Raw genomic sequence first — 70,540 nt, 5'->3', positions numbered from 1 at the left:
TTCCAGATGGTGTTGCATAAACTATTGCAGAATAATTACTAGGGACTGAGAAGGGGGTTGGGAGACACCGTCACTCCTGGACAGGGCCATCTATATAGAAGCTTACCCAACCAATCTGAGGCAGTGGTTGTGTGGCTAGCAGTGGTGCTTGGCAGATCTAAAAGAGAGGCACAACATTATTTGAATGAGAATTCAGTCCACTTGACAATTAAACAGAATTCAGTATTCTTCATGCTGATTATTTGTACAACTTGCAATACAAATAGATTAAAACAATATGAAATCTAACACTGATACAGATGATGTGCATGTGGTGGTTTCAAATAATAATGGTACTACAGGTAGTTCGATCTGTTCATGCTTTTCCTAGAAAATGTCCCTAAAGCAGACATTTCTCCTCCGTGCTGGTCTGCAGATACATGACTACATGATGTGGCTGTCACATGTGATGTGCATTGCACTAGAACAACAAATAGCTGTATCAGATAGACATTTTCAGGAAAAGCAGCTCATAGCATGCCAATAAGATGTCTATCATTGCATTGGTTCGATATTGACATCTAGCTATATAATTAAGATTACTTCTTGCTTGTAGAGAAGCTCTCTTACAAGTACAGATTTTTACAAAATGTTTGGCACAGGTTAGTCACTAAAAACAGATTCAACACAAATGTAGTTTTGATTCACCAGTTGCAAAATATTATTGCATTTTCTCACATCAAGTTACATGTTTGCAAGTATTTATTCACACATTACCTGCTTGCTGGTGTTGTTGCATTTGTCAAAAGTTACATGTTTGCAAATATTTTTTGCAAGTTCAAAACTAATTAGACAGGCGCAACTCATATTTGACATGCTTGTACACTTATGACATTAATTTACCTGTATACTCGAGGCTGTGTGTGGTAAAATAAGTCAGCTACAAATATTATCAACATTTTAGTAAAATAAAGTAGCTCCTCATGGACTCCTTGCAGCTGCGCAGAGGCGCTGTTTGTTCAGCTGTGGCGCAAATGTATTTTGGTCAAGGATCTCGCTTAGTGCGCAGGAGTGTGAAATAGTTAACATTTGCACAGAAAAGGAGGCAGGGTACAAGATGAAATTCTGAACCATCAAGCTAGTTGGTTACACGTCCTGTGTAACAGTATAACTTTAGACCGTCCCCTCGCCCATACCCGGGCTTATAATTACCCAAACTATCACAGCGAGATAACTGTTCTTTTGAAGTGACATCCACCAACACGACGTAAAACTCGCGGAATACGTCAGAAAACATGGATTTATCGGCTGGATAAGAAGTAAACGGATAAAAATATGAACTGTCGAGAAGGTGTTAAACAGCAGGATATGTGTAAAGCGGAGTAGATGAGGTTAGTTTAAGTCGCGTCTTGTTCGCGGTTTTCAATGTTGTCGGTTTGTAAAGATAACGTTGTGTGCGCGAGGGCACCTAGTTAATGTAATGCGATGAGAAGTGTGTGCTGGTCAACTGCGTCATGGCGGCAGCAGACCGGTGTATGTGTGAGGGCAGAGCTGAAGAGGCTGCAAAGACTCAAACAGAATACTCTCTGTCGCCCAACTACACACCCCACAGGACACGAATATCCCAATCCTGTCGACCCCAGAGGTTACCGGCCACGCGCTGAAGGGTTCCACCAAAAGCGTCACCCGATACTATCGCTGGAGAGGATGCAGGGTAACGAAAACGGCTTTAGTTTATACCCGAAAGCCCTCTCGTACTCGGCTGAGGTTGTGCCTCCAGGCTGGAGAGGTCTATGTAATGGAAGACCGGCCAACAGCACACCTGGAGAGGACCTGAGGGAAACCACCCGATCCTGGCCTGGGGCTGTTCAAGTTTAAATAATTGGTAGGTGTTGTGGGTATGTGGTAGTCTTGGCAGATTCATTGTTGTCTGCGTGTGAAAGAAGTTACCCAGATGAAGGCAAAACTATGCCATATCAGATTATACTTTTAGGGCTGGTTTCCCATGCTGTCACTTTACTGTCATGGCATGAATTAAGACAGACAGAACCACACATTCTCCAGTCAGATCAACAATGCACAGTCTTGCACTGAATGTTGCTAAACATGTTCTCTACATTTTGTGTGTGTGTTCCAGTATGAAAATCCGTGGACCATCCCCAACCTGCTGTGTGTATGTTGAATCACGCTGGCTCTGGTCCTGGGAGTCCTGATCACTGAGCAACATTTTCACCTCTCTCTGGGACTCTTCACTTTGGCTGGATTTACTGATGTGGTATGCACGCCTGCATGCGCACACTTTGTAAGTGCTTTGATTTGAAATAAAAACAATAACCATACACTGCCACCACTATACACACACACACACTACACCCTCTGGTAACCCTGTGTGTTGTCTCTGTAGCTGGGTGGTTATATAGCCAGCAACTGGGCCAGTAGGAAGTCTGTTAGGCAGCGCTCTCGACCCATTGACTGATAAGATCCTCATCAGTGTTTTCTACATCAGTCTCCCCTACACTCAGCTCATCCAAGGTCTGTGTGTTTGTGTGTGTTGAAATGTAAATCCTTCCTTGCTGCAATATCCAAATAAATCTTAGTGCTAATAATCCCAATCAATGTCCACACAATCGTCATAGAGGGAGAGAACCAAATAATTAGTTGTTCATTTTGTGCTCTTCTGACTGTGTGTATTCTCACCTCCCCTGACAGCGTTGGTGATTGTCAGAGACGTCGATCTGATTGCTGCTGTTTCCTACGTCAGATACAAGACTGTCCCCCCTCCTGTAAGTCATACACACATAGCGGGCTGGTTCAGGCCTGTCACGGACACTAGTCCATCGGTCAGAATACATGAACAAGGAGATGGATGGGAGTGTGTCCAGTACGGTTAGATCTGTGGCGTTGTTCTGTTTATACTACATCTCTCCGTCTCTGTTTGTGTCTGTACGTTTTTAAACCCCTGCTACAGTGCAGCTCAAACCCACCACCCTCAGTAAGGTAAGTCTCTGTACATCACACACACCGTGTTTCCCCTATATGCATTTAAATCGTGGCCGCCACTGAAAATGTAGGAAGAAAAATAAGGGGAAATACACACGTGTCATACACAAGTAAAACAACAGTCCGCATTAATTTGTCTAGTTGGTTAGTCATGTGTTGTTTGCGTACGTGCATGCAGGTGAACACAGCGATCCAGCTCTTCCTGGTAGCAGCATCGTTGGCCTCATCCGTCTTTCACTTCAAACAGTCCGCTCCTGCAGACCCTACGGTAATACACACACCATAGCCAGTCTGTTTCTGCAGACTACACACTGGAAATCTTAATGGTACATTGTTTCTGTTGTGTGTTTTGGTAATACTGCTTCTGTGTGTGCAGGTATATCACACAGGTAACGACGACTGTGTCAGGCTACAGCTACTGTCACTACGGCATGAAGACTCTTGCGGTGCTCAACAGCACTAAGTAATCATGGCAACTCAACAGCGCCAACTAAACTCTGCAACACCAAGTAACTGTTGCAACGTAACACAGACTCAAATTGAACACACCCATACTTGTGTAAAAACTCCCAAATGAACTCTTGTGAGCGTATGTATTTATTAACCCTGTATTGCCATGGGAACCATCCTGGTAGATTGACAGTTTTGTATCTGATGAATGTGATTAAATAATGAACCTGCTCTGATAACTTACACACATGGCGAGAGGCTAACTCCTTGTTTAGATTGCTAGTATGCTCTGTAAAGAGGATCAGGATTCTGCAAGAGTATGTGGTGGGAAATGTTAAGCGTGGGTGTAATGCGGAAACAGCTTTCCAAGGTTTTCAACATTACAACCAATTCTACCAAAAAGGTTTACAGTGTCAAAGCTGTTAGTGACACCTGCTGGTCTACTGAAGTCACTTCAGCTGTTTTATCAGCTTGACTTGATATTTTGCCATTAGTTCAGTCTCCTAGTTTGGTGACTTTGTCAATACAGCGGAGTTAGTCAAACCCTAATCTTGTAAACCGAGACTTCATTGAGATGAGATTTGGAAGCGCAAGGCTAGTAAAACCCTAACACCAGTAATATTGGAAAGAAACATGATTTAATGAGGCTTCAAATTACATCAGGTGGTGATAGTCATTTCGGACAGTCATGAGTATTTTACATCCAATTCGTAGTGCTTTGGAAACTATCAAAGCAGTGATAATTACTACAATTTACTAATTGGTTAAATTAATTTAACCAGGTTTTACATGGCTGGTGCCTTCAAACCCAATTTGCGTGTATCAGCTTCTTCAGATTCTGGAGGTGAATTCAGGTCTTCTGACGAGGGATCTGTTAACCTCTGCCAGTGAACAACATCCTGCAGACAAAACACAAGGTTCAACCTTTACCTCTGAAGTAGAGGTTGAGAATTAGTAGATGAGGAAAGGCAATGTGAGGAGGAAATGGCCAGAGTAGGTTAATTATCCATGGTTACCTGCCAGGGCCATCGCCAGGTGTAGCTCATCTCTCATGAGCTCCAGAACATCACTGACACCCTGCTCCCCCTACAAACACACGTTTTGACATTTTAGTTATTTAGCAGTAGGTAAAACAACCACATATGGTCCTTTATCTGCACACACACACACACAGTGGTACCTGGCAGGCGAGCCCCCAGAGTACAGGCCGTCCGAGGAAGACAGCTGTAGCCCCCAGAGCTAAGGCCTTCAGGACGTCTGTCCCCCTCCTCACCCCTCCATCAAGGTACACCTCACACCTCCCTGCTACTGCTGACACCACCTCAGACAGCACATCCAGCTACACACACAACATATGTCACAGATCAAGAAGTGAAATATTACTGAAGCGTTTGTGTGTGTTGGGCTCCCTCACCGTAGCTGGGACCCCGTCTAGCTGCCTTGCTCCGTGGTTAGACACCAGGATCCCATCTACACCGTGGATAATTGCTTCTAGTGCATCTTCAGCTGGAGGGAAGAAGGGTAGCTATAGATCCATAGATGTATAGACATGTTACTACTCTGCCATGAAACTTAAACCTGCCTTATCATTATGTGGGGTGTGTTGTGTGTCACCTCTCAGGACACCTTTGACGACCACAGGGAGGTGTGTGTTTTTCTTCAGCCAAGCAATGTGTTCCCAGCAGAGAGTAGGGTCGATAGCCTGAGCGACATAGACAGCCAGCCCACTGTCCTCACCGTAACCCTCAGCACTGGAGAACGCCAGCTCTGCCGAACCAAAGTTAGTCATCCTACACACGCACACACACACAAACACTAAAATAAGAGGTAAGCTTAAATAATATATTATTTGATGAAGCATGTGTGTGTGTCTGTGTATATGGTGTGGTGATGAGTGTGTTTTTGGTTCCTACTTCAGGTGAGGGGGAAGTTTAAAGCGGTTGCGCACGTCGTCTCGTCTCTTTCCGAGGTAGGGCGTATCCACGGTAACAAAGATGGCCTTATACCCCGCCTCTTCAGCCCGGCGCACCAATGACAGGGTGAGGTCGCGGTCCTTATAGATGTACAGCTGTACGGATTATATATAGGTCATAGATGTTCACCAGACCGGTGATATAATCAACCTATATCTAGCAGTACTCCACCTGCATCCAGAGCAGGCCGTCGCCAGCTGATGACCTCACTTCCTCTATGGTAGAGGTGGCCCAGGAACTCAGCATCATCCCCGTCCCTGCCGCTCTGGTTGCTAGGAGATGGAGCTTTATTACACACATACAGTATACACAAGAAGCTGGAAGCAGCCGTGTGTGTGTGTGTATACATACCTCTGGCGGTGGCCGTCTCTCCGTCAGGGTGGGCCATCCTCTGCATTGCGGTTGCCCCGACACACACAGGCATGCTGATTCGCTGACCTAAAACACTAACACTCAGATCCACGCGGGACACATCCCTCAGTACCCTAGGGAACAAACGCCACCTATACACACAGAGAAGTGATCTGGTGTAAACAAGTGCTGTGTCAGACGTTGAACAGGACTTTGAGTTGAAGTTAGGTGGTGAGTCAATTATTAAACTACTGTGGTGATTTCTAGGATATTGTCTGCCTAAAACAGCCACACAAAAAAACAGTGAACAGCACTGAAACACCCAGAAACACTTCTAACTCACCTCACTAACATATTCTATGAGATGATGATGAACATAATCTGTGCAGATCCTAAGTAAACAGTGTGTGTGATGCAGTATTCTACACTAGTGTTGTATGAATCCTTGTTGTCTGGTTTTGATGTTACAATAGTTGTTACAGGACAGAACGTGCATGTTCATGTTACCTGGAGAAAACAGCAGTGTGTGTCTGTGTATGTGTAACCTAACGTCGCAGGCGTAAGAAGTTCCCACTTCCTTTTTTCAGGGGAAACGGAAGTTAGGCTGAAAATACTGTATCCCTGAAAATGGGATGTTAGTGTTTTCTGGAGACTCCGCATAGGCAAGTGTATGTGCTAGTTACCTGGAGAAAGCAGCAGTGTTATCTGCCAAGGTCTCTTGCTGGTCAGCTCCAGAGCAGTAGTAGTCAAACACAGCTTTTGGTAGAACTCTCTTGGCCATAGACTCATAGTCAGCCACACACACTAACTTCTCAGACATGACTACACACACACACACAAACAGACAAATGCACACTTTAACACACTTTGATCCACACACGCAATAACACATACAGGCTGACTAACTCTAACACGACCTGATCCACACACACATAGTCCTCTCTGACTGCTGTCACACACAGACACCCCCAAGTTTCTCCTCTCTGATCATCTGACCACCAGCAATCATTAACCCCAAGTTTACACAGTCCTGCTTCCCACTCAATCCCTCACTCACACACACACTCTAATTTAAGCAACCCTGACCCTTCACCCCACAACCCTTATATATGATAGCACTGTCCACACAGCACAGACAGGAGATGGGAACCATAACTAGACAGTAAAGAGGCCTTTGTATAAAAATGTTTATTTTGGTGATTAAATGATCCATTATCAAGGATGGAGGGGCCTCCTCACATGGCAACAACACTCAGTCATTATCATAGTCTTCCATCAATAATAGAATCACACCTAGCTCAAACGGTATGTATGCATATGGCAGTCTTAACAATATAAAACTATTTCAAATCAAAGAAAATAAAGTTTATTTTGTGATAATCATAGAAAATTGGACAACGTTATAAAAAACGGATGAAAACAATAGTGGACGAAAAATAGAAAAGTGAAAAATTCCAGACCCCCCCCCCCCAATACACACATGTAAAAACACACGACAAGCATTAGTCAAATCACTCTTTTTGTTCAGCATACATTTTTGTCTTTGTCGTCCTGTCTGAAGGGAACATTTCCTTTGGAACCGGTTCAGGGAACAGAACAGAAAACCGGAAAATAACTACATTTTCCAAGGAACAGAATCAGAACCCCCCGAAGCATAGCTGTAACCTACTGACGTTACAAGCGTGATTCAGAAGATAGGGAAAGAGATTTTTAATTAGAGAAGAATGGATTAACTTTTTCAATGCTAGTTAGAATACTATAGTTATCACATTTCACATTGTATTTATTAACTACAAAAAGGTAAGATGTATTTTTAATTCTGGTGCCGCTCTGCGCACACAAGCTCATTAGCTAGCTATAGCTAGTTCTGGTTCAATGTTAAGCCATCTCAGAAGTTCAAAGACATTCAAAGTTCCTCCAAAGAAGCCGCTCCGCCGTAGGTATAATTCTGTGGGCCTAATTCAGATAATGCATGTCACAACAAGATGCCCAGCGCTTTAAGCCAAGCTTCCTCCACCCGCAAAATTTCAGCTGCATGTAAACAACTCACTGAGCTATAGCTTGTCTGCTCCATATCAAGCTGCTCTATCTGCACTGCATGATTGGTGAAGTCATTTAATGTTGAGCAAATTATTATTTATTTTTGTACAATTTCAGAGGTTTAAAAAGGAACAGAAAGGAACAATATAAACTGTTACTTTTATTTGGTTCGAACCGGTTCAGAACTTTATTTTGCTGGTCGGAAAACAGTGGAATGTAACAAAAAAAATAATGGTTCTGTTCAGAACAAAACAATTGGAAAATAATTTAGGTTCCAACCACTGGTTAGGAGGTACGTTTTGCCTGTCCTCTCCTCTGTCTCAGTGTCTCTGGCTCCTCCTTGTTAGACCCCTCATCTGCCTCCGACGCTTGCCTCTTCTCCGCCATACTCACACACACTCCTGCTCAAAACAAACACAAGCTGTAGAGCACTAATAACACACTGTCTTTGTGTGTGTGTATGTGCTTTGTTCTGTGGGATCATCCTCTCACCTGCTCTCTCCTCCTTCAGCTTCTGTCGGGAAGGACAGAGGCAATCTGCAACCAGGACCAGCACCTACACACACACACACACACACACACACACACACACACACACACACACAGAGAATGAGATAGAGACGAGTTTAAAGCAGCTCTGTTGAGTGGAGGGGAGGGTTGAGACAGGATCAGAGAAGTTAGACAGGGTCAAACTAAAATAAATACAACTATAGTAAATAATCTAGTTTAGAATGAAGGTAGTTTAAATTAGTTAAGAGGTTAATGTCAGTGTAGGCAGGAGTTGAGTTGAGTTCCAAACTTTAAGTAGAATGCAGCTGGTTACACAAGAGCAGCTGAGTGCATCCCACACATCTGTCCTCCTGCTGCTTCTCCAGTCTCCTCTACCAAGTCCTGAAATAGCAGTCATCCTCCCACTCCCACTCTTACATAAGATCACATTTCACTGCAGAGAAACTCCTCGAAGTGTGTGTGTGTTTGTTTGTGTGTCTACATACTCTAACAGGCTGTAAGAGAGAGACGATTTGGCATCTTTCTCAGAACAATGACATTCTCAACATGTTCAGAACCCTTCAAAAGCATTTGTGTGACATAAAATTGTGTTTTGTGTTTATTAACGGTTTAGTAGTAATACAATAATATAGTGAAATGATTATTAGTGTGTAACTCACCAGTCCCATCAGCAGCCCAGTGACAAGTGTTGCCATGGCAAAGGAGAGGTAGGAGCCCCACACCGGCATGCCCAAATCTCCCGTCAGATACCCATGAGTCCACTACATGCACACACACACACGATTCTGAGTGAGTGTGGATCCTTTACACAATTTTCTCTGTGTGTGTGTGTGTGAGAGAGAGAGATTTGGTCTCACCCGGATCCACAGTGAAAGCCTGAAGAGTCCAGCCATGCAGCTCATCCTGGAGGGAGGAGATCCACAAAGTCAGAGGTAAGGTCAGAATATATTTACAGAAGACAAGACAAATTCCACGTTTATGTATAATATACAGTACCAATCAAAAGTTTAGACATCTATTCATTCCTGGATTTTTCTTTATATTTACTATTTTCTAGATTTGTAGAATAATAGTGAAGACATCAAAACTATGAAATAACACATATGGAATCATGTAGTAACCAAAAAAGTGTTAACAAATCAAAATATATTTTATATTTGAGATTTTTCAAAGTAGCCTCCTTTTGCCTTGATGAAAGCTTTGGACCCTCTTGGCATTATCTCAACCAGCTTCATGAGGTAGTCACCTGGAATGCATTTAAATTAACAGGTGTGCCTTGTTAAAAGTACATTTGTGGAATTTCTTTCCTTCTTAATGCGTTTGAGCCAATCAGTTGTGTTTTGACAAGGTAGGGGTGGTATACAGAAGATAGCCCTATTTGGTAAAACACCAAGTCCATATTATGGCAAGAACAGCTCAAATAAGCAAAGAGAAACGACAGTCCATCATTACTTTAAGACATGAAGGTCAGTCAATCTGGAAAATGTTGAGAATTTTGAAAGTTTCTTCAAGTGCAGTCGCAAAAGCCATTAAGCGGTATGATGAAACTGGCTCTCATGAGGACGGCCACAGGAAAGGCAGACCCAGAGTTACCTCTGCTGCAGAGGATATAAGTTCATTAGAGTTATCTGCACCTCAGAGTGCAGCCCAAATAAATACTTCAGAGTTCAAGTAACAGACGGTTGGGGAGTAACCGATTACATGTAATCAGTTGCACTACCAGCAAAAATATTCTAATCAGATTATAGATATTTATGAAAAACTAGATGATTACTTTTAAATTCAGAAAAGATGTTTGTGAAAATAAACCTAAAGACACTTCTCTGTTATCTCAGTGACATTCAAATCAGCATGGAAAAAAGGCACAAGTTTTAAGTTTGTTCCACCTGAGTGAGTCTGACCACAAGTCAGAGACCGCTGTGATGACACACCAAATGTGTTTGCTGGATTGAGGGAAAAGAGCAGGAAAGGCTTTTGTAGGCTACAGTCCAAGCTATATCTTCCAATGGTGCGACTGCTGTCGGCATCCAAAGATTATCCAACTTGAATAAACGCTTAGAGGTAAAGATGACAGTAATGATGTAGTCTATGGCAATACGGATATCACTTATTATTGATATCTACATAGTGCATTGATGTGAATCACACTGCTGCTCTCTCATTTAGCTATTTGCAGTTGTTGTGGATGGCTGTTCACACATCTAAATGTGTATTTTAACCCAATAATGGTTGAATTCAAGAAGTTTAAGCTGCCTATTAATCATTGTTTTTGAAACCAGTGGACAGCCAGTGAAAAAAAGCACTCTTGCAACAGCTGCATAGTGAAGATCCCAGCCTATGGAATAAAAGTGGGGCTTTTACTGCTCAATCTAACCTAATGGACACATGCTCAAACTTGCACACTTTTGATAGACTTAAAGGGGCAATCTGTAGTTGCTACATCCATTTCTGGATTTATACTGTAAATTATATCCATTGACTCTTGAAGAATACAGTTGAAGTCAGAAGTTTACATACACTTAGGTTGGAGTCATTAAAACTTGTTTTTCAACCACTTCACAAATTTCTTGTTAACAAACTATGGTTTGGTTAGGACATCTACTTTGTGCATGACAAGTAATTTTTCCAACAATTGTTTACAGACAGATTTCACTTTTAATTCACTGTATCACAATTCCAGTGGGTCAGAAGTTTACATACACTAAGTTGACTGTGCCTTTAAACAGCTTGAAAAATGCCAGAAAATTATGTTATGGCTTCAAACTCAGTGCCTCTTTGCTTGACATCATGGGGAAATCAAAAGAAATCAGCCAAAACCTCAGAAAAAAAAGTGTAGATCTCCACAAGTCTGGTTCATCCTTGGGAGCAATTTCCAAACGCCTGAAGGTACCACGTTCATCTGTACAAACAATAGTACGCAAGTATAAACACCATGGGACACGTTCTGTCTCCTAGAGATGAACATACTATGGTGTGAAAAGTGCAAATCAATCGCAGTACAACAGCAAAGGACCTTGTGAAGATGCTGGAGGAAACAGGTACAAAAGTATCTATATCCACAGTAAAATTAGTTCTATATCAACATAACCTGAAAGGCCGCTCAGCCAGGAAGAAACCACTGCTCCGAAACCGCCATTAAAAAAACAGACTACGGTTTGCAACTGCACATGGGGACAAAGATTGTACTTTTTGGAGAAATGTCCTCTGGTCTTATGAAACAAAAATAGAACTGTTTGGCCATAATTACCATCGTTATGTTTGGAGGAAAAAGGGGAGGCTTGCAAGCCGAAGAACACCATCCCAACAGTGAAGCATGGGGGTGGCAGCATCATGTTGTGGGGGTGCTTTGCTGCAGGAGGGACTGGTGCACTTCACAAAATATATGGCATCATGAGGCAGGGAAATGATGTGGATATATTGAAGCAACATTTCAAGACATCAGTCAGGAAGTTAAAGCTTGGTCGCAAATGGGTCATCCAAATGGACAATGACCCCAAAGTTGTGGCAAAATGGCTTAAGGACAACAAAGTTAAAGTATTGGAGTGGCCATCACAAAGCCCTGACCTCAATCCCATAGAACATTTGTGGGCAGAACTGAAAAAGTGTGTGCGAGCAAGGAGGCCTACAAACCTGACTCAGTTACACCAGCTCTATCAGGAGGAATGGGCCAAAATTCACCCAACTTATTGTGGGAAGCTTGTGGAAGGCTATCTGAAACGTTTGACCCAAGTTAAACAATTTAATGGCAATGCTATCAAATACTAATTGGTGTATGTAAACTTCTGACCCACTGGGAATGTGATGAAAGAAATAAAAGCTGAAATAAATAATTCTCTCTAATATTATTCTGACATTTCACATTAAAATAAAGTGGTGATCCTAACTGTCCCAAGACAGGGAATTTTTACTAGGATTAAATGTCAGGAATTGTGAAAAACTGAGTTTAAATGTAATTGGCCAAGGTGTATGTAAACGTCCGACTTCAACTGTATAACTTATAAATCCTTCATGAGCTTAGTACAACTGTCATACTCTATCAGAACCCCAAATATAAACTTGTTTTATCCCAGTGTAAACATTGTAAATGTAAACCAACCCTTAAAGTACATTTTAACATCCATATATGGCCAGCTATGTAAACTTTAACATTCATTTATCCTGCAATAGATGTCATTCAATTGGTAACATACATTTTTGTCTTCTAATGCCTCTTAAGGGGAAATACATCTAAAACTAACGGAATGTAATTAAATTACGTTACTGAGTTTGGATAATCCAAAAGTTATGGTACTGACTACAATTTTGGACCGGTAACTAGTAACTGTAACAGATTACATTTAGATAGTAACCTACCCAACCCTGGTAACAGACACATCTCAACATCAACTGTTCAGAGGAGACTGAGTGCATCAGGCCTTCATGGTCGAATTGCTGCAAAGAAACCACTACTAAAGGATACCAATAATAAGAAGATACTTGCTTGGGCCAAGAAACACGAGGATTGGACATTAGACCGGTGGAAATCTCTCCTTTGGTTCGAGTCCAAATTTGAGATTTTTGGTTCCAACCGCCGTGCCTTTGTGAGACGCAGAGTAGGTGAACGGATGATCTCTGCATGTGTGGTTCCCACCATGAAACATAGAGGTGTAATGGTGTGGGGGTGCTTTGCTGGTGACACGGTCTGTGATTTATTTAGAATTCAAGGCACACTTAACCAGCATGGCTACCACAGCATTCTGCAGCGATTACCCATCCCATCTGGTTTGCGCTTAGTGGGAGTATCATATGTTTTTCAACAGGAAAATGACCCGAAGCACAACTCCCGGCTGTGTAAGGGCTATTTGACGAAGAAGGAGAGTGATGGAGTGCTGCATCAGATGACCTGAATCACCCGACTTCAACCCAATTGAGATTGTTGAGTCGGACCGCAGAGTGAAGGAAAAGCAGTCAACAAGCACTCAGCATATGTGGGAACTCCTTCAAGACTGTTGGAAAAGCATTCCTCATGAAGCTGGTTGAGAGAATGCCAATAGTGTGCAAAGTTGTCATCAAGACAAAGGGTGGCTACTTTGAATAATCTCAAATATAAATATATGTTGATTTGTTTAACACTTTTTTGGTTACTACATGATTTCATGTGTTATTTCATAGTTTTGATGTCTTCACTATTATTCTACAATGTAGAAAATAGTAAAACAAATAAATGAAATAAAAAGTTAACCCTGGAATGAGTAGGTGTGTCCAAACTTTCGACTGGTATTGTATATGGTGTGTATATTTACAGAGGAGAAGTAGGAGACTTCCATGAAGGCAGTGGTTCCACCTCCTCCCACCTCCTGTTAGAGACATATGTATGGAACTCCTCAGCCTCACGGACAGACACATACCTCCTCACGCTACCCTCCTTTACACTGTAGAATACACACACAGATAAATACTGTATACAAAGTTAGAAAGGTTAAAGGTCATGGATCAAAGGACAGGGTCAAAGGTTAACTGAGATACTAACTGGAAAATGGTTGGCAGTGTGGTAACCAAAAATCGTCCACTGAGACCTGAAAGAAAAGAAACACACGAGAGAAAGGAGAGATGGGCGGTTAGAAGGAGCCTCGGTATGGCATTGAATCTCACACAGCGAGGAGAAGACAATATTGAGGACAGTAAGAGCCAACAGTATCAACTTCATAATATTTCCATACCAGGCTGTTCAGTGACGTCCACTTCTCCTACTGAAACCCCCATGGCTGCTGCCAGGCTGGAGAATCTCTCCCACTGCTCCTTCAGCTGGGCACATGCCGGGCACCAGGGAGCAACACTATACACACACACATTGGACATTATGGAGATTCTATAGGTGGGTGGTGTTCAGGGCACAAGTCAGGTGTTCTAAAAACCAAATCTGAATCAATCATAGACGTCTATGATTCACTATTTGGACAGCAAAGTTTAGTTCAGTACAGTAGAGCAGGGGTTCCCAAATGTTTTCACTCAGGCCCCCCCTTCCAGCATTTCGTTCAGAACTGAAAATTAACCTGGTTTCAACATCCAGAAAATACTTATTTTCAACGTCAGGAAAATACGTTGGCATGATCTATATAGGTTGAAGAGCATAGTTTCACATTCAATGTTCCATCAACTTCAACATGAAACATCTGAATTATTGGAATAGAATACACTCACTCTGGACCTATACCAAAAGTTTTACTCTAAAATCTTATTCGGCACTTAATAGCTTAAATCATATATCTCCTCCTTCCCCCCTCCCGTTTTCTTCTTCCGCCAAACATGCATACATCAGATCATCAGTACGACTTCGTACTGTACTCACAACTTTATCATCCACTCGCCATCCATAGTGACCGTCCAGTTAGCATCTGTTATTGTCAGGACGCCTGTCTCTGTTTCTGCTACAGCAGAACTTGCGATGGAGCTGACTAATATTATTGAGAGGAGTGGTTGGAAAAGATGACTACATGATAATTTACATGAAGGTGAATTAGTTTGACATAACAGTTTACAGGAACGTTTTGTTTTCAGCTGCGCCATGTTGCTGTTCCGAAACGAAAACTGCCTAGAACGCTAAACACGGAAGTAACAGAAACAGGGTTTTTTTTTAAGGTCGACCGGCTCATCTAACAACCTGAAGTGTGTGCGTGTGTCATTGTTTGTGTGTGTTTGTGCGTGCGTGTGTTTTTTAAGGTGGTCTGCTATACCACAGACAGATGGATCTAAAAGTAGTGAAAAATGATTTATTGGTGTCTCTATTCTGAAAGGGAAAAGGTAATGACCACACACATGGGAAATTGTGAAATTAAATGTAGGTGTCCCTCTGTTGGTTAATGGGAATCTGAATGAGAAGGCCTTAATACAAATTAGTGTCCCTATAACCTTGTCCCTAATGGTTTGTAACTTTATAATGTCTATGAGCAAACAGTTACAGTGTCTGCCTGTCCCCAAACAAAAATAATCTTTATTTATGGGAAGTGCTAGTTGTTTTTAAATATATTTTTGAAAGATATGTATAAAATACACTGATCTGTACAGTATGTAATGTATAGCAATGCACACGCAATGGGCATGTAAATGATGATAGAACACATATCAAAACAATGTGAACATGACAGAGGGAGGGATATGCTTGAGTTTTTTATTCGCAGTCACCAAATCATTTTTTCAATTCTGAAATGTTCTTTTTTTTTAAATTGAACATTTAAAACACACAATATACTTGCAGTGAAGCCGCTCAACAACTACATCACATTAGTCATCTAACAGACTCCCATCCAGAGCGACACACCGAAGCAACCAGGGTCAACGCCCTGCTCAAGGGCATGTCAACAGATCTCCCACAAGGTCAAAAACGGGAACACGAACCAGCAATCCATCAGCCACCGACCCAAGCTCCCAAATGCCAGGCCACCAGCCTCCCAAACGCCAGACCACCAGACCCCCCCCACAGTTCCCCCCCCCCCGAGAAAAATGTATAAATAAAATAATTCCATTCCCCACCCCCAAGACCCACCCGCCCCCCCCATGGACCAACAACCAACAAAATTAACAAAAGAGAAAAAAGTGTACAAACACCTGCATGACATCCGCCTAAGGCAATGTTCTAAAATATTCTTATTTTTTTGTCGTTTAAAATGCTGAAAAATCCATTTATGGACGTGGGAAAATCCACTCTGGACAAATGGCCTGTGGGACAAAAAGAAAATGATTTATATCATTGCTACTTTAGCCATGTGTTATACTAAGTAAAAGAACAGCTAATAAAATGTATATACTTGGAAGGATTGTACAGAAACATACCTCAGTAGGGTAGAGTGCCAACACGATCAAATGGCACAGCCATTGGTGCCATGAGGTCTGAGTGTGTGGGAGGGAGCTGGCCAGGTAGCCAGATATAAAACTGTATTTTTTTGTGAAGAATCAACAACAAGTGGGACACAAAAAAATATAGTTTATATCTTTATGTTTGAAGCCTGAAATGTGGCAAAAGGTCGCAAAGTTCAAGGGGGCCGAATACTTTCGCAAGGCACTGTACTTGCTGTTATTGAAAGAAGACTATCCAGGTGAAAGCTATGATCCCTTATTGATGTCACTTGTTAAATCCACTTCAATGAGTGTAGATGAAGGGGAGAAGACAGGTTAAAGGATTTTTAAGCCTTGAGATAATTGAGACATGGATTGCGTATGTGTGCCATTCAGAGGGTGAATGTGCAAGACAAAAGATTTAAGTGCCTTTGATCGGGTATGGTAGTAGGTGCTAGATGCACCAGTTTATGTAAAGAACTACAATGCTGCTGGATTTGTCATGCTCAACAGTTTCCCGTGTGTATCAAGAATGGTCCACCACTTAAAGGACATCCAGCCAACTTGACACAAAAGTGGGAAGCTTTGGAGTCAACATGGGCCAGCATCCCTGTGGAATGCTTTCGACACCTTGTAGAGTCCATGCCCTGATGAATTGAGGCTGTTCTGGGAGCAAAAGGGGGGTGGGTACATCTCAATATTAGGAAGGTCTTCCTAATGTTTGCTACACTCAAAGTCTAGGAAGAAGTGTAGTTCAGTTGATAAAGATGAGTCTTAAGGCCTGCTTTAAAAGCCCCAACAGTCTGAACAGCCCTGAGATTATCAGGAAGGGTGTTCCAAAGGTGTGGGTTGTGGGAGGAAAAGGCACGGTCCTACATTGTTCGGCGTCGGGTCCTGAGTTCATGAAACAGTTTGGCATGCCTTGACCATATGCGTGGAGGTTCATAGGGGGAGAGTAGATCTGACAGTTGGTAGGTCTGATACCATTTAGGGCTTTGAGGAACAGGTAGCCAATGAAGGTCAGCAAGGAAGTGGGTGATATGGGCAGATGTTTGTGTTTGTGTCAGAATCCTTGCAGCACTGTAATTTATTAATATAATTTGTAAGTAGGCCCCTAAGTACTGTATTCCCATAATCATATTTATATCATACATACAGTATATTAGTAAGATTCTCACAGTTAAAATACAAAGGTCATCCTGTCAAGTTCTGACCTTTATTTCCTTTGTTTTGTCTTTATTTAGTATGGTCAGGGCGTGAGTTGGGGTGGGCAGTCTATGTTTGTTTTTCTATGTTTGGTTTCTGTTTCGGCCCAGTATGGTTCTCAATCAGAAGCAGGTGTTGTTAGTTGTCTCTGATTGAGAATCATACTTAGGTAGCCTGGGTTTCACTGTTGGTTTGTGGGTGTTTGTTTCCGTGTGAGTGTTTGTCGCCACACGGTACTGTTTCGGTTTCGTTCATGGTCACATTTATTGTTTTGTATTTTATAGTGTTCAGTTTATTTATTAAAGTAATCATCATGAACACTTACCACGCTGCATCTTGGTCCGATCCTTACTCCTCTTCACACATCCACTACTTTAAACTGACATTAATTAAAGTGAATACATTAGCCTTGCCCTCAGTTTTGAACGCAGACAACCCGAGGAAGAACATAACAGCAACATAAATGAAGCTACAGAGAAAAAGATGAACCCACTAAAGTTTCTCTATAGAATGAATAAATAACATGTTCCTTACCAATTTGTCTTTGTCATCAGGTAGATGCATTGTTTTCTTTTTCCACCAAAGACCCAGCTGAGCCAGCCAACACTTTTTGGTGTCTTATGGACAGCAGGAGTCTCAGGCCCAGCCACTGGGCCGGCTGCCAGTTTGGCTCTGAGGGGCAATCTTTCTGCCTGTTTGTGTGTCCTCACATCTCCTCTACAGTCTATCACTGCATCCACATTGTAACAACACTTCTCTATTTAGCACTGCCTGAGAGAAGAGGGTACGCATAGACCTATGGTTTCTGTATACATATACACAAACACACACACACACATTCCCTCACATTCCTTCGCTCTTTTGGACACATAACTGTATCCTCATACACTACATGGTCAAAAGTGTGTGGACACACCTTCAAATTAGTGGATTCAGCTGGTTCAACCATACCTGTTGCTGACAGGTGTATACAATTAAACACACAGCTATGTAATCTCCATATACAAACATTGGCAGTAGAATGGCTTGTACTGAAGAGCTCAGTGACTTTCAACGTGGCACCGTCATAGGATGCCCCCTATCCAAGTCAGTTCGTCAAATTTCTGCCCTGCTAGAGCTGCCCCGGTCAACTGGTTAGTGTTGCTATAGTGAAGTGGAAACGTCTAGCAGCAACAATGGCTCAGCTGCGAAGTGGTAGGCCACACAAGCTCACAGAATGGGACCGCCGAGTGCTGAAGCGCTTAGCGTGTAAAAATTGTCTGTCCTCGCTTGCAACACTCACTACCGAGTTCCAAACTGCCCCTGGAAGCAACGTCAGCACAATAACTGTTTGTCGGAAGCTTCATGAAATGGATTTCCATGGCTGAGCAGCCGCACAATCCTAAAATCACCATGCGCAATGCCAAGCGTTGGCTGGAGTGGTGTAAAACTCAAGACCATTGGACTCTGGAACAGTGTTTTCTGGAATGAGGAATCATGCTTCCACATCAAGCAATCCGACAGATGAACCTGGGTTTGGTGGATGCAAGGAGAACGCTACCTGCCCGAATGTATAGTGCCAACTGTAAAGTTTGGTGGAGGAGGAATAATGGTCTGGGGCTGTTTTTCATGGTTTGGGCTTGACCCCTTAGTTCCAGTGAAGGGAAATCTTAATGCTACATTATACAATGACATTTTGCTTCCAATTTTGTGGCAACAATTTGGGGAAGGTCCTTTCCTGTTTCAGCATGACAATGACCCTGTGCAGAAAGCGAAGTCCATAGCAGCAAAGGGGGGACCAGCAAAAGGGTGTACAATGAAATGTTCGACAAGCCATGTAGTGTATCACCTGCTTCTTGCTCCCCATCCCCCAACACATACACACCATATCAACCACACACACACATTCCATATCAAACACACACATACACACCATATCAACTACATACACACCATATCAAGTACATACACACCATATCAACCACACACATACACACCATATCAACTACATACACACCATATCAACCACACACATACACACCATATCAAGTACATACACACCATATCAACCACACACACACACACACCATATTAACCACACACACACACACACCATATCAACTACATACACACCATATCAATCACACACACACATACCATATCAACTACATACACACCATATCAACCCCACACACACCATATCAACTACATACACGCACACACACCATATCAACCACACACACACATACCATATAAACTACATACATGCTGTAGCTCGCCCACACACTCACGGCTCTTCACCACGTGAGGAGGGAGTGGGAGAGTTAGAGCTGAAATAACTCCTGCAGTAGTCCTGCACACACACACCAGCCACAGGTCAAGTTGTTTAGGATCCAAACCCTTTCAACCACCCATGCTGGAAAACCTGTACAGGTATGTATGGTCTTATGGTGTGGTCCTGTACATGTGAGCCCAAACCCTCTACTGTCTTTGATGATTATTTGATCAGAAATTAGATACATGAAAATAGACGTATTAATGGATCCAAAAACGGTCTATTTGGTTTTATATTCTCTCTCTCTCTCTCTCTCTCTGTCTCTTTCTCTCTCTGTGTCTTTGTGTGTGTGTGGGCGTGCAGGCTCAATAAGCATGTCAGAGTGAGTCAGTGTGGGGAGGCAGTAGCAGTTCTGTCTCAAAGAGAGAGAGCAGACAGATAGAACAAGGCACTATGCAGCTAGTACTATATTATCCAGATATACACTAGGTAGGCAAGAGGACAGCGATACTAGAAGGATAACCCTAAGACATTATTCAGCTAGTACAGTAGGACACATTATACTAAAGAGAGGAGTGTACTGTTGATTCTATAGAAGAACTGACTAGACAGGACAAAGGAGACTGTTGATTGTAGACAGATATGCAGCTTGTTTCAGTGATGTAACTACTAGCTCACTATCATCCAACCCTCTCAGTCTACTGACTAAAGAGGAGAGAAGAGGAGAGCAAGACAGGAGAGGAGAAAGGCTAGGTTAAAGAGGACTTCCGGCGCAGCAGGTTGGAGGTGTGTGTGTACCATGGCAGGGGCTCAGCCAGGGACACATGCTCTGAAGCTCAAACCGCTGACCGTCCCCGACACTCTGAAGAATGGCAGCCGCTTCATGAAATGGGACGATGTGAGTATCAGTGGGTGTGTGTCTGTGTGTCTCTGTGTATGTGTGTAGTTTGTGCTGATTTTAGCAGTGAGAAGTGTCAGACATTTAAGGTAAAAATGTGCACACACTTGACGTTTGTGGTTGTGATTGCGCATGTAATGTTGGTTGCAAATATGTTTTAACTAGTTGCTGTGTATGTGTGTTTGCAAGAGTGTGTGTGTTTGCTAGAGTGTGTCTAAGTGTGTTGAAGGTTTTAAGCACAGAGCATGGATACAGAGAAATGTGCTGGCATGTTGCTATGGTAACTGCCATGGTTTAAATCCCTCCTCAATTAGCTAAGATGTTCCAACACCTAACAAAAAGAGAGAGAGAGAGAGAGAGAGTGTGTGTGTGTGTGTGTGGAAAAAAAAATGTATTGGTCACATACACGTGTTTAGCAGACGTTATTGCGGGTGTAGCGAAACGCATGTTCTTATAGCTCCGACAGTGCAGCAATATCTAACAAGTAATATCTAACAGTTCCACAACATATACCCAAAATACACATACAGTGGGGCAAAAAAAAGTATTTAGTCAGCCACCAATTGTGCAAGTTCTCCCACTTAAAAAGATGAGAGAGGCCTGTATTTTCATCATAGGTACACTTCAACTATGACAGACAAAATGAGAAAAGAAAATCCAGAAAATCACATTGTAGGATTTTTAATGAATTTATTTGCATATTATGGTGGAAAATAAGTATTTGGTCAATAACAAAAGTTTATTTCAATACTTTGTTATATACCCTTTGTTGGCAATGACAGAGGTCAAACGTTTTTGTCACAAGGTTTTCACACACTGTTGCTGGTATTTTGGCCCATTCCTCCATGCAGATCTCCTCTAGAGCAGTGATGTTTTGGGGCTGTTGCTGGGCAACACAGACTTTCAACTCCCTCCAAAGATTTTCTATGGGGTTGAGATCTGGAGAATGGCTAGGCCACTCCAGGACCTTGAAATGCTTCTTATGAAGCCACTCCTTCATTGCCCGGGCGGTGTGTTTGGGATCATTGTCATGCTGAAAGACCCAGCCACGTTTCATCTTCAATGCTCTTGCTGATAGAAGGAGGTTTTCACTCAAAATCTCACGATACATGGCCCCATTCAATCTTTCCTTTACACGGATCAGTCCTGGTCCCTTTGCAGAAAAACAGCCCCAAAGCATGATGTTTCCACCCCCATGCTTCACAGTAGGTATGGTGTTCTTTAGATGCAACTCAGCATTCTTTGTCCTCCAAACACGATGAGGTGAGTTTTTACCAAAAAGTTATATTTTTGTTTCATCTGACCATATGACATTCTCCCAATCTACTTCTGGATCATCCAAATGCTCTCTAGCAAACTTCAGATGGGCCTGGACATGTACTGGCTTAAGCAAGGGGACACACATCCTGCACTGCAGGATTTGAGTCCCTGGCGGCGTAGTGTGTTACTGATGGTAGGCTTTGTTACTTTGGTCCCAGCTCTCTGCAGGTCATTCACTAGGTCCCCCGTGTGGTTCTGGTTTTTTTGCTCACCGTTCTTATGATCATTTTGACCCCACGGGGTGAGATCTTGCGTGGAGCCCCAGATCAAGGGAGATTATTAGTGGTCTTGTATGTCTTCAGTTTCCTAATAATTGCTCCCACAGTTGATTTCTTCAAACCAAGCTGCTTACCTATTGCAGATTCAGTCTTCCCAGCCTGGTGCAGGTCTACAATTTTGTTTCTGGTGTCCTTTGACAGCTCTTTGGTCTTGGCCATAATGGAGTTTGGAGTGTGACTGTTTGAGGTTGTGGACAGGTGTCTTTTATACTGATAACAAATGGAGGACAGAGGAGCCTCTTAAAGAAGGTCTGTGAGAGCCAGAAATCTTGCTTGTTTGTAGGTGACCAAATACTTATTTTCCATCATAATTTGCAAATTAATTAATTAAAAACCCTACAATGTGATTTTCTGGATTTTTTTTCTTATTTTGTCTGTCATAATTGAAGTGTACCTATGATGAAAATTACAGGCCTCTCTCATCTTTTTAATTGGGAGAACTTGCACAATTGGTGGCTGACTAAATACTTTTTTTGCCCCACTGTACATCTAAGTAAGGAATGGATTAAGAATATATATACATATACACTACCGTTCCAAAGTTTGGGGTCACTTAGAAATGTCCTTGTTTTTGAAAGACAAGCGCATTTTTTGTCCATTAAAATAACATCAAATTTATCAGAAATACAGTGTAGACATTGTTAATGTTGTAAATGACTGTTTTAGCTGGAAACTGATTATTTGTTTTATAGAATATCTACATAGGCGTACAGAGGCTCATTATCAGCAACCTTCACTCCTGTGTTCCAAAGGCATGTTGTGTTAGCTAATCCAAGTTGATCATTTGAAAAGGCTAATTGATCATTAGAAAACCCTTTTGCAGTTAGGTTAGAACAGCTGAAAACTGTTGCCCTGATTAAATAAGCAATAAAACTGGCCTTCTTTAGACTAGTTGAGTATCTAGAGCATCAGCATTTGTGGGTTCGATTAGAGGCTCAAAATGGCCAGAACAACTGAGCAAGAGGACAAGTACATTAGAGTGTCTAGTATGAGAAACAGACTTCCTGGACCCCAGGAAGAGTAGCTGCTGCTTTGGCAGCAGCTAATGGGGATCCATAATAAATACAAATACAAGTCCTCAACTTGCAGCTTCATTAAATAGTACCCGCAAAACACCAGTCTCAACGTCAAAACTGAAGGGGGCGACTCCGGGATGCTGGCCTTCCAGGCAAAGTTCCTCTGTCCAGTGTCTGTGTTCTTTTCCCCATCTGAATCTTTTATTTTTATTGGCCAGTCTGATAATGGCTTTTTCTTTGCAACTCTGCCTAGAAGGCCAGCATCCTGGAGTCTCCTCTTCACTGTTGACATTGAGACTGGTGTTTTGCGGGTACTATTTAATGAAGCTGCCAGTTGAGACTTGTGAGGCGTCTGTTTCTCAAACTAGACACTCTAATGTACTTGTCCTTTTGCTCAGTTGTGCACTGGGGCCTCCCACTCCTATTTCTATTCTGGTTACAGCCCGTTTGCACTTCTGTGAAGGGAGTAGTACACAGCGTTTACGAGATCTTCAGTTTCTTGGCAATTTCTCGCATGGAATAGCCTTCATTACTCAGAACAAGAATAGACTGACGAGTTTCAGAAGAAATGTCTTTGTTTCTGGCCATTTTAGCCTCTAATCAAACCCACAAATGCTGATGCTCTAGATACTCATCTAGTCTAAAGGACAGTTTTATTGCTTCTTTAATCAGGGCAACAGTTTTCAGCTGTGCTAATATAATTGCAAAAGGGTTTTCTAATGATCAATTAGCCTTTTAAAATGATCAACTTGGATTAACTAACACAACGTGCCATTGGAACACAGGAGTGATGGTTGCTGATAATGAGCCTCTGTACGCCTATGTAGATATTCCATACAAATCTGCCATTTCCAGCTACAATAGTTATTTACAACATTAACAATGTCTACACTGTATTTCTGATAAATGGGATGTTATTTTAATGGACAAAAAATGTCATTTTCTTTCAAAAACAAGGATATTTCTAAGTGACCCCAAACTTTGGAACGGTAGTGTATGTCAGAGCGGCATTGGACTAAGATACAGTGGCATAGTATAGAGTACAATATATACATATGAGATGGGTGATGCAATATTTACAAACAACTAAAGTGACTAAGATACCGCAGAATAGTACAGAGTACAGTTTACATATATGAGATGAGTAATGCAAGATACGGGGACATTATTAAAGTGGCTAGTGTTTCATTTCCTTAAAGTGGCCAGTGATTCCTAATCTATGTCTATAGGCAGGAGCCTCTGATGTGCTGGAGATGGCTGTTTAACAGTCAGTGGTGTAGTCCAGAATACAATACAGTATATACATATGAAATGGGTGATGCAATATGTAAACACAATTTAAAAGTGACTAAGATACCGTAGAATAGTGTGGAGAGCAGTTTATACATATGAGATGAGTAATGCTAGATACGGAACAATATTAAAGTGGCTAGTGATCCATTTCTAAAAGTGGCGAGTGATTCCTAATCTATGTCTATAGGCAGCCGCCTCTGATATGCTAGTGATGGCTGTTTTGCAGTCTGATGGCCCTAAGATAGAAGCTGTTTTTCAGTCTCTCGGTCCTAGCTTTGATGCACCTGTACTGACCTCGCCTTCTGAATGATAGCAGGGTGAACAGGCAGTGGCTCGGGTGGTTGATGTCCTTGATGATCTTTTTGGCCTTCTATGGCATCGGGTGCTGTAGGTGTCTAGGAGGGCGGGAAGTTTGCCGCCGGTAATGCGTTGGGCAGACTGCACCACCCTCTGGAGAGCTTTGCGGTTGTGGGCGGTGCAGTTGCTGTACCAGGCGGTGATGCAGCCCGACAGGATGCTCTCAATTGTGCATCTGTAAAAGTATGTGAGGTTGCACAAGGCGGTTGCACAAGGCGGGGTTCAGACCTAGGGCCTCGAGCTTGATGATGATCTTGGAGGGTACTATGGTGTTGAATGCTGAGCTCTAGTCAATGAACAGCATTCTTACATAGGTATTCCACTTGTCCAGATGGGACAGGGCAGTGTGCAGTGTGGCGGCGATTGCATCGTCTGTGGATCTATTGGGGCGGTAAGCAAGTTGAAGTGGGTCTAGGGTGGCAGGTAAGGTGGAGGTTATATGATCCTTGACTAGTCTATCAAAACACTTCATGATGACAGAGGTGAGTGCTACGGGGCGATAGTCATTTAGTTCAATTACCTTCGCTTTCTTAGGTACAGGGACAATGGTGGCCATATTGAAGCATGTGGGGACAAAAGACTGCGCATGCTCTGAGGACGTGGCTAGGGATACCATCTGGGCCGGCAGCCTTGCGAGTGTTAACATGCTTAAATGTCTTACCCATGTCAGCCACAGAGAAGGAGAGCCCACAGTCCTTGATAGCGGGCCGTGTCAGTGGCACTGTATTATCCTCAAAGCAAGCGAAAAGGTGTTCAGCCTGTCCGGAAGCAAGACGTCGGTGGCTGGTTTTCCTTTTATAATCCGTGATTGTCTGTAGACCCTGCCACATACGTCTGGTGTCTGAGCCGTTGAACTGGGACTCAACTTTGTCCCTATACCGATGTTTAGCCTGCTTGATTGCTTGGCGGAGGGAATAACTACACTGTGTGTATTCTTCCATATTCCCAATCTTCTTGCCCTGATTAAATGCAGTGGTTTGCGCTTTCAGTTTTGCGCGAATACTCCAATCTATCCATGGTTTCTGGTTGGGGTAGGTTTTAATAGTCACAGTGTGTACAACATCTCCTATGCACTTCCTGATAAACTCATTCACCGTATCGGTATATGTGTCAATATTCTTTTCTGAAGCTACTCTGAACATATCCCAGTCCGCATGATCAAAATAATCTTGAAGCATGGATTCCGATTGGTCAGACCAGCATTGAATTGTCCTCACCATGGGTGCTTCCTGTTTGAGCTTCTGCCTATAGGAGGGGAGGATCAAGATGGAATTGTGGTCCGATTTGCTGAATGGAGGGCGGGGGAGGGCCTTATATGCATTGTGCGTGGGTGAGCGTGTCGCTATATATTTCTTAGTAGAAAGTTCATTCGGGACCAGAGTCATTCGTGCTTATGCAATGCCCTTTTCAAACCCAACTCAACTTCAAACATACACACACACACACACACACACTGAAATCACAATACAATATATTAAAATGCACATTACATATGTTATCACAACCACCAACGTCAATGAGCGTGTGTGTGTGTGTGTGCTAATATCTGTCTCCATGTGGTCAGGATCTCTCGACAGTGACACCCATCACCCTGACTGTGGATCCACACGGATACTTTCTTCACTGGACTGATCAGAACAAGGTACACACATGCACACAGATACATAGACACACAGAGGACAGATGACACCATGCTATCTCTCACGTTGGGACTCCTACTGTGTATCCTGCTTCTTCTTGCTGGGGCTTAGTCACCCTGTGTGTGTGTGTGTGTGTGTGTGTGTGTTGATTAGCGCCTGTGTGTGTCCCCCTGTGTGTGCATGTGTTGATTAGAGTGAGTGATGAATATTATACCATCCCTCTCTCTCTCTCTTTACCTCTATCTCTCTTGTAGGAGACAGAGTTTTTAGACATCACCCATATAAAGGATGCCAGAACAGGGAAGAGCACCAAAACACCAAAGGTACTTAACCCCCATGCCATCCAAACACTTGATCCAGGTGTGTAAAATCAAGCTCCTGTTGGTTTACATCATTACAGAGTCTGATTCAGCCAATTAACAATACATATCAGTAACACTGATAAATTAAACACCAGGCGGAAATGAAAACATTTTTTTCCCCCTTGAGGACTGGAGATGACACCCATGGTCTAACCTTTGAACCTGACCTCTAACCTCTGACCTGCTGTCCTCCCTAGGAGGCGAAGCTGCGTGAGCTGCTTGATGTGGGGAACCTGGTCGGTCGTATAGAGAATCGTCTGTTGACCGTAGTCACAGGACCGGACATGGTCAACATCACATACCTCAACTTCATGGCCCTGCAAGAGGAAGAGGCCACGGTACACACACATACATATTCACACACACACACACACCACACACACACCACACACACACCACACACACACACACACACACACACACACACACACACACACACACACACACACACACACACACACACACACAATGTTCCTCCCTCTCGCTTTGTGTTGTATAGGAGTGGGCTGAGGAGCTGTTCTCTCTGGCATCCAACCTGCTGAGTCACAACATGAACAGAGAAACCAGTCTGGAAAAAGCGTGAGTCTATCAGGAAAATTAATTTTGGAGCTGAATCTGCAGTAGGTTAAACAGTGGTCCTCCCAGGCATATTTGTTATTGTTTTGGTTTTGTTCATGAAAGGAGCATCCAACGTCATGGTAACCTTTCTGTTCTATCATGCAATGAGGTGCAATGTTGTCCAAAGGAGAAACAACAGTGTTCGTTGTTTTAAGCAACGTCTTTGTTGTTGTAATATTGTAAACTGAAGTGGCAGTTTCACCGCTACGGATTCCAGCTTTGAAGGGAAACATTGGTGTTAGCCTGATTTGTGATAGCGATGGAGATCACTGGAAATGTAGGCGTGACAGAGGTGTGTTTATTCTTCAGTTTCTCGCTCCCTTTTTCCCAATCTTTCTCTAACAGGTACGTCAGACTGACCTTGCAGCCAAACTCAGAGGGGCGGATCCCAGTGAAGAAGTGAGTAAATCCCATTGGTTCCTCAATATATTTAGGGGGTCGTCATGAGCAAGGCGTTGTGCAGAATCACTTATCTATATAAATGACCTTGTATCCTAAATAACCACTAATTATGGGATAAAGTTTTGTGAATCTGTGCAGCGCTCATAGAGGACTCATCTTTATATCTATGCCATTAGTGTCTGTGACAGCATGGGCAGCGCCAATGGAGCTATAACCCATAGGAATCCCCACCCAGTTAACTACTTTGACTACTTTAAAATGGTGGACGCATGGTGGAAGCCCTGAATGGAGCTGCCAATGCCAAAATGGCCTTTTGGCCACTTGAGGCTTCTATCATTCTCTATGGCAGCACTTTGCTCAGGGCCCATCCCTTCGAACACTGATCGTCACTCCCGTGTCTGATGATTAACTTCCTGTGAATCCTGTAGGATGTGATTGATTGATATTGTGCATGTCCCGCCCCTTTTACCCAGCATCGTCCGCATGTTCTCAACAGACAAAAAGAGAGTGGAGACGGCCTTGGAACACTGCAACTTACCCTTTGGACGGGTATACATTATAACTATGGAATATTATACAATATGACAAACTATACAATATTGAAACTGGTAGTACTGGTGATATTTTAAGTGGTATTTCTTTCCTCCCACATTCAAGCCAATTATTAAAATCATCACTTCTTGAGACCTGACTCATCTCAGCGGTATTTGTGTTCCTTTGCAGAGCAACTCTATTCCCCTTGAGGACTTCACCCCTGACGTTTACAGATCTTTCCTCTCCCACCTCTGTCCTCGGCCAGAACTCAGCTCAGTCTTCTCTCAGCAGTAAGTACTATCAGTACCTCCTGGCCTCAACTCTAAACCCTGACCTTTTCTCACATCTGTCCTCAGCCAGAACTCAGCTGTCTTCTCTCAACAGTATGTACTGTCACTAATTCCTGACTCTCTCTCGCTCTCTCTTTCTGCAGGGGTGCTAAGGGTGCTTACCTGTCTGTGGATCAGATGACAGAGTTTATTAACGAGAGGCAGAGAGATCCTCGTCTGAATGAGATTCTGTATCCTCCTCTCAGACCCTCTCAGACACAGACCCTGATGGAGAAATATGAACTCATCCAGAGCCTGCTTAAACAAGGTGTGTTTGTTTTGTGTGCATGCATTTGTGCCTGGGCGTAAACTTGAGTGTGTGTATGATTGTGTGAGTGTGTATAACCCTCCGTTGTGTGTGTGTGTCCTGTAGGGCTGATCACATTGGAGGGGTTCAGCAGATACCTGGTGTCTGATGAGAATGGAGTGATTCCGCCTGAGAAGTTAGACCAGTCTGAAGACATGACCTTCCCTCTGTCTCACTACTTCATCAACTCCTCACACAACACCTACCTCACAGGTACACACAAACGTGTACACATGAGCACACGCATGCACGCACACGACTATAATTTGTTGACTCGCACTTGGAAGCTGATGACAAATCTACTTCATCTGTGTGTATGTATATTTATAAATGTGGTGTGTGTGTGTATGTGTCACGTTCGTTGTATGAAGGAGACCAAGGCGCAGAGTGGTATGTGTACATTCTCTTTATTAAAAGAATGAACACCGAACAAACGAACCGTGAAGCTATACAAAATATTGCTGACAGGCACATAGACAAGATCCCACACCAGAAAGTGGAAAAAAGGCCTGCCTAAATATGATCCCCAATCAGAGACAACGATAAACAGCTGTCTCTGATTGGGAACCATATCAGGTCAACATAGATATACAAAAACCCCTAGACCTACAAAAACCATAGACATACAAAAAACTAGAGTACCCACCCTAGTCACACCTTGACCTAACCAAAATACACTGCTCAAAAAAATAAAGGGAACACTTAAACAACACAATGTAACTCCAAGTCAATCACACTTCTGTGGAATCAAACTGTCCACTTAGGAAGCAACACTGATTGACAATACATTTCACATGTTGTTGTGCAAATGGAATAGACAACAGGTGGAAATTATAGACAATTAGCAAGACACCCCCAATGAAGGAGTGGTTCTGCAGGTGGTGACCACAGACCACTTCTCAGTTCCTATGCTTCCTGGCTGATGTTTTGGTCACTTTTGAATGCTGGCGGTGCTTTCACTCTAGTGGTAGCATGAGACGGAGTCTACAACCCACACAAGTGGCTCAGGTAGTGCAGCTCATCCAGGATGGCACATCAATGCGAGCTGTGGCAAGAAGGTTTGCTGTGTCTGTCAGCGTAGTGTCCAGAGCATGGATTCGCTACCAGGAGACAGGCCAGTACATCAGGAGACGTGGAGGAGGCCGTAGGAGGGCAACAACCCAGCAGCAGGACCGCTACCTCCGCCTTTGTGCAAGGAGGAGCACTGCCATAGCCCTGCAAAATGACCTCCAGCAGGCCGCAAATGTGCATGTGTCTGCTCAAACGGTCAGAAACAGACTCCATGAGGGTGGTATGAGGGCCCAACGTCCACAGGTGGGGGTTGTTATGCTTACAGCCCAACACCGTGCAGGACGTTTGGCATTTGCCAGAGAACACCAAGATTGGCAAATTCGCCACTGGCGTCCTGTGCTCTTCACTGATGAAAACAGGTTCACACTGAGCATGTGACAGACGTGACAGAGTCTGGAGACGCCGTGGAGAACGTTCTGCTGCCTGCAACATCCTCCAGCATGACCGGTTTGGCGGTGGGTCAGTCATGGTGTGGGGTGGCATTTCTCTGGGGGGCCGCACAGCCCTCCATGTGCTCGCCAGAGGTAGCCTGACTGTCATTAGGTACCGAGATGAGATCCTCAGACCCCTTGTGAGACCATATGCTGGTGCGGTTGGCCCTGGGTTCATGTGGCTTGAGTGTGTCAGCAGTTCCTGCAAGAGGAAGGCATTGATGCTATGGACTGGCCCGCCCGTTCCCCGGACCTGAATCCAATTGAGCACATCTGGGACATCATGTCTCGCTCCATCCACCAACAACTGTCCAGGAGTTGCACCACAGACTGTCCAGGAGTTGGCTGATTTTTTTATTTTAGCTTTATCGGGGAATTTGTGCCATTCTGAATTTTTTTTAAGTTAGGCAAGGTGAGAACAAGTTCTCATTTACAATTGCGACCTGGCCAAGATAAAGCAAAGCAGTTCGACACATACAACGACACAGAGTTACACATGGAGTAAAACAAACATACAGTCAGTAATACAGTAAAAAACAAGTCTATATACGATGTGAGCAAATGAGGTGAGATAAGGGAGGTAAAGGCAAAAAAAGGCCATGGTGGCAAAGTAAATACAATATAGCAAGTAAAACACTGGAATGGAAAATTTGCAATGGAAGAATGTGCAAAGTAGAAATAAAAATAATGGGTTGCAAAGGAGCAAAATAGATAAATAGATTAAATACAGTAGGGAAAGAGGTAGTTGTTTGGGCTAAATTATAGGTGGGCTATGTACAGGTGCAGTAATATCTGAGCTGCTCTGACAGTTGGTGCTTAAAGCTAGTGAGGGAGATAAGTGTTTCCAGTTTCAGAGATTTTTGTAGTTCGTTCCAGTCATTGGCAGCAGAGAACTGGAAGGAGAGGCGGCCAAAGAAAGAATTGGTTTTGGGAGTGACTAGAGAGATATACCTGCTGGAGCGTGTGCTACAGGTGGGAGATGCTATGGTGACCAGCGAGCTGAGATAAGGGGGGACTTTACCTAGCAGGGTCTTGTAGATGACATGGAGCCAGTGGGTTTGGCGACGACTATGAAGCGAGGGCCAGCCAACGAGAGCGTACAGGTCGCAATGGTGGGTAGAATATGGGGCTTTGGTGACAAAACGGATTGCACTGTGATAGACTGCATCCAATTTGTTGAGTAGGGACATCGCCAAAGTCGAGGATTGGTAGGATGGTCAGTTTTACAAGGGTATGTTTGGCAGCATGAGTGAAGGATGCTTTGTTGCGAAATAGGAAGCCAATTCTAGATTTAACTTTGGATTGGAGATGTTTGATATGGGTCTGGAAGGAGAGTTTACAGTCTAATCAGACACCTAAGTATTTATAGTTGTCCACGTATTCTAAGTCAGAGCCGTCCAGAGTAGTGATGTTGGACAGGCGGGCAGGTGCAGGTAGCGATCGGTTGAAGAGCATGCATTTAGTTTTACTTGTATTTAAGAGCAATTGGAGGCCACGGAAGGAGAGTTGTATGGCATTGAAGCTTGCCTGGAGGGTTGTTAACACAGTGTCCAAAGAAGGGCCATAAGTATACAGAATGGTGTCATCTGCGTAGAGGTGGATCAGAGACTCACCAGCAGCAAGAGCGACCTCATTGATGTATACAGAGAAGAGAGTCGGTCCAAGAATTGAACCCTGTGGCACCCCCATAGAGACTGCCAGAGGTCCGGACAGTAGACCCTCCGATTTGACACACTGAACTCTATCAGAGAAGTAGTTGGTGAACCAGGCGAGGCAATCATTTGAGAAACCAAGGCTGTCGAGTCTGCCGATGAGGATGTGGTGATTGACAGAGTCGAAAGCCTTGGCTAGATCAATGAATACGGCTGCACAGTAATGTTTCTTATCGATGGAGGTTAAGATATCATTAGGACCTTGAGCGTGGCTGAGGTGCACCCATGACCAGCTCTGAAACCAGATTGCATAGCAGAGAAGGTATGGTGAGATTCGAAATGGTCGGTAATCTGTTTGTTGACTTGGCTTTCGAAGACCTTAGAAAGGCATGGTAGGATAGATATAGGTCTGTAGCAGTTTGGGTCAAGAGTGTCCCCCCCCTTTGAAGAGGGGGATGACCGCAGCTGCTTTCCAATCTTTGGGAATCTCAGACAACACGAAAGAGGTTGAACAGGCTAGTAATAGGGGTGGCAACAATTTCGGCAGATCATTTTAGAAAGAAAGGGTCCAGATTGTCTAGCCCGGCTGATTTGTAGGGTTCCAGATTTTGCAGCTCTTTCAGAACATCAGCTGAACGGATTTGGGAGAAGGAGAAATGGGGAAGGCTTGGGCGAGTTGCTGTGGGGGGTGCAGTGCTGTTGACCGGGGTAGGAGTAGCCAGGTGGAAAGCATGGCCAGCCGTAGAAAAATGCTTATTTAAATTCTCAATTATGGTGGATTTATCAGTGGTGACAGTGTTTCCTATCTTCAGTGCAGTGGGCAGCTGGGAGGAGGTGTTCTTATTCTCCATGGACTTTACAGTGTCCCAGAACTTTTTTGAGTTAGTGTTGCGGGAAGAACATTTCTGCTTGAAAAAGCTAGCCTTAGCTTTTCTAACTGCCTGTGTATAATGGTTTCTAGGATGCTTTAGTCCAGGTCTGGGATGCACCACAGATGCACCACAGACTGTCCAGGAGTTGGCGGATGCTTTAGTCCAGGTCTGGGAGGAGATCCCTTAGGAGACCATCCGCCACCTCATCAGGAGCATGCCCAGGCGTTGTAGGGAGGTCATAAAGGCACGTGGAGGCCACACACACTACTGAGCCTCATTTTGACTTGTTTTTAAGGACATTACATCAAAGTTGGATCAGCCTGTAGTGTGGTTTTCCACACTAATTTTGAGTGTGACTCCAAATCCAGACCTCCATGGGTTGATAAATTTGATTTCCATTGATCATTTTTGTGTGATTTTGTTGTCAGCACATTCAACTATGTAAAGAAAAAGTATTTAATAAGAATATTTCATTCATTCAGATCTAGGATGTGTTATTTTAGTGTTCCCTTTATTTTTTTGAGCAGTGTATATAGAAAACAGAGATATCTAAGGTCAGGGCGTGACAGTATGTATATTTATAAATGTGTGTGTCTGTGTATATGTACAATTGAAGTCGGAAGTTTACATACACCTTAGCCAAATACATTTAAACTCAGTGTTTCACAATTCCTGACATTTAATCACAGTAACAAAGTTCCTCTCTTAGGTCAGTTAGGATCACCACTTTATTTTAAGAATGTGAAATGTCAGAATAATAGTAGAGAGAATGATTTATTTCAGCTTTTATTTCTTTCATCACATTCCCAGTGGGTCAGAAGTTTACATACGCTCAATTAGTATTTGGTAACTTTGCCTTTAAATTGTTTAACTTGGGTCAAACACTTTGGGTAGCCATTCACAAGCTTCCCACAATAAGTTGGGTGAATTTTGGCCATTCCTCCTGACAGAGCTGGTGTAACTGAGTCAGATTTATAGGCCTCCTTGCTCGCACACTCTATTTTCAGTTCTGCCCACACATTTTCTATAGGATTGAGGTCAGGGCTTTGTGATGGCCACTGCAAAACCTTGACTTTGTTGTCCTTAAGCCATTTTGCCACAACTTTAGAAGTATGCTTGGGGTCAATGTCCATTTGGAAGACCCATTTGCGACCAAGCTTTAACTTCCTAACTGATGTCTTGAGATGTTGCTTCAATATATCCACACCATTTTCCTCCTCATGATGCCATCTATTTTGTGAAGTGCACCAGTCCCTCATGCAGCAAAGCACCCCCACAACATGATGCTGCCACCCCTATGCTTCACGGTTGGGATGGTGTTCTTCGGCTTGCAAGCGTCCCTCTTTCTCCTCCAAACATAACAATGGTCATTATGGCCAAACAGTTCTATTTTTGTTTCATCAGACCAGAGGACATTTCTCCAAAAGTACCATCTTTGTCCCCTTGTGCAGTTGCAAATGGTAGTCTGGCTTTTTTATGGCGGTTTTGGAGTAGTGGCTTCTTCCTTGCTGAGCGGACTTTCAGGTTATGCCGATATAGGACTCGTTTTACTGTGGATATAGATAATTTTGTACCTGTTTCCTCCAGCATCTTCACAAGGTCCTTTGCTGTTGTTCTGTGATTGATTTGCACTTTTTGCGCCAAAGTACACTCATCTCTAGGAAACAGAACGCGTGGTCCCATGGTGTTTATACTTGCATACTATTGTTTGTACAGATGAACATGGTACCTTCAGTCGTTTGGAAATTGCTCCCAAGGATGAACCAGACTTGTGGAGGTCTACAATTTTTTTCTGAGGTCTTGGCTGATTTCTTTTGATTTTCTCATGATGTCAAGCAAAGAGGCACTGAGTTTGAAGGTAGGCCTTGAAATACATCCACAGGTACACCTCCAATTGACTCAAATGATGTCAATTAGAATATCAGAAGCTTCTAAAGCCATTACATAATTTTCTGGAATTTTCCAAGCTGTTTAAAGGCACAGTCAACTTAGTGTATGTAAACTTCTGACACACTGGAATTATGATACAGTGGATAAGTTAAATAATCTGTCTGTAAACAATTGTTGGAAAAATTACTTGTGTCATGGACAAAGTAGATGTCCTAACCGACTTGCCAAAACTATAGTTTGTTAACATGACATTTGTGGAGTGGTGGAAAATTATTTTTAATGGCTCCAACCTAAGAGTATGTAATCTTCCGACTTCACCTGTATATTTATAAATGTGGTGTATCTGTGTGTATGTATATTTATCAAATCAAATCAAAGTGTATTTGTCACACACCTTACTGTGAAATGCTTACCAATAGTGCGGAAAAAAAGTATGTGTGTGTGTGTTTGTGTAGGTAAGTAAATAAATAAAACAACAGTAAAAAGACATTTGAAAATAATAGTAGCAAGGCTATATACAGACCCCGGTTAGTCAGGCTTATTGAGGTAGTATGTACATGTAGGTACATGTACATGACTGTGCATATATGATAAACAGAGTAGCAGTAGCATAAAAAGAGGGGTTGGCGGGTGGTGGGACACAATGCAGATAGCCCAGTTAGCCAATGTGTGGGAGCACTGGTTGGTCGGGCCAATTTAGGTAGTATGTACATGAATGTATAGTTAAAGTGACTATGCATATATGATAAACAGAGAGTAGCAGCAGCGTAAAAGAGTGGTTGGGTGGCGGGACACACAATGCAAATAGTCCGGGTAGCCATTTGGTTACCTGTTCAGGGATCTTATGGCTCGGGGGTAAAAACTGTTGAGAAGCCTTTTTGTCCTAGACTTCGCACTCCGGTACCGCTTGCCATGCAGTAGTAGAGAGAACATTCTATGACTGGGGTGGCTGGGGTCTTTGACCATTTTTAGGGCCTTCCTCTGACACCGCCTGGTGTAGAGGTCCTGGATGGTTGACAGCTTTGCCCCAGTGATGTACTGGGCAGTACGCACTACCCTCTGAAGTGCCTTGCGGGCGGAGGCCGAGCAATTGCCGTACCAGGCAGTGATGCAACCGGTCAGGATGCTCTCGATGTTGCAGCTGTGGAACCTTTTGAGGATATCAGGACCCATGCCAAATCTTTTTAGTTTCCTGAGGGGGAATAGGCTTTGTCGTGCCCTCTTCACGACTGTCTTGGAGTGTTTGGACCATTCTAGTTTGTTGATGTGGACACCAAGGAACTTGAATCTCTCAACCTGCTCCACTACAGCCCCGTCGATGAGAATGGGGGCGTGCTCTGTGCTCCTTTTCCTGTAGTCCACAATCATCTCCTTATTTTGGTTACGTTGAGGGATAGGTTGTTATTCTGGCACCACCTGGCCAGGTCTCTGACCTCCTCCCTATAGGCTGTCTCGTCGTTGTCAGTGATCAGGCCTTGTGTCGTCTGCAAACTTAATGATGGTGTTGGAGTCATGCCTGGCCATGCAGTCGTGGGTGAACAGGGAGTACAGGAAGGGACTGAGCACGCACCCCTGGGGAGTTTCAGTGTTGAGGATCAGCGTGGCAGATGTGTTGCTACCTACCCTCACCACCTAGGGGCGGCCCGTCAGGAAGTCCAGGATCCAGTTGCAGAGGGAGGTGTTTAATCCCAGGTTCCTTAGCTTAGTGATGAGCTTTGAGGGTACTATGGTGTTGAACGCTGAGCTGTAGTCAATGAATAGCATTCTCACATAGGTGTTCCTTTTGTCCAGGTGGGAAAGGGCAGTGTGGAGTGCAATCGAGATTGCATCATCTGTGGATCTGTTTGGGTGGTATGCAAATTGGAGTGGGTCTAGGGTTTCTGGGATAATGGTGTTGATGTGAGCCATTTACCAGCCTTTCAAAGCACTTCATGGCTACAGACGTGAGTGCTACGGTTCTGTAGTCATTTAGGTTTAGGCAGGTTGCCTTTGTGTTCTTGGGTACAAGGACTATGGTGGTCTGCTTGAAACATGTTGTTATTACAGACTCAATCAGGGACATGTTGAAAATGTCAGTGAAGACACCTGCCAGTTGGTCAGCACATGCCCGGAGCACACATCCTGGTAATCCATCTAGCCCCGCAGCCTTGTGTATGTTGACCTGTTTAAAGGTCTTACTCACGTCGGCTACGGAGAGTCGTCCGGAACAGCTGATGCTCTCATGCATGCCTCAGTGTTGCTTGCCTCGATGCGAGCATAGAAGTGATTTAGCTCATCTGGTAAGCTCGTGTCACTGGTCAGTTGACGGCTGTTCTTCCCTTTGTGGTCTGTAATAGTTTGCAAGCCCTGCCACATCCGACGAGCGTTGGAGCCGTTGTAGTAGGATTCAATCTTAGCCCTGTATTGTCGCTTTGCCTGTTTGATGGTTCGTCACATTGCATAGCGGGATTTCTTGTAAGCTTCTGGGTTAGTGTCCCGCACCTTGAAAGCGGCAGCTCTACCCTTTAGCTCAGTGCGAATGTTGCCTGTAATCCATGGCTTCTGGTTGGGGTATGTACGTACAGTCACTGTGGGGACGACATCCTCGATGCACTTATTGATAAAGCCAGTGACTGATGTGGTGTATTCCTCAATGTCATCGGAAGAATCCCGGAACATGTTCCAGTCTGTGATAGTGAAACAGTCCTGTAGTTTAGCATCTGCTTCATCTGACCACTTTTTTATAGACCGAGTCACTGGTGCTTCCTGCTTTAATTTTTGCTTGTAAGCAGGAATCAGGAGGATAGAGTTGTGGTCGGATTTACCAAATGGAGGGCGAGGGAGAGCATTGTACGCGTCTCTGTGTGTGGAGTACAGGTGATCTAGAATTTTTTCCCCTCTGGTTGCACATTTAACATGTTGATAGTTTTGGTAGAACTGATTTAAGTTTCCCTGCATTAAAGTATCCGGCCACTAGGAGCGCCGCCTCTGGGTGAATGGTTTCCTGTTTGCTTATTTCCTTATACAGCTGACTGAGTGCGGTCTTAGTAGCAGCATCTGTTTGTAGTGGTAAATAAACAGCCACGAGAAGTATAGCTGAGAACTCTCTAGGCAAGTATTGTGGCCTGAAATTTATCACACTACTTCAGGAGAGCAAAATCTAGAGACATCCTTATTTCGTGCACCAGCTGTTGTTTACAAATATGTGGTGTGTGTGTGTGTATCTGTGTGTATGTATATTTATAAATGTGGTGTGTGTGTCTGTGTGTGTGTGTGTGTGTAGCGGGGCAGCTGGCAGGAAGTTCATCAGTGGAGATGTACCGTCAGGTGATGTTGGCAGGCTGTCGCTGTGTGGAGTTGGACTGTTGGAAAGGACGGACCGCAGAGGAGGAACCAGTCATCACGCACGGCTTCACCATGACCTCAGAGATCTGCTTTAAGGTACACATACGCCACCCCACACACACACACAAACAAATGGATGCTCTGAAAACTCCTGCGTCAAAGCTAACTCCATTCCTAATCTAAGTCTAGAATAGTCTTTGCAACAAAGAAACAATGTTTCCTGCTTGCCTTGTCCATGTGCTTCTAAAACGTTGCATTTTATACTGATATAGTCTATATCTGATAACTTCTATACATGTACATAAAATAACCAACTACTATAACATCTCCTTTTGCTCTACAGGAGGTGATTGAGGCCATTGCTGAGTGTGCTTTTAAAACCTCTCCTTTTCCTGTCATCCTGTCCTTTGAAAACCATGTGGACTCGTGAGTAAACATAGAGATGAATAGGCGAATAAACTAAAACATCTTTGGTGAACTGCTCTTTAATCCTGACCCCTGACCTCTAATCCTAACAGGCCAAAGCAACAAGCCAAGATGGCAGAATACTGTAGGTCAATTTTTGGAGATGCACTACTGATAGACCCACTGGAGAAATATCCTGTACGGTTTTAGCACACTCACACACACTCACACACCCATCCACACCGACACCCACACACACAAACATGTACGCATGCACACTCGCTCTGATGTGTGTGTGTGCGGTGGGTTGGTGTGTGTGTGTGTGTTCGTCTGTTAGCTGGAGTCTGGGGTACCCTTGCCAAGTCCTCAGGAGCTGATGGGTAAGATCCTCATCAAGAACAAGAAATCCCACAAGCCCTCGGCTGCCCATGGCAACAAGCAACTGGCAGAGCATCCAGCCAATCAGAGCGCAGCAGAGGAACAGGCAACAGATGAACCCTCGTCTCCTAACAACATCACAGCCGGTGAGCCTAACTGCAAGTGTGCTCTAATGTATAAAAATGATGATAATAATAAAAATCATATTCATCATTTTCACCACTATCATTAGAGCTGGTGAGGGTCTCTAGAAGCCTAGAGACCCTCACCAGCTCATTGGTCACTTTTTGAGTTCATGATAATGTAAACAGATTCTTCTCTTCTTTCAGGTGAAATAGAGGCTGAAGACGATGACGATGATGATGGCGATGACTGTAAGAAGACGTCAGATGAAGTGAGTTCAGTAGCTTGCCCTCTGCTACCATGGTTACTTGGTTACCCGTTAACACTGGTGATGTACTGTAGGTTAGAGGTGAAGGGTCAGGGTTGGAGTAACATGGCTACCTGTTATGTGATGACTTTGTCTCCAGGGGACAGCAGAGGAACGGGAGGCCATAGCTACAGAGGAGATGTCCACTCTGGTCAACTACGTCCAGCCCACCAAGTTCAACTCCTTCGAGGCTTCCAAAAGTATACTGGCTCACTGAAAATACACAAAGACGCACGCACAAACAAACACACACAAACACATAATAAACCATTATGTTCTTTCCCCAGAGGTTAATCGTAGCTATCAAATGTCATCATTTGTGGAGACTAAAGCTCTGGAGCACCTCACCAAGTCGCCCGTGGAGTTTGTGGAGTATCCTTAAGATTCAGCTGACCTCTAAATAACCCCAACTATAACCTTGAACCCTAACTCAACTCCAGTATTAGTTTTGTCGTGTTGTTGATTACTTTCCTCTCAAGGGTCACGTTGCTCTATCTAGTTTAGTCTCATCAAAGCAGGTGACTATACAAAGGCCCTACTCTACTCACCGTAAATGTCTTTAACCTGTCCTCTCAGATATAACAAGCAGCAGTTGAGTCGTATCTACCCTAAAGGCACGAGGGTGGACTCCTCCAACTACATGCCACAACTCTTCTGGAATGCTGGCTGCCAGCTGGTGGCACTCAACTTCCAAACTATAGGTGAGACATTTTGATTGTGTTGCCTTGGATGTGATCTAATAAAAGCAATTGTTCACAAACTATAGATGAGGCAGCACTGCTTACTTGACCTATAACCATTGACCTCTCTTAACCTCTGACCTCTCTCTCAGACCTGTCTATGCAGTTGAACCTGGGCATGTATGAGTACAATGGGAAGAGCGGCTACAGACTGAAACCAGAGTTCATGAGAAGACCAGACAAACACTTTGACCCGTTCGCTGAGAGCACCGTGGACGGCATAGTGGCCAACACTGTCAAGGTCAAGGTAAGAGTTACAAAATACCATAACACAACACACTGTGGTTAACTAATTAACCAGTTAGATTAGACTAAACTGGTGTTATGAAATGAGCTTCTCTCCTACAGATAATCTCAGGCCAGTTTCTGAGCGACAAGAAGGTAGGTGTGTACATAGAGCTGGACATGTTTGGTCTTCCTGTGGACACCAGGAGAAAAGCCCTGAAGACTAAGACGTCCCAGAGCAACGCTATCAACCCAGTCTGGGATGAAGAGCCAATTATCTTCAAGAAGGTGAGAAACAGTAACCAACTGGGTTTGAAACCAGGTCTCCTGCACGCCATAAAATGGACTGTGTTAGCCCTCTGAGCTAAAGCCTAGGGAATTCTTCAGGACTCAACAAGCTGTATAACCATAGAATGCAAGTGTATAATATTGAAGTGTAACTGTATAACTGCGTAAAACTGTTCTTTTAACTGTATAATTGTGTATAATGTTAAAGTATATTCATGTATGACTGTGTATAATTGTGTTGTTGCAGGTGGTTCTCCCCACGTTGGCCTCTCTGAGAATCGCTGCGTTTGAGGAAGGAGGAAAGTTCATAGGTCACCGTATTATCCCTGTGCCAGCCATACGGCCTGGTAAACATTATATTTACCTGTAATCAGTAAAGACTGCCTCTGCAATGAGTTTGTCATCTCTTTCTCTGTAGTCCCTATTGTCCTCAGGTTATTAACTGTGTTTTATCTATCTCAGGTTATCGCTACATCGGACTGAGGAATGAGAAGAACCAGTCTCTGATTCTGCCTGCTGTGTTTGTCTACATTGAAGTGAAGGACTATGTCCCAGACACCTTTGCAGGTAGGTCTGGTATACGACAATGCCTATTAGACCTGGAGGTCTCTATGTGAGCTTAGTACCAGTTTATCCACATGGTATCAAGGCTAATCCCTAATGTGCTTGTGTGTGTGTGTGTGTGTGTGTGCAGATGTAATCGAGGCGCTGTCTAACCCCATCCGGTATGTGAATCTCTTGGAGCAGCGATCCCAACAGCTGGCTGCTCTCACTCTGGAGGAAGGGGAGGAGGAGACCAGTAAAGAGGTTTGTGGTCAAACTAGGGTTTTGTGGTTGAAAATTATGGACAGTAAAAACAATGTACGTATTTAGAAGTACCATTACATTGCTACTGTTGTTGTGTTATTGTATTAAAGATTGAGGCTAATGCTGATCAACCCGGGCTTGCTGAGCCAAAAGCCAACCTACGATCTGCTCCTTTGGAGAACGGTCTCAGCCCCAGCCCTGCTGTCACACCCAGAACTCTGACTAATACACCCCAGTCTGCAACTACAGGTAACCCCTGACCCTGACCCACTAACTTCTACCTGCTATCGCCACACCCAAGACTGCTACAATGTGACTGCAGATGTATTGACATGAATGATTTTCTCATTAGAATGGAGCATGCCAACTAATCATAGTGTTTTCTAGTTGTTTCAGAACCAACCAAACCAGCAGCGAAGACTGAAGACATGGTGCAGAGCGTTCTGATAGGTCAGAGGGAGAAAGGGGGAGGGGTTGTGTGTGTGTGTGTGTGTGTGGTGGTGGTGTGTTGTCCGTATAAGATGGTGTGTAGACTGTGTTCCACTGTGTGGTCTCTGCCTGTTCAGATATGAAGGCGGCCACACTAGAGGAGCTCAGGCAACACAAGCTGATAGTGCGGGAGCAGAAGAGACACTACAGGGAGATGAAGGATGTGGTGAAGAGACACCAGAAGAAGACTTTGGAGATGGTGAAGGAACAGACCACCAAGTACAACCAGGCTCAGAACCAACACACACGCAGACACAACGCTCTCCTGAAGACTAAACAACATGGTAAGACAAGGTAGGTAGGGTGGAGGGTAGGCAGATCTGGTAGAGTGTAGGGTTGTGTGTATGTGTGTTGTCCCTAACCCCTGACTCATGGTGTGTGTGTGTGTGTGTGTGTGTGTGTGTGTGTGTGTGTGTGTGTGTGTGTGTGTGTGTGTGTGGTGTGTATGTGTGTGTTTTAGAAGTTTGTCACCTGAAGGGAAGGCTGAACTGAAGCAGTTTGAGGATGGAGAGGGGCAACTGAGGGAGCTGAGAGAACAACAACAGCAACAGCTACTGGAGTTGAGACAGGAACAATACTACAGTGAGAAATACCTCAAACGAGAACACATCAAACAGGTAACACGCACGCACACACACAGATTATATATTACATAATTGTACATTCCAATACTGTATATCGCCACTATTGCAGATGAGTGAGAAACTGACTACGGTGACTGAGGAAAGCCAGAACAACCAGATGAAGAAATTAAAAGACATCTGTGACAAGTGAGTTTGATATGACTGTGAGACATCAGTTTAACAGAGATGCGAAGTTAGTGTACTATAGAGATATAATTGGATATAATTCTATCAAATATATAATTTGTGATGCTTCACCTTTGCAGAGAAAAGAAAGACCTGAAAAAGAAAATGGACAAAAGGAGAACAGAGAAAATCAAAGAAGCTATGACAAAAGAGAAGCACTTGGTAGAAGAGTAAGTGTACCAAACCCTATAACTTCAATCATTAAACCCTCTCCCTGGCTCTGGGACTGAAGAGACAAACTTTGTAGCATTTTACTGCTGAGGTAGGGTACTATCCCCCACCTCAACCTGACCCCATTGTCCAGTGACCACTTCATACACCTCTGTGTCAGGGTACGACCAGGTTTACAGGGAACTCAGTCAATCAGGGAACCTGGTCAGCCAATCACAGACCCTATCTGGTGGGGTAACAGCCCCCCCTTCTATCAGTACCTCAGTCTCTCACTACAGCTCCAGGAATTAACAACCAGTTGACTAACCTGGCTGCACCAACATTCAAGGACTCACCTATGGTCCTCACTCCTTGGCAGCTTATTCTCTGGACATTCCATCACTAGTGTTAGCGCATTCATGACCATAAAACCACTATACACTACAACTAGTTTTCTCCTCTGTAAAGTCATGTGTGCCCGTCTTGGGTGTGAAATAAAGTGTGAATTGTATCCCTGTCTCCTGCTGGTCATTATCAGTCCTCTTACCAGGACTCTGGGACAGTTGAATCTATACTAAACCGGCACAGCTTTCGGAAACCACGACCAACAGGTGGTGCTCTTTTTCATGGATTGGTACAATTGTGCTGGACTACCAGTAGCGACGGGATGCAGTTCACACCGCATTCCATGCCCCTGACCAGGCGTGCACGCCGGTGAGAAGAGGAGGACCGGAGACTCCAGTGCATAGAAGAAGCCCCAGCTAAGAGAACTCTATGTTTGTGTGTGTGACAGAAAGAGAGGCTGGATTTCTGTATGTATGACTATTTATTATTCTGTTGTTAGGGGGAAGTTGGAGATCAACAAATCATATGTGAATGAAGTGGTACAGAACATCAAAAGGGTAAGGATGGAAGGATTGGGGGTCAGATAGTCTCTCGTGGATAGTGGTGTAAAGTACTTAAGTAAAAATACTTTAAAGTACTACTTAAGTCGTTTTGGGGGGGTATCTGTACTCTACTATTTATATTTTTGACTACTTTTACTTCACTACATTCCTGAAGAAAATTATGTACTTTTTACTCCATACATTTTCCCTGACACGCAAAAGTACTTGTTACATTTTGAGAGGCAGATGGTGACAGGAAGATGGTCCAATTCACATACTTATCAAGAGAACATCCCTGGTCACCTCTACTACCTCTAATCTGGCGGACTCACTAAACATTTGTAAATGAAGTCTGAGTGTTGGAGTGTGCCCCTGGCTATCCGTAAATTAAACAAAACAAGAAAACTGTGCTGTCTTGTTTGCTTAATATAAATAATTTCAAATTATTTGTGCTTTTACTTTTGATACTTATGTATATTGTAGCATATATATATTTAACTTAAGTATATTTAAAACCCAATACTACTTGAGACTTTTACTCTAGTATTTTACTGGGTGACTTTCACTTTTACTTGAGTAATTTTCTATTAAGGTATCTTTACTTTTACTCAAGTATGATGATACTTTTTCCTCCACTGCTCGTGGCCAGACATCACACTGTACTCTCGTTGGAGAATCAACAGCGTGACGTCTGGTACTGTTATTTTCCTGTGAAGTGATAGCGCTTCCAGGATGAAGCAGTCCAATCACTGAAGGTAACCTCTCTCTTCCCTGCTCTAGCTGGAGGATGCTCAGGCAAAACGCCAAGAGAGACTGGTGGAGCAGCACAAAGACATCCAGCAGCAGATTCTTGATGAGAAACCAAAGGTGACATACCAAATAATCCATGACCTCTTACCTTTAAATCCGTAACCCTAACCCTAAACCTCTAGCATCTAACTATAACCCCTGACCTCTACCCCTTTCTCCTAACTCTGACATCTGACCCCAGCTGCAGGGTGCAGTGGAGACGGAGTACCAGGAGAAGTTCTGTCTGTTGCCGGGGGAGATCCAGGACTTCCTGCAGAACAGGAAAGAGGGGGTCAAAGGTCACGTCGTGCCCCGGCCCCCCACCCCCCATGACATACTCTCTGAGGAGGAACTAGAGGACCAGAGGAAGTGAGAAAGAGAGAAAGCGAGAGGAGATGGAAAGAGAGCTTTTCTTCTTAATAAATGCTGGTTTACTACTGCACTCTAAAGGTAGTCCTGGATAATTTGTATTGTTATGTTATCTGTAGCATATTGTAAACTTTTTGAGAGTTGAGATTTGATATATACTCTACATTGTACTCTTGCCTGCCTTTAATGGGGCTTCCAAGACAACTGGGAACTCTGAAGAAAAAAACGAGGTCAATTCATGATGTCAGTGACTTTCCGGTTGGAAAGTCTGAGCTATAGAAAGATGCCAGAGTTTCGAGTTGGAATTCTGAGTGGGATGACCGTTCAAAACTATTTTTACCAGTTGGAGCAAAAAAAAATGTTGAGTTCCCAGTTGTCTGAACGCATTGAAGTCAGAGAAACTTGCTGATTCGTTGAACGCGGCACGAGTTTCCTAGTTCCGACTAGCATGTGAACATGCCATGTCACCCGTGCAATCGACGCATTCCTACGTTATACTTCCGTGTTTATGTCCTTGTTATTTTGAATTGGTGATTAAATCATCAAATTCATGAAAACGTGGTCATATAAGATATATGAAGGAATGTTTGTTAATGAATTTACTACTGCCAAATGACTTTCATTTAGATTCTGCCCTAAGACCATTCACTATGTTTTCTGCCCTAAGACCATTCTCTACGTTTTCTGCCCTAAGACCATTCACTACGTTTTCTGCCATAAGACCATTCACTATGTTTTCTGCCCTAAGACCATTCACTATGTTTTCTGCCCTAAGACCATTCACTATGTTTTCTGCCCTAAGACCATTCACTATGTTTTCTGCCCTAAGACCATTCACTATGTTTTCTGCCCTAAGACCATTCACTATGTTTTCTGCCCTAAGACCATTCACTATGTTTTCTGCCCTAAGACCATTCACTACGTTTTCTGCCCTAAGACCATTCACTATGTTTTCTGCCCTAAGACCATTCACTATGTTTTCTGCCCTAAGACCATTCACTATGTTTTCTGCCCTAAGACCATTCACTATGTTTTCTGCCCTAAGACCATTCACTATGTTTTCTGCCCTAAGACCATTCACTATGTTTTCTGCCCTAAGACCATTCACTATGTTTTCTGCCCTAAGACCATTCACTATGTTTTCTGCCCTAAGACCATTCACTACGTTTTCTGCCCTAAGACCATTCACTACGTTTTCTGCCCTAAGACCATTCACTACGTTTTCTGCCCTAAGACCATTCACTATGTTTTCTGCCCTAAGACCATTCACTATGTTTTCTGCCCTAAGACCATTCACTATGTTTTCTGCCCTAAGACCATTCACTATGTTTTCTGCCCTAAGACCATTCACTACGTTTTCTGCCCTAAGACCATTCACTATGTTTTGCCGATTGAAAACCATTCAAAAAGCCAATAAAATTCTTGCTATGTCACTTAGTCTAGTGTGGGGTTTGGTTCAAATAATCAGCTAATCATCCAGCTTTGATCATTTGAATAAATTGTGTAGTGTTAGGGCTCAACCCCAAACGGAACCCTCTGGGGTCCCGAGAGCCGGGTTTTGGAAACGCTGGTCTAGTGGCTGAACAGTGTGTTGCATGAGGGCAAGCAAAGAACGTGTTCTTATTCTACTGACTATATCTTGACTTGAGGCACGGTCCTGTTGTTCTGACCACATGTGGTTCTTATCTAGTCATAGTGTTGGGGTAGTCAGTGGGCGAGAGGAGCGCCTTTTTGCACTAAAATGTGGATAATTTGCTTCTGTTTGCACCACTGCTGGCTGTCTGTGCTTTTCTGTTAAAATACGTTGCTACTGAAAAGGTTTCTTTAGGCCTTTTCACACTGCATTGTTCTTAGCCCCAGGCAAAGACTGGTCCTGGGCTAGTTTATCCTGTTTGCACAAGCATTTGTTAACCCTGCCCTTATAAAGAAAGATTGCCGTTTTGAAACTGCAGTAAACGTGCAGTAACTGCGGTTGACTGTGGTATTTTGGACACAGTAATTGCAGAATAAGGGTGGGCTTTAGCCCTGGGCCGAGGATTCACACTTGTACAAACACACATGGACCAACATTCTATCTCTGTCACTCGACCAATGTTAAGCAATAAGGCATTTTTTTTATTAACAAATTATTTCCTCTTGCTTTTAGTCTAGCATTTTATTTCCAACGGTAATGGTTTGTATAAAGCTTGCTGTCTGCCTGTCGGACCTGGTAAACAATTAGGGTTGCCAACTTTTTCACTAACAAATAAGGGACAAAAGGTGGCGTGCACGGCGGTGTGGGTATGATGCCGTGTGAATGAATATACAGTGTATATTCTTATTCAATTGGAAAGACAATCGTTTCTTTTGTAGGATTTTTAAAACTCAGATGGGAGGATGAAGTAGTATACATTTACTTAAAATACCATGCAGGACGCATCACAAGCATATGCCAATTAAGTGAATGTGTAGCTTTTGTGATTGGACAGTGAAAATTCTGCGTATCACACTGGCTATTTCACACACCGTGTTTCACACACACCGTGTTTCTGGGGCTAGAGCCGAAACGTCGGTGCAAGCCCTGGGCTAAGGTTGGTGCTAGCCCACTTTTTAATGTGCAAGTGTGAACACTTGCTTAGTCCCGAGGTAAAAATCTCCCTTAGACCAGGGCTAAGGAGGCTCTTAGCCCTGGGCTAAGGTGCAGTGTTGAAAGCACCTAATCATTGTTTTCTACTTGGTATTAATGCTTTTAGAGTTTTATATGCATACGTTTTGCAAACGACATTGATCTGTTATTTACAAATGATGAGCTGTTGATTGTTTGGTTCCATACACTTTCAGGGATGCATGACTTTATGCAGTATTTTTGTTGAATGTTTAAAATGTACTATTATATGCTTAATAACATGGATGTACTGGTTCAATCATAATTAATGACTTAGTTTCATGTTATTTAATTAGTTTCCTTTTGGATATTTAATACAATTATATCCCAATTCTTCATCACCATTTCCAACTCCTGATGTAGTGTAAAATAACCCCCAAAAATGTCAGATCCAACAAAGATTTAGTAGTGGTTTCACATGGGACCTGCAACAATGTGTTGCAACTGGCAAAGTATGTTTTTCTTGTAGCTGTTGTTTAAACTTTTTTTCTGTAATTACTGCACTTTACTTCACATCTGTTTGACTATTTTACTGAGGCTAAATGTCTGTTTTGATAAACAAAATTACTATACTCTAGTAATTACAAAAAATAAAGTATCACGTTTGATCTCAAATTTGTATCAATAAAAATACATGAATAATATAGGAAGAAAACATATGTAAACATGTTATGAAATTCCAAACCGTGTTTAACTCTCTTATTGAATAGGATTCTGGTAGTTATTTGAATGTTTATGAAGTATATAATTGTATTGGATTTATTTGTATATAGTTGTATTTGTTTGGTTGCAGTATTATATTGAATAATAATAAAAAAGTCAAAGATAAGTTGGGTGTTAATAGTAAGAATATTACTAGAAGTATTTATTTAATTTACAAAGTTGTTCTAACTTGTATGGATGGAGCCTTTGCTCTCAGTAATGATTTGCCCCTTGTTTTTGTGATTACTTGAACCACATTTGACAAAAATATTTATTATGAAATTAAATGTGTGTATTTTCTAACGTTTTAAAAGAATACAGTTGAAGTCAGAAGTTTACATACACTTAGGTTGGAGTCATTAAAACTAGTTTTTCAACCACTCCACAAATTTCTTGTTAACAAACTATAGTTTTGGCAAGTCGGTTAGGACATATACTTTGTGCATGATACAAGTCATTTTTCCAATAATTGTTTACAGACAGATTATTTCACTTATAATTCACTGTATCCCAATTCCAGTGGGTCAGAAGTTTACATACACTAAGTTGACTGTGCATTTAAACAGCTTGGAAAATTTGAGAAAATAATGTAATGGCTTTAGAAGCTTCTGATTGACATCATTTGAGTCAACTGGAGGTGTACCTGTGGATATAGAACATTTGTGGGCAGAACTGAAAAAGCGTGTGCGAGCAAGGAGGCCTACCAGCTCTGTCAGGAGGAATGGGCCACAATTCACCCAACTTATTGTGCGAAGCTTGTGGAAGGCTACCCAAAACATTTGACCCAAGTTAAACAATTTAATGGCAACGCTACCAAATACTAATTGAGTGTATGTAAACGTCTGACCCACTGGGAATGTGATGAAATAAATAAAAGCTGAAATAAATCATTCTCTCTACTATTATTGACATTTCACATTCTTAATATAAAGTGGTGATCCTAACTGACCTAAGACAGGGAATTCTTACTATGATTAAATGTCAGGAATTGTGAAAAACTGAGTTTAAATGTATTTGGCTACGGTGTATGTGTAACAGTATAGCTTTCATCCGTACACTCGCCGGGCTCGAACCGGGGACCCTCTGCACACATAGACAACTGACACTGACGAAGCATCGTTACCTATCGCTCCACAAAAGCCGCAGCCCTTGCAGGGCAAGGGGAACCACTACTTCAAGGTCTCAGAGCGAGTGACGTCACCGATTGAAACGCTATTAGCGCGCGCCGCCGCTAACTAGCTAGCCATTTCACATCGGTTACATATGTAAACTTCCGACTTCAACTGTACATTCACACAATCTAACTGGTACGCACAAATGCAAACATGAGACGTACATACACTCATCTGAAACCAAACACAAAAGGTTATTATAACAGCCATACAAAACCTTATAACATCTGCCAGTCATTACTTGAATTGGCAACAGCTCTCCCTGCAGGACAAATGCTTGACAAACGTGGTCGCTGTCGCTGTCATCGTGGTCTTCTTCTTCGTCTGCTGCTGCTGCTGCTGCTGCTGCTTCTTCTTCTTCTTCTTCTTCTTCTTCTTCTTCTTCTTCTTCTTCTTCTTCTATGATGTCATGGCGGTACGCAAACAATCGTTTAAGTACATGCTGCCACCTACTGTGCTGGAATGTATGATCAATCATGATCTGCCCAATTCTGTACTGCCATGAAAATAAAATTCAAAACCAGAAAAATCCCTAACTTCTACCACACTCTCCCCCCAAAACCCCATTAAACTTGATCTATATCATGCTGAGACACTCCACCCTTTGGATTGTTCAGCATGTCAACAACCATTTCAACAGTAATATCTGTTACCCCCAAAATCTATTTTGCCATCTCCAAAAAAACCTTCAACCTGGCATTTCTGCTTTCCACAAACCGAGTCATATTGATAACCTTACCAATAAAAACTATGAAGTCAACTTTATTCATTATCAACGTGTCCTTTGACACCACACATTCATGAGCACAAGATTTCTGAACAGGCCTCGAAACCATGCCAAGACCATCAGAAGCACCAGCCTCGACAGTTGGTCCACTTACTACAGGTACATCCATGTAAGCTCTACATGTTGTACAATTTGTTTTACGGCCTCTGCATATGATACATCATGACTGATTCTATTTCTCTGAGCCTCTCTCTGTACCTGGCATCCACAAAATGCAGCACTGTGTTTTCCCCCATAATTACAGGACTTAACCTTCACATTGCTTCCACATTCACCATACTCATGTGCCCCTCCACACTTCTTTTCTTTCCTTTACACTGAGCAGCTAAATGTCCCATTCTTTGGCTTTTAAAACACTGCAGTGCATATGGGACAAGTTCTCTAACATTCTAAATAGGAAATCCTACGTGTATGTAAACTTCTGACCCACTGGGAATGTGATGAAAGAAATAAAAGCTGAAATAAATAATTCTCTCTACTACTATTCTGACATTTCACATTATTAAAATAAAGTGGTGATCCTAACTGACCTAAGACAGGGAATTTTTACAAAGATTAAATGTCAGGAATTGTGAAAAACTGAGTTTAAATATATTTGGCTAAGGTCTATGTAAACTTCCGACTTCCAACTGTACCTCTATCTCAATTGAATTAGTTAGTCGGATAGGGTGTAAGTGAGGCCCTGTCGTCTCATTAAACACTATCACAACCAGTGGTGTAAAGTTCTAATATAAAAATACTTTAAAGTACTTTTTGTTATAAAGTAGTTTTGGGGGGTATTTCTACTTTACTTTTCCATTTATATTTTTGCCAACTTTTACTTTACTATATTCCTAAAGAAAATAATGTACTTTTTACTCCATACATTTTCCCTGACACCCAAAAGTACTCGTTACATTTTTACAGGAAAATGGTCCAATTCCCAGACTTATCAAGAGAAGATCACCTGGTCATCCCTACTGCCTCTGATCTGGCGGACTCACTAAACACAAATGCTTCATTTGCAAATTATGTCTTGAGTGTTGGAGTGTGACTCTGGCTATTCGTAAATGTTAATAAAAAATATAAATAAATTAAATGATTAAAATAAATTAAAATAAATTGTTTATACTTTTACTTTTAATACTTAAGTACATTTGAGTAATTATATTTACTTTTAATACTTAAGTATATTTACAACCAAATACTTTTAGACTTTTACTCGAGTACTATTTTATTGGGTGACTTTCACTTTTATTTGAATCATTTTCTATGAACGTATTGCCCGTATTTACATTTACTCAAGCGTGACAATTTATCACAACTTTCCACTCCAACACATCACTACTGCTTTCTGTATAATGATCTCTCTTCTTCCTATGTCTTTCCACTACTGACCATTCCGGTCCTTGACGCTCATCCTCCCATTATATACCCTCAGAACTGACACCCTTATTGTTCGCATTCCAGCACAGCTGTTGCTTCACCAACTTTTTCTACACTTCTCATTTTCGTCCGCACTACTCGCCGCAATTTCCGATCGGGTTACGGTGTTGTACCGTCACTACGTTTTTGGCCAAACACATCCAATTTCACACCCACGAACTAGAGTAAGATTGGAAGAGTAATTTGTCAAAATAGAGGATAACAAAAATCCTTGGTAAACCAAATTTGAACAATGAAAAAAAAAGATAAATTAAGTCAAAAGCTCCAATGTCATTATATTCTGTAATTCTGTATAACTCATCGTAGTTGTATTTAATTTATTGTTGATTTAAAAACAAAAATGTTTTGCTTTGAAATAACAATTTCCTCGCTATGCACTGATTACAGTCTGCAGTTGTGAGGGGAAACGCACGCGAGCTCTGATTTACATGTGCTGTTGTTGCTGTGCCATTTCTTTGCGTTTTGAGAGTGTGGAGTGTACCTTTTGTTCTGGTGATCTCGTTCAAGTGACAATGACAGCCTGTCTATCAAGATGCATGGAACCCGCCCCATTCACCCCTCCTGCTCCCTGGCCGTAGCAAGCAGGGAGCAGTGAAGACGAGGTAGCTAGTTTTGAAGCCGTGGCATAAATGATCTCATCTCAGCCCGATCTCCGCTTTCTACAGAGGATCCTATGACCAACACCGGAATAAAGTAAAAATAAAGGTACGCCAAATTAATTAACCGACTGTATTTATTTGTTAGGATTGATATGGCGCATTTATTGAAATGTTTATCTCCGAAACTCTTGTCAAATGTTAGTCTGGTGAGGGGGTGGGGGTGGGGGGGGGGGTAGCTACACATTTAGCTAGGTAACGTTAGCTAACGGTAGTTAGGTAGCTAAACAATTTTCATGCGGGAGTATCCATGTCAGTTAGGGAGAGTGGAGAAATGTAGCTGGAAAAGGGAAGTTCATAATTTTAAAAACAGTGTTGTAATAATCTACCCCATTTATATCCGTTATTTTATAGTTAAACAATTATATCGCAGAGTGGGAATTAGCTAGCTACAGTAGGTAACGTAGTTAGTTATTTCAAAATGGCCTCATCTCCGTTGTCGCCCCAGCGTCCCTGTTGCTCGAGCTAGACAAAGCATGCGGTACAGCTACCAGAGAAGGACATGCGCTATTGCAGTGAGTGCAATATAAATAACTAATTTCATTATGTACATATTTTTGTATTAACCTATTATGAATTGCAGAATACACACTCGCACTGTTGCGTAGTCAGCTAATTTCTCCATTCAAAAAAGCATAAGCGGCAGCGGAAATACTGTCAACGTCAGTATTGTGGGGGAGGGGAGACTATTCCTAGGTGGAGCCAGAGACGAGGAGGAGGAGGATCTCTGGTGGAGCTGTGGGTGTTAATGCTATTTTATGTAAGCCTTGCTGCTCTTTGACGTTTAGAACGGTGTAATGTAACTGAGGCATAACACATACAGTACAACAAGCACAGCATACATGAATGAGGTTCCCTCCTTACATTTGGCACTGACAGATTAATTGTTTGGAGTACAAAACCTTGATTCATCAAAACAATGATTCAACTTTAAAGATTTTTTTTTTTCATTTAACCTTTATTTAACTAGTCAAGTCAGTAAAGAACAAATTCTTATTTACAATGACGGCCTACTGGGGAACAGTGGGTTAACTGCCTTGTTCAGGGGCAGAACGACAGATTTTTACCTTGTCAGTTCAGGGATTCCATCCAGCAACCTTTCGGTTACTGGCCCAACGGCCTAACCACTAGGCTACCTGCCGTCCTAATTTGAAGGGGTGTATGTTGGCTTGACCTATGTTTTGTTTTCTTATAGCCACATTAACCTATTAGATCCTATTTGTCAATGGATTACAACCTAACAGATTTGTATTGAACAGGCCATTTTAGGTTTGCAGTGTTCATAAAGAGCAAAAAGTCCCCTGCCTGGCACCACTAACTCGTTTTTTCTCATCAAAATGATTGCGCTTCCTTTTTTCCTTGTTTTCAGATATCCAATCAGCTATACTCCCATAGTAGACACCTATTGTTTGTGGGTGAAATGGTGCATTAACATGAACCCTGTGTTGTTGTTACTTGTGTAGTATTTTGCTTCTTAGCTAGAAATTCTCCATTCTTTTTTACAGTTACCACTAAGGTAACAAAAGAGAAACAGAGAAAGTACATTCATGTCTGCCTCACATTTTGTATTTTGAATAGGGTACCTGGCAACGCTACTCATGAATTGGACTAGAAAATATGGAATTATTATTTGGGTTTTAGCTATTTAGAACACAACATTTGCTGAATTTGACAGTTGTCTTGTACCCCAGAGGATTGTATCAGACTGTTTGTGCATTTTATCCGTGGTCTGACGCAGGTCCATTTGCAGTCTTCAGTTCTTGCAGCTAACATGATCTTAGATTTCAGTAAGGGCACCAGTCCAATTATGTGACATTGTTTTTCATCATGGTTTATTGATGGCTAATGACATTAGAAGCACATAACCACCCTCTAGTGAAAGCAATGGTTAGGCTAAGTGGTCGGCCATAAAGTCTGCATTCAAGTTAGGTTCATTAACACACTCAAAAGCACTCTCCTGATTGCTTCCAATGGTGAAAACATACAGTAAATGCGACAGTGTCACTTGTGATGTTATTTGTTGCTTCAGTGCTGAGATGTCTTCTCAGGTAGGACCAAAGCTCAATGTCCTTTGCTTGGCAGACTGATAGATTGTGCCCCTGTGATGTCCAGTGTATCCCTGCAGCCCTAGAATAGATAGATACAAGACATTTGCTTATTAGGAACATTGCTTAAGTTGTTATTATCAACTGTGCTTTTTTTGCCATAAGCTAGTATAGTGTTAAAATCTATTAAGTGCAAATGTTTGCTGTTTTGAACCAAAATGTTACTTTATTAGCTTAATTTATTTCATACTTGTCTCCTGTTTGATATAATTGCTTGCTTCGTAGATGGTTGATCCATGTAGCAGAGTAGTAACTCCAATTACTGCCCCAGCCACTGCTCTCTCTGAGGAGATGCACACCCTGACAGAAGTTCCTTTGTTTTAGTCTGATGGAAAATGTAGTGTGATGTCACACAGGCTCCTGTCCTGTGTTCTCTCCCTACTCTGCTCTTCCCTGCTTGTTGGTCCCTTGGAGTCAACAGCCGTCCCCTGTTGTTTTGAGGCAAGTCTTCTGATATCTTCTCATTCAGACAGAGATACTGCTTCAGGAAGGTTATTTTCACTGTTCCTCCTTTCCCTTTAATTACATTATAGCAGTTATATTTTTTGGAGCATGGTGTGTATATCTCAAACATATCACATTTAAACCTGTGTGGTATTCTTTTGACTTTTCTCACCCAGTATGTGTCCTATTAACTTCACTCCAGTAGTACAGAAGTGAACTCACTTTTGCCAATATTTAGATGTTTGACGACAGGTGGACGTGGGGTGGGATAGTGTATGTACATGAGCTGATTGTGTTTTTTGTTGTTGAGAAAAGCCTGACCTGTCCTGATTTTGACCGCAGTGATGGTAGTTGGTTGGTAACATGCTGTATTTTCGGTGGTTCAGTGGGTCTGTTAAAAGTGTGGTTGTTCCGCCCAGCAGGAGCCTTGCTTCAGACTGGCCTAAAATGGGCAGAAAGGGTGCAGAACAAAAGCTGCTTGTTGCTTGTACAAAAGTACTGAAGCGCTGCAGCCGGGACCAAGCTGCTATGCTAATGCCTGTGCCTCTCAACAGGAAAGGTATAGCAAACTTTCAGAAAAACAACAAGCTATTTATACTGTAGCACATTACATTAATATTTAGCTAACCTGTAGAGATTCTTCTTCATGAAATTCTCTTACCAATGAAAAGTCCTTATGCCACACACTTCAAACATAACACCACAAATTATAAATTCATACATTTTTTGAATGTAGTTTTGATAACTAAAATTCATCAAGACAACACAGTATTTCATGATATCATGTGTGTTTGTTAGAATGTGAAGTTTTTGTGACAGGTTTGTCACCAATAACACTCTTTCCGTTTCCCTTCACCCCAGAGAGCCAAAATGTTCCCGAAGGGCACGAAGCGCAAGTTTTCCGACTCCAGGGAGGAACCTGTGGCAGGCGGTGAGGATGTGAATCAGTCGAGTTTGGCAGCTGTGAGGATGCTGTCGTCCTACAGCCTGCAGCGGCAGTCCCTGCTGGACATGTCCCTGATCAAACTGCAGCTGTGCCACATGCTGGTGGAGCCTAATCTGTGCCGTTCGGTGCTGATTGCCAACACGGTTAGGCAAATCCAGGAGGAGATGACCCAGGACGGCACCTGGCAGATCATGACCCAGGCCCTGAGTGCTGCCAACGCTGCTGCCCAGTGCTCTGCAGACCGCCTGGTGGCCACCGAGGTTCTGTGCCGGCAGACAGAGGCAGCCCAGGGGGAGCAGGTCCCCAAGCCCTTCCCAGTGGTGGGTTCAGAGGGCTGCCCTGCGGAGGAGGTGTTGGAGGAGGAGGAGGAGGCGGCGGCGGCAGAGGTGGGGATGACTATGTCCACTGTCTCCCCCCAAGCCCCAACCTCCTACCTGCCAGGCACCTTTGGCATGGACCCCTGCTGGGAAGAGGAGGAGACAGGTGAAGATGATGATGATGATGATGAGGAGGAGGAGGAGGACAGTGAGGAGTGTGGGTCTGGCTCAGAGGGGGAGGAGAGGGAGCGTGACAGCCTGGTGGAGGACACCAGGACAGCAGAGCAGGTCTTTGGCACGTTCGAGATCAAAAACCCTGCGCCCAGCCCCGACCCTGCTCTGGAGGAACTGTTTTCAGACGTGGATGCGTCTTACTACGACCTTGATACAGTGCTGACAGGAATGCAGAGTGTTCCTAAGATGGGGCCCTATGACCTCCTGGAGAGCCTGTCCTCCCATGGGCCCTCACCCCTCAGTTCCAGCACCAGCTGCCGATCAGACCTCAATGAACTGGACCACATCATGGAGATCATAGTGGGCTCCTGAGAAACAACACACTTCCTTGCATACTTACTTTGCAGACTCGTTACAGACTGTGCACGTGGTGCGTATATTTGGATATGGTGTTATTATACGTTCAGATGTTGAGGGTTTATGAAATCAAGAACTTATTCAGTGTTACGACATGCAGCTGTGCATCTCTAAGTGGGCAGAGATTACAACCTATACCATTATGATTTTTCTTATTTGACATACTTTCTATATTTCTTTTTGTCATACAATCTATTTTTCCAGTTTTGTTTTTATTTATTGTAATATGTATGGACTGAAGAACAATGTCATTACACTACACACAAATAGACCCTCTGAAGCGATGCATATTTTCCTAAAGAGTAAAACAAATATTAGTGAAACATGTACGTACAGTTGAAGTCAGAAGTTTACATATACCTTGGCCAAATACATTTAAACTCAGTTTTTCACAATTCCTGACATTTCATTCTAGTAAAAAATTCCCTGTCTTAGGTCAGTTAGGATCACCCCTTTATTTTAAGAATGTGAAATGTCAGAATAATAGCTGAGAGAATGATTTATTTCAGCTTTTATTTCTTTCATCACATTCCCAGTGGGTCAGAAGTTTACATACACTCAATTAGTATTTGGTAGCATTGCCTTTAAATTGTTTAACTTGGGTCAAACGTTTTGAGTAGCCTTCCACAAGCTTCCCATAATAATTTGGGTGAATTTTGGCCCATTCCTCCTGACAGAGCTGGTGTAACCGAGTCAGGTTTGTAGGCCTCCTTGTTCGCACATGATTTTTCAGTTCTGCCCACACTTTTTCTATAGGATTGAGGTCAGGGCTTTGTGATGGCCACACCAATACCTTGACTGTGTTGTCCTTAAGCCATTTTGCCACAACTTTGGAAGTACGCTTGAGGTCATTGTCCGTTTGGAATATCCATTTGCGACCAAGCTTTAACTGACTGGTGTCTTGAGATGTTGCTTCAATATATCCACATAATTTTCGTCCCTCATGATGCCATCTATTTTGTGAAGTGCACCAGTCTGCAGCAAAGCACCCCCACAACATGATGCTGCCACCCTCATGCTTCACGGTTGGGATGGTGTTCTTCGGCTTGCAAGCGTCCCCCTTTTTCCTCCAAACATAACGATGGTCATTATGGCCAAACAGTTATATTTTCGTTTCATCAGCCCAGAGAACATTTCTCCAAAAAGTCCGATCTTTGACCCCATTTGCAGTTGCAAACCGTAGTCTGGCTTTTTTTTATGGCAGTTTTGGAGCAGTGGCCTTTTCCTTGCTGAGCGGCCTTTCAGGTAATGGTGATATAGGACACGTTTTACTGTGGATATAGATACTTTTGTACCTGTTTCCTCCAGCATCTTCACAAGGTCCATTGCTGTTGTTCTGTGATTGATTTGCACTTTTCGCACCAAAGTACATTCATCTCTAGGAGACAACACGTCTCCTTCCTGAGCGATGTGACTGCTGTGTGGTCCCATGGTGTTTATTCTTGCGTACTATTGTTTGTACAGATGAATGTGGTACCTTCAGGTGTTTGGAAATTGCTCCCAAGGATAAATCAGACTTGTGGAGGTCTAAAATTTTTTTTCTGAGGTCTTGGCTGATTTCTTTTCATTTTCCCATGATGTCATTCAAAGAGGCACTGAGTTTGAAGGTAGGCCTTGAAATACATCCACATGTACACCTCCAATTGACTCATTATGTCAATTAGCCTATCAGAAACTTCTAAAGCCACAACATAATTTTCTGGAATTTTCCAAGCTGTTTAAATGCACAGTCAACTTAGTGTATGTAAACTTCTGTCCCACTGGAATTGTGACACAGTGAGTTATAAGTGAAATAATCTGTCTGTAAACAATTGTTGGAAAAATTACTTGGGTCATGCACAAAGTAGATGTGCTAACCGACTTGCCAAAGCTATAGTTTGTTAACAAGAAATTTGTGGAGTGGTGGAAAAACGAGTTTTAATGATTCCAAAGTAAATGTAAACTTCTGACTTCAACTGTATGTATATAGAAATATATATTTTTGCAATTTACAGTTTGGGAAATTTACCAGTATGATTTAATATAATTTCCCCCCATATTTTGAATATGATAAATTTTAATTTAGCCAGTCACCCAATGTCTTCCTATGGTTTGGTTTTAAGCATTTAAGTCTCAAGATGGGCACAGTTTTTTTTCCTACTTGATTGGAATCCATCCCTTACAACCTAGACTATATTTGTAAAGTATTTAGAGAAACTCTTGCTTGATATCAACATTAAGAAGCCTTATTTTCTGATATTTGTATTACTACAAATTAAGAATTATTGGTTGACCCATTAAGTTATTCCTTTTAATTTATTTAATTTATTAAATACAGATACATACATGCCACGTAGATTTTTAAACTGAGCTGTGTATACCCATGTGATATATTATAAACTGGGTGGTTCGAGCCCTGAATGCTGATTGGCTCAAAGCTGTGGTATATCAGACCATATACCACGGGTATGACATTTTTACTGCTCTAATTACGTTGGTAACCAATTTATAATAGAAATAAGACACCTCGGGTGGTTGTGGTATATGGCCAATATACCATGGCTAAGGGCTTTATCCAGGCACACTTTAGCCGTGGTATATATTGGGCATATACCACACCCCCTTTTGCCTTATTGCTTAATTACAACTCAATACCCCCCCCCCCCCCCCCCCCCCCTATTCACTATGCATTTATTTTGCAAAAATATATTTTGTACAGAATTCAACTATCATTTTTTAAATTTATTTTTACAAGCAGCTCTTTCTCTAAAGATTTCTGTTCATAATGTCTCCTTATCATGATGAAACGATTACTCAGGCAAACCGTACCAGTAAAATCTGACAGTATTACTCTGGTCATTACTACCACAAAACTCCTCTGAATGATGTCACTGCTTCAAACAGCAGCTAGAATTTCAAAGACCTTAACAATTGTAAAGTATATGCATTTTTATATTAAGAAAACATTTTAGGACCTTTGTAAATATTTTTTTATAATAAAAGGTGCAAATCTTGTCATTTTTTAATTTTCATTAATTTGATCAAATTAGTCTTAGTATAAATACTTTATTTTTAAAAAATGAAATTTCTCCTTTTATTTAAAGACCTTTTGTGAATATTTTTTTAACTAGGCAAGTCAGTTAAGACCAAATTCTTTATTTCAATGACAGCCTGCCCCTTATTCAGGGGTAGAATGACAGATTTTTACCTTGTCAGTTCGGGGATTCGATTCAGCAACCTTTCGATTACTGGCCCAATGCTCTAACCACTAGACTACCTGTCGCCCCAAAACAGTTGTTTCCATACCGGTAGTCGAACCCCGGCCGCCTGAGTGAAAGCCAGGAATCCTAACCGCTAGTATAAAGGTAAGTTAAAGTATTGTGGTTGATTTGTAGTGTAAGCTGTGTAATGTGCATACCAATCAGTGTACAACCTTCAAAAACGTAAATGCACACCATAATATCAATTGATTTCTGTAGTGCTCAAGAAATGATATTCCATGAGACTAACATTGCATTTCTTAACACAGGATTTGAAACGGTACATTTTTGGACTATTTTCATGATAACAAAAATATTAACAATGGAGTAATTAGGTACTTAGATTTGACTATATTATGAAGTGAGACCATTATACAGTGCCTTGCGAAAGTATTCGGCCCCCTTGAACTTTGCGACCTTTTGCCACATTTCAGGCTTCAAACATAAAGATATAAAACTGTATTTTTTTGTGAAGAATCAACAACAAGTGGGACACAATCATGAAGTGGAACGACATTTATTGGATATTTCAAACTTTTTTAACAAATCAAAAACTGAAAAATTGGGCGTGCAAAATTATTCAGCCCCTTTACTTTCAGTGCAGCAAACTCTCTCCAGAAGTTCAGTGAGGATCTCTGAATGATCCAATGTTGACCTAAATTACTAATGATGATAAATACAATCCACCTGTGTAATCAAGTCTCCGTATAAATGCACCTGCACTGTGATAGTCTCAGAGGTCCGTTAAAAGCGCAGAGAGCATCATGAAGAACAAGGAACACACCAGGCAGGTCCGAGATACTGTTGTGAAGAAGTTTAAAGCCGGATTTGGATACAAAAAGATTTCCCAAGCTTTAAACATCCCAAGGAGCACTGTGCAAGCGATAATATTGAAATGGAAGGAGTATCAGACCACTGCAAATCTACCAAGACCTGGCCGTCCCTCTAAACTTTCAGCTCATACAAGGAGAAGACTGATCAGAGATGCAGCCAAGAGGCCCATGATCACAGATCACAGGATGAACTGCAGAGATCTACAGCTGAGGTGGGAGACTCTGTCCATAGGACAACAATCAGTCGTATATTGCACAAATCTGGCCTTTATGGAAGAGTGGCAAGAAGAAAGCCATTTCTTAAAGATATCCATAAAAAGTGTTGTTTAAAGTTTGCCACAAGCCACCTGGGAGACACACCAAACATGTGGAAGAAGGTGCTCTGGTCAGATGAAACCAAAATTGAACTTTTTGGCAACAATGCAAAACGTTATGTTTGGCGTAAAAGCAACATAGCTGAACACACCAACCCCACTGTCAAACATGGTGGTGGCAGCATCATGGTTTGGGCCTGCTTTTCTTCAGCAGGGACAGGGAAGATGGTTAAAATTGATGGGAAGATGGATGGAGCCAAATACAGGACCATTCTGGAAGAAAACCTGATGGAGTCTGCAAAAGACCTGAGACTGGGACGGAGATTTGTCTTCCAACAAGACAATGATCCAAAACATATCCAGGTGTTAGAATGGCCAAGTCAAAGTCCAGACCTGAATCCAATCGAGAATCTGTGGAAAGAACTGAAAACTGCTGTTCACAAATGCTCTCCATCCAACCTCACTGAGCTCGAGCTGTTTTGCAAGGAGGAATGGGAAAAAATGTCAGTCTCTCGATGTGCAAAACTGATAGAGACATACCCCAAGCGACTTACAGCTGTAATCGCAGCAAAAGGTGGCGCTACAAAGTATTAACTTAAGGGGCTGAATAATTTTGCACGCCCAATTTTTCAGTTTTTGATTTGTTAAAAAAGTTTGAAATATCCAATAAATGTCGTTCCACTTCATGATTGTGTCCCACTTGTTGATTCTTCACAAAAAAAATACAGTTTTATATCTTTATGCTTGAGGCCTGAAATGTGGCAAAAGGTCGCAAAGTTCAAGGGGTCCGAATACTTCCGCAAGGCACTGTACTTATTAATGGAATATTCTTCCAAATCTTCATTGAAATTTCGAAAACATTGAAAGACACATTGATCTCCAAATGTGTTCCTCCCAAGGTAATACTTTACTTTTGTAATGTGCACACACACTTTTTACAATTACAATAGACTTTTGACCTTGCGTGGATGTACATGGGCCAATCCACCACAATAGTTATTTTCTCATAAGGAAAATGTAATTGTTACATTGTATGAAATAACTTCGTAATCCATGCGTCTGTAACCGTGTTCGATGGTTTTAACAGTAACAACTCTTGATTTGCAGTCAAATGCGCTGCGATGTAGACTGGGTACTTTGAATTTCAACGCATGTAAAAAGTTACAAACCTCAAATGTGTTGCACATTTCCCAGCCCCGTGAGTGGTAGAGACCGCCCAATGACAATTAGTGGAGGCTTGGTCTGCGGTCTCGCCGACCAACTGCTTTCATAATGGGTATCCGGGAACTGTCTCTGCCTTTCCATGTGTCCCTGTAGTCCCACACCCCTCCAAGCAAAACAGACACGTTTATCAGCGGTCAGGGGGATAGCCATAACGAAAAGAGACACGGCCTTTGAACGAAACATTTGTACGATTTCTTGCCTTCCTCACATTTCAATAAGATGCAGTGAAAACTCAACTGTGTAAATGACGGTCTTTTGAGAGAGCAACGAATCATCGACAATGCGCAGGATATTTTATAAACCGAGGAGTTGGAATCAAATGCAGTAGCTCCATAATACAGGTAGATTAGCCTATGTGATTTGTATTGGTAGTATTACTAGCATGTTGTGTTTGCGTTTTCTAGATAGTCGTGTCTCAACAGCACTTCATAAATTGTTAATTTTATAATGGAAAAAATATTGGAACGCATTATTCATCCTTTACTCAAGCTCATATTTATTGCTGTCTTACACATGAAAATATGCATAAATACAGTAGTTAATTAGAGCACTGTCAACAGCGAGACAGAAGTTGCACTACCCTAGGCAGCCGATATTGGGCGCTAGAGCTACATTATCGTCCAGGATTGATGTGCCCAGCCGGTAATATACTCAAGTGTCCCCATTGGACCTGCTTGTACATAAAGCATCATCCATTAGCGCCCACTATCTGCTGTCTAGGCTAATGTTGCACATATAGACCTGGCCAATACAGTAACAGCAAGTACACACGTTGCACATGTAGGCCGATACAGTAGCCTATCGACTCACTGAACAAGAAGAGCCTTACATTACAAACTAGATTTAAAACTATATGAAGACCAGACTCAAGTGATGTGTATATTTCATACTCAAATGTTGATCAGTGAAAGTGATCAATGTCTTTCCTGTCTAGATCTATGTTGGGTCGTGGCGTGAAGCGGAAACAGTTGTAATGAGGCAGAGGGGCTCAAGGTCTATTTGCCAGAGAAGGCTGAGGTCAAGGCTCAGGGTGGGTCTTCTTACCTGCCTCATCTGCAGCAGCTGGTGCTCAGCCTATGCCTGGACAAGCTACAGCGCAGTCGAACAGGAGCAGAACTAAGCCAGCACCGCTCAGTGCTGCAGGTGAATACCCTGAGGCAGATTCAATAGGACATGCACAGGGATTTGCCAGGTAGTCTTGACCTGTCAGCCCAGTCACTCTCCCCTTACCCTGATGCACCTACCCACACAACTGACCTCTCAAACTTGCCTTTAAATGCTGTCCACCATGACTCTCTCAGTGATGGTATTTGGGAGGAGGATGGCCCACTCACCTGCCCAGGGTGTGCTGAAGGAAACGCACTGGGTGTCTCCTCGCCCTCGCCGCCCCACCCTTTGTTGCCTACATCTCCCTTACAGGACAGCTCCTCTGGGCACCCCAGAGCACAAAGCCCTGGGCTACCTCACGGACCTTGCCCTGGATGACATCTTTGAGGGCATTGACACTTCCATGTACGACTCTGATATCCCCTCGGCCTTGACCGGCTACCCATCCTGGGTGTGCGGGGTGTCGTCCTGGGGGGACAAGGGACTAAAGCGGTGTCTGACCGACCTCAATGATCTGGACCACATTATGGAGATCCTAGTCAACTCATGAAACATGTAGTTCACATCAAGGGGTCATGACCTGGTTGTTAAGGATTTGGACATCATCAGTATTTTTGTCATACGAGAGCGGTTTTATTAAGGTGACGTAGACGGTGTATCTACTGAGAACATAATGTTCAGTTCTTGAGGGAGTCAGCAGAATGCGAGAAAAAATCATTTTACCTTTAGTGCTTGTGCTATTATATAATGCATCTTCTTGAAATTGTACATTATCTTTGCATTTAATCAAATTATAGCAGCCACTTTTCCCTTTAAAAAAACAGTGCCTTAAAGACTTAAAATAAGTCTGTAGAAATGTAGTATTTGAGTTTCAATGAGGAAAGTTAAGAAATATATCAAGTGGAGAGCTTAGCAGTGAGCGCTTTCCTCCACGTGTGAGTGTCATGTAAAGGCTCAATACAACCCAGGATCATCCTCCCTTCCTCCATGTCCCTTTGTCTCTCTTCAGCCACTGCACTGGAATGTAATCTTAATTCACTCTGACATCCCACCAGTGCACTAGCTGGGAGGAGATGAGAGAGAGAGAGATGGAAATAAGAGGGGGGAGGAAAATGTTGGACTACATATCTTGTCATGTAGGATGGGCCTACTTGTGAAAAGGTGATTGTTTTGCTCTCAGTATTACATTTCTATTCATAGACTCAACCCGCCAACCAATCAAATGACATGTGGGAGGAGTGTTCTCATCCACCAACCCCTCGTTTTCACTGTATGGAAGAGAACTGGCTCAGATGGAGTTGTACACATGTAATAACCTCCCTGTTACGCTGCTTTGTGCTGATTAGCTCCATCATACCCCATTGACCAATCCCATGAAAATGTCTGTGGTTTAGAGTATTTAGGCAGGTTAACAAAGCAGAGGAACACAATGGGGGAAAGATAGATGTGGAAGACGCCAATAATGTGATTCCATAAATAGTTAAAGCACAAACAATCCAGTTTTCCACAACACCTATCCACAGTAAGAAGACACACCCAATCATTACTTAGGTTTATATTTGTACCATGCACTCCTCAAGATGTCAAGCCAGGTTTCTACAGTGAGACTAAGGCTGTGTTTACACGGGAAGCCCAATTCTGATATTTCACTAATTGGTCTAATTGACTAATCAGATCGAAGCTCAGAAAAATATCTGATGTGATTGGTTAAAAGCCCAATTAGTGGAAAAAAGATCAAAATTGGCTGCCTGTGTAAACGCAATCTTAGAGATGGGTATTTGATCAAATATATGGACAAATGGGACAGTCATACATTTTTGTGAGCTTTTGTTTCTCCAGATCATTGTTTTGAGGTGTAGCAAAAATATAACAACTGGTCATGAGAATGACTCCTCTTATTAGCAAGTTACATGTCTTCCTCCAGCTCATTCATGTTTTGTTAGGATGCTGATAGTAACTTTGGCTTGTAGATCTGCTGTATCAAATACTACTAGTCAATGTGTTCAATGGTTTTTAAGTGCAATATCAACTTTTTAGATTTGTAAATAATGATGATATGGAATGAATCAACTCTTAGAAAAGATTCTGCCATTATCCTGGTTCATGTAGTCAGATGTCAGTATTTGTTTTATACGTACATTGAAATTAAATTATGTTTAATAACATTTTAAACTATACAATGCTTCGCGTCAGTGGATGTCTTCCCATTGCAATTTCTGTGTTTAATTCTGATTTAACATAATCACATACCATGCCATAGATCTGACCCACAAATAATGAAAAAGTAATAGAGATTTGCCTCTTGATTTTAGTTAATGAATATTAACCCTTGTGTGGTTTTCATGTTTTTGTTATTAACCCAATGTTCGCAAGTCTGATGGACCCACAACATTATTGGATTTTTAAAACTATATAGCCATAACAATTTCCGTAAAAAAATACTTAATACTTAGATGTTGACTTATATCAATTACAATAAATATAGACAGCACACATGGTTAATATTAGCCATTTACCTCAGTTAGATCACATTTATCAATTAAAGCACCATTTGTTTTTTGATAAAATGTGATTTTTTGTAAAGAAATCAATTACAATCAAGGCTTGGGTGGAATAAATCATGTTTATCTTGAAGCTATACTAATGAAACAGGGTTTGCATCACTATTCATGTTTATTTCTTTGAACTGAACAAATTGGAAGGACACATTGTACTGTGTGTGTGTTTGTTGCAAATGTATTTCTTGCACTTGATGCATGTGTACTGTGTCTTCCTGTCCTTCTTGGGTCCACACACATCACAGCGCTTCTTCTTGTTGCTACCGACTGTAATCTAGAATGATGAAAACACTTAGTTCAGGAATTTAACTAACATCTCACTCACTTATATAGTTACAGCAGGCCAAGGTAGGAGAGTCAGACACACACACATGCAACATCACTCACACTTACAGTGCCTTGCGAAAGTATTCGGCCCCTTGAACTTTGCGACCTTTTGCCACATTTCAGGCTTCAAACATAAAGATATAAAACTGTATTTTTTTGTGAAGAATCAACAACAAGTGGGACACAATCATGAAGTGGAACGACATTTATTGGATATTTCAAACTTTTTTAACAAATCAAAAACTTAAAAATTGGGTGTGCAAAATTATTCAGCCCCTTTAAGTTAATACTTTGTAGCGCCACCTTTTGCTGCGATTACAGCTGTAAGTCGCTTGGGGTATGTCTCTATCAGTTTTGTACATCGAGAGACTGACATTTTTTCCCATTCCTCCTTGCAAAACAGCTCGAGCTCAGTGATGTTGGATGGAGAGCATTTGTGAACAGCAGTTTTCAGTTCTTTCCACAGATTCTCGATTGGATTCAGGTCTGGACTTTGACTTGGCCATTCTAATGTTTATTTTTGAACCATTCCATTGTAGATTTTGCTTTATGTTTTGGATCATTGTCTTGTTGGAAGACAAATCTCCGTCCCAGTCTCAGGTCTTTTGCAGACTCCATCAGGTTTTCTTCCAGAATGGTCCTGTATTTGGCTCCATCCATCTTCCCATCAATTTTAACCATCTTCCCTGTCCCTGCTGAAGAAAAGCAGGCCCAAACCATGATGCTGCCACCACCATGTTTGACAGTGGGGATGGTGTGTTCAGCTGTGTTGCTTTTACTCCAAACATAACGTTTTGCATTGTTGCCAAAAAGTTCAATTTTGGTTTCATCTGACCAGAGCACCATCTTCCACATGTTTGGTGTGTCTCCCAGGTGGCTTGTGGCAAACTTTAAACGACACTTTTTATGGATATCTTTAAGAAATGGCTTTCTTCTTGCCACTCTTCCATAAAGGCCAGATTTGTGCAATATACGACTGATTGTTGTCCTATGGACAGAGTCTCCCACCTCAGCTGTAGATCTCTGCAGTTCATCCAGAGTGATCATGGGCCTCTTGGCTGCATCTCTGATCAGTCTTCTCCTTGTATGAGCTGAAAGTTTAGAGGGACGCCAGGTCTTGGTAGATTTGCAGTGGTCTGATACTCCTTCCATTTCAATATTATCGCTTGCACAGTGCTCCTTGGGATGTTTAAAGCTTGGGAAATCTTTTTGTATCCAAATCCAGCTTTAAACTTCTTCACAACAGTATCTCGGACCTGCCTGGTGTGTTCCTTGTTCTTCATGATGCTCTCTGCGCTTTTAACGGACCTCTGAGACTATCACAGTGCAGGTGCAATAATACGGAGACTTGATTACACACAGGTGGATTGTATTTATCATCATTAGTCATTTAGGTCAACATTGGATCATTCAGAGATCCCCACTGAACTTCTGGAGAGAGTTTGCTGCACTGAAAGTAAAGGGGCTGAATAATTTTGCACGCCCAATATTTCAGTTTTTGATTTGTTAAAAAAGTTTGAAATATCCAATAAATGTCGTTCCACTTCATGATTGTGTCCCACTTGTTGTTGATTCTTCACAAAAAAAATACAGTTTTATATCTTTATGTTTGAAGCCTGAAATGTGGCAAAAGGTCGCAAAGTTCAAGGGGGCCGAATACTTTCGCAAGGCACTGTACATTCTGGTTCCCGCAAGACATTGTGTAGTTTCACACACTACAAAGGGTAAAGACTGCAAGAAAAGTAGGAGACAGGCAGGGAGACAGACAGGTTCTTGGTGCTGTGTTGAAACAGCAGGCCCAGGGAGGAGGAAGACAGAGCGTAGGCACACAGCAAACCTTTTTGTTTAAGTTTTACTTGTTTTCACCTACACACACACACACTTCTCCACACTTATATTACCCTCGGGTCCAGTGGACCCGAACACCACATATGTAATATAAATGTGTAGGTGGGTGCACATGTGCACTCAATGAAAATGTGTTATTTTACATGTTTTTCACAGAAAATGGGCCAAGGCCAATGAGGTTGAAAAAGTTATTAATAGTATAATTTTATTTTAGTAAACATTGAAAATGAGTCCCCAGGACCCACAACACCACACAAAGGCTAAATATCTTCAATAAAATATTGGTTAATGTCAATTTTATGTCTAGCTCACACAGGGCTGACTGCTTGTGAATATTGCCAGCAGACAGTTTTGTTTGTCTGCAAAATGGGGTTCAGGACTTGAGGCCAGTCTGCCCTCTAGTGGAGTGCTGTGACTTACTTCCAGTCTTTCCACGGAGTTGCATCATCTCAAAAGGAGCATTGTTCCCTCTGCTCTTGACAATTGTTAAACAGAATAAATCACTCAGTACATTCATAGAAAATGGTATAGTAACACTGTAACTGCACTCTGTATCAAAATATATACACTACCATTCAAAAGTTTGGGGTCACTTGGAAATGTCCTTGTTTTTGAAAGAAAAAATATTTTTTTGTCCATTAAAGTTACATCAAATTGATCAGAAATACAGTGTAGACATTGGTAATGTTGTAAATGACTATTGTAGCTGGAAACGGCTGATTTTTAATGGAATATCTACATAGGCGTACAGAGGCCCATTATCAGCAACCATCACTCCTGTGTTCCAATGACATATTGTGTTAGCTAATCCAAGTTTATAATTTTAAAAGGCTAATTGATCATTAGAAATCCCTTTTGCAATTATGTTAGCACAGCTGAAAACTGTTGCCCTGATTAAAGAAGCAATAAAACTGGCCTTCTATAGACTAGTTGAGTATCTGGAGCATCAGCATTTGTGGGTTTGATTACAGGCTCAAAATGGCCAGAAACAAATAACTTTCTTCTGAAACTCGTCAGTCTATTCTTGTTCTGAGAAATTAAGGCTATTCCATGTGAGAAATTGCCAAGAAACTGAAGATCTCGTACAATGCTGTGTACTACTCCCTTCCCAGAAGAGCAAACTAGCTCTAACCAGAATAGAAAGAGTAGTGGGAGGCCACGCTGCACAACTGTGCAAAAGGTCAAGTACATTACAGTGTCTAGTTTGAGAAACAGACACCTCACAAGTCCTCAACTGGCAGCTACATTAAATAGTACCCGCAAAACACCAGTCTCAACGTCAACAGATAAGAGGCGACTCCGGAATGCTGGCCCTCTAGTCAGAGTTGAAAAAAAAATACATATCTCAGACTGGCCAATAAAAGATTCAGATGGGCAAAAAAGCCCAGACACTGGACAGAGGAACTCTGCCTGGAAGGCATACTGGAGTCGCCTCTTCACTGTTGACCTTTACAATTACAATAGACTTCTAAATGTAATAATTTCCTTTTAACTGGGTAAACTTTGAATCAACAAAAACATGGGTGCACTCTCACCTTTGTTGAGAGATATGTTTATTTTTCATGGGTGAAGAACATGGTAAAGATGAAGATCTGTCAACTGTATCTGACCTGGCAGAACTCCAGTCCCTAAATGCACCTTGGGGTCATTCTCTTCCCAAGCCGTTTGGACAGACCAGTCTTCAAAATCCCCGTAAGCAAAAATGAATGATTCCTCTATTGAACGAATAAGAGTCTGTTCTTGGACAAGGATCAGATAATGGAGGAAATTGAAATGTATCCGTCCGTCCACATCCACAGATGCTCTCAACGTCTGGACAGATCAGGCAATGCTGTGATGATCGGAAGTAGCCTCAGTGACTTCACTCTCTCTATTGTTATGATTCCCTTATACTCTATATTAGGTTTAACAGAGGATATTACTGAAAGGACAGCCATGTCAGTTAACGATAGCCACAAAAACAGTGATATATGCATATAAAGAGAATTATACACACCTGATTAATAAAACAACAAACACGGTCCATAACCTACACATAATGCTAAGCCGTTGCTAGACTGTGACTGAACTCATTTGAAATATCCCTCTTACGTTCGTTATTATTACATTAAACCATTGACTGTATGCATTAAACTCACAACACACTGTATTAGCTGTCTATATTTTGTTGATAGACAGCTAAATAGGACAATATTCCTTACTGGTAGCGGGTCTCTATAACATATTAAGTTTTAAAGAATCTGGAAGATGATAAAATACAGCAGCCTACTTCCTAATGTTTTGGAGCCGTCCCGATGACGAAACCTTACCTGATGCAGGTGCATTGACAGCCGAGAGCTACACCCAACTGAAACCGACAGAGGGCG

At 42.3% G+C, this 70,540-nt stretch overlaps 4 protein-coding genes and 2 pseudogenes across 10 annotated transcripts; 4 read left to right on the top strand and 2 right to left on the bottom strand.

Annotated features, from left to right (window-relative positions):
• Positions 1-3,674, top strand: part of LOC118944134 — a 4,195-nt pseudogene extending 521 nt beyond the window's left edge.
• Positions 3,675-4,048: 374 nt separating this feature from the next.
• On the bottom strand, positions 4,049-6,736 carry hao1 (hydroxyacid oxidase (glycolate oxidase) 1). The gene is made up of 9 exons (XM_021585023.2): positions 6,437-6,736; positions 5,754-5,905; positions 5,574-5,674; positions 5,343-5,497; positions 5,044-5,219; positions 4,844-4,935; positions 4,610-4,768; positions 4,446-4,515; positions 4,049-4,328 (listed from the first exon to the last, which is right to left on the bottom strand). The coding sequence occupies exons 1-9, from the start codon at positions 6,643-6,645 to the stop codon at positions 4,261-4,263; spliced, it is 1,182 nt and encodes a 393-aa protein (XP_021440698.2). The 5' UTR covers positions 6,646-6,736; the 3' UTR covers positions 4,049-4,260.
• Positions 6,737-6,925: 189 nt separating this feature from the next.
• Positions 6,926-14,927, bottom strand: LOC110505653 (thioredoxin-related transmembrane protein 1). Of its 2 annotated transcripts, none has more exons than XM_021585021.2 (8): positions 14,632-14,927; positions 14,003-14,118; positions 13,813-13,858; positions 13,586-13,639; positions 9,161-9,206; positions 8,963-9,064; positions 8,286-8,349; positions 6,926-8,194 (listed from the first exon to the last, which is right to left on the bottom strand). In XM_021585021.2, the coding sequence occupies exons 1-8, from the start codon at positions 14,847-14,849 to the stop codon at positions 8,079-8,081; spliced, it is 762 nt and encodes a 253-aa protein (XP_021440696.1). In that variant the 5' UTR covers positions 14,850-14,927; the 3' UTR covers positions 6,926-8,078. The 2 variants fall into 2 exon arrangements, with proteins under 2 accessions (XP_021440696.1, XP_021440695.1); XM_021585020.2 differs by having other exon boundaries at positions 13,586-13,714; positions 14,632-14,926.
• A 5,012-nt stretch (positions 14,928-19,939) lies between these two features.
• LOC110505652 (1-phosphatidylinositol 4,5-bisphosphate phosphodiesterase beta-1) lies at positions 19,940-48,408 on the top strand. Of its 3 annotated transcripts, none has more exons than XM_021585018.2 (32): positions 19,944-20,473; positions 26,302-26,379; positions 26,632-26,700; positions 26,937-27,077; positions 27,239-27,318; positions 27,703-27,756; positions 28,233-28,308; positions 28,483-28,583; positions 28,727-28,890; positions 28,996-29,142; positions 38,108-38,265; positions 38,513-38,595; positions 38,688-38,772; positions 38,912-39,098; positions 39,282-39,346; positions 39,483-39,582; positions 39,670-39,754; positions 39,959-40,083; positions 40,215-40,369; positions 40,471-40,635; positions 40,883-40,982; positions 41,098-41,202; positions 41,330-41,442; positions 41,553-41,691; positions 41,830-41,892; positions 42,009-42,225; positions 42,392-42,548; positions 42,625-42,701; positions 42,821-42,910; positions 43,735-43,792; positions 44,558-44,644; positions 44,775-48,408. In XM_021585018.2, the coding sequence occupies exons 1-32, from the start codon at positions 20,375-20,377 to the stop codon at positions 44,937-44,939; spliced, it is 3,588 nt and encodes a 1,195-aa protein (XP_021440693.2). In that variant the 5' UTR covers positions 19,944-20,374; the 3' UTR covers positions 44,940-48,408. The 3 variants fall into 3 exon arrangements, 2 of the variants coding, with proteins under 2 accessions (XP_021440693.2, XP_021440692.2); XM_021585017.2 differs by having other exon boundaries at positions 19,946-20,473; positions 44,769-48,408; XR_005039446.1 differs by lacking the exons at positions 42,821-42,910; positions 43,735-43,792; positions 44,558-44,644; positions 44,775-48,408 and having other exon boundaries at positions 19,940-20,473; positions 42,009-42,215.
• A 3,650-nt stretch (positions 48,409-52,058) lies between these two features.
• LOC110505651 (cell division cycle-associated protein 4-like) lies at positions 52,059-57,178 on the top strand. Of its 4 annotated transcripts, none has more exons than XM_036962221.1 (3): positions 52,059-52,370; positions 52,905-53,081; positions 55,732-57,178. In XM_036962221.1, the coding sequence occupies exons 2-3, from the start codon at positions 53,070-53,072 to the stop codon at positions 56,677-56,679; spliced, it is 960 nt and encodes a 319-aa protein (XP_036818116.1). In that variant the 5' UTR covers positions 52,059-52,370; positions 52,905-53,069; the 3' UTR covers positions 56,680-57,178. The 4 variants fall into 4 exon arrangements, with proteins under 4 accessions (XP_036818116.1, XP_036818118.1, XP_036818117.1 ...); XM_036962223.1 differs by lacking the exon at positions 52,905-53,081 and adding an exon at positions 55,293-55,429 and having other exon boundaries at positions 52,062-52,370; XM_036962222.1 differs by lacking the exon at positions 52,905-53,081 and having other exon boundaries at positions 52,066-52,370.
• Positions 57,179-62,382: 5,204 nt separating this feature from the next.
• LOC118944143 lies at positions 62,383-66,267 on the top strand (annotated as a pseudogene).
• The last annotated feature ends 4,273 nt before the right edge of the window (positions 66,268-70,540 follow it).

Source organism: Oncorhynchus mykiss, chromosome 25, assembly GCF_013265735.2.
Source record: "Oncorhynchus mykiss isolate Arlee chromosome 25, USDA_OmykA_1.1, whole genome shotgun sequence".
Lineage (NCBI taxonomy): Eukaryota > Metazoa > Chordata > Actinopteri > Salmoniformes > Salmonidae > Oncorhynchus > Oncorhynchus mykiss.
Note: the sequence above shows the minus strand (reverse complement) of the source record. Positions and strands in the feature narration are given on the sequence as shown.

Bases quoted from the DNA above. Each gene is read 5' to 3' on its own strand.
- LOC110505651 (XM_036962220.1), top strand. From the start codon at position 52,798: ATGCGGTACAGCTACCAGAGAAGGACATGCGCTATTGCA. The intron at 52,837-55,731 runs GTGAGTGCAATA...CCTTCACCCCAG, and splicing joins GAAGGACATGCGCTATTGCA to AGAGCCAAAATGTTCCCGAA.
- LOC110505653 (XM_021585020.2), bottom strand. From the start codon at position 14,849: ATGGCGCAGCTGAAAACAAAACGTTCCTGTAAACTGTTATGTCAAACT. The intron at 13,715-13,812 runs GTTAGTATCTCA...TGTATTCTACAG, and splicing joins ACACTGCCAACCATTTTCCA to TGTAAAGGAGGGTAGCGTGA. The intron at 9,207-13,585 runs GTAAATATACAC...TCCTCCCTCCAG, and splicing joins AAGTCTCCTACTTCTCCTCT to GATGAGCTGCATGGCTGGAC.
- LOC110505652 (XM_021585017.2), top strand. From the start codon at position 20,375: ATGGCAGGGGCTCAGCCAGGGACACATGCTCTGAAGCTCAAACCGCTG. The intron at 40,636-40,882 runs GTGAGAAACAGT...GTGTTGTTGCAG, and splicing joins AGCCAATTATCTTCAAGAAG to GTGGTTCTCCCCACGTTGGC. The intron at 42,226-42,391 runs GTAGGTAGGGTG...TGTGTGTTTTAG, and splicing joins AAACAACATGGTAAGACAAG to AAGTTTGTCACCTGAAGGGA.
- hao1 (XM_021585023.2), bottom strand. From the start codon at position 6,645: ATGTGTTATTGCGTGTGTGGATCAAAGTGTGTTAAAGTGTGCATTTGT. The intron at 4,936-5,043 runs GTGACACACAAC...TCTTCCCTCCAG, and splicing joins CGTCAAAGGTGTCCTGAGAG to CTGAAGATGCACTAGAAGCA. The intron at 4,516-4,609 runs GTACCACTGTGT...GTGTGTTTGTAG, and splicing joins TCTGGGGGCTCGCCTGCCAG to GGGGAGCAGGGTGTCAGTGA.